General features: G+C 37.8%; 8 protein-coding genes across 9 annotated transcripts in view; 6 read left to right on the top strand and 2 right to left on the bottom strand.

The window, feature by feature from the left end:
* Positions 1-598, top strand: part of LOC115926446 (transcription intermediary factor 1-beta-like) — a 942-nt gene extending 344 nt beyond the window's left edge. Inside the window, exon 1 of the mRNA XM_030991161.1 lies at positions 1-598. This exon is cut by the window's left edge and continues 344 nt beyond it. Within this exon, the coding sequence (XP_030847021.1) occupies positions 1-598 (598 nt within the window).
* Positions 599-5,159: 4,561 nt separating this feature from the next.
* On the bottom strand, positions 5,160-6,638 carry LOC115926445 (UDP-glucuronosyltransferase 2B7-like). Its single transcript, XM_030991159.1, has one exon. The coding sequence runs from the start codon at positions 6,636-6,638 to the stop codon at positions 5,160-5,162; it is 1,479 nt and encodes a 492-aa protein (XP_030847019.1).
* A 9-nt stretch (positions 6,639-6,647) lies between these two features.
* On the top strand, positions 6,648-25,220 carry LOC105445115. Its single transcript, XM_030991158.1, has 5 exons — positions 6,648-6,714; positions 17,564-17,764; positions 21,142-21,240; positions 22,631-22,798; positions 24,907-25,220. The coding sequence occupies exons 1-5, from the start codon at positions 6,648-6,650 to the stop codon at positions 25,218-25,220; spliced, it is 849 nt and encodes a 282-aa protein (XP_030847018.1).
* An 8,382-nt stretch (positions 25,221-33,602) lies between these two features.
* LOC115926535 (transcription intermediary factor 1-beta-like) lies at positions 33,603-36,031 on the top strand. Its single transcript, XM_030991328.1, has 2 exons — positions 33,603-33,666; positions 34,800-36,031. The coding sequence occupies exon 2, from the start codon at positions 34,810-34,812 to the stop codon at positions 35,680-35,682; it is 873 nt and encodes a 290-aa protein (XP_030847188.1). The 5' UTR covers positions 33,603-33,666; positions 34,800-34,809; the 3' UTR covers positions 35,683-36,031.
* A 7,885-nt stretch (positions 36,032-43,916) lies between these two features.
* Positions 43,917-57,306, top strand: LOC105436918 (tripartite motif-containing protein 45-like). Of its 2 annotated transcripts, none has more exons than XM_030992047.1 (2): positions 43,917-43,943; positions 54,546-57,306. In XM_030992047.1, the coding sequence occupies exon 2, from the start codon at positions 54,556-54,558 to the stop codon at positions 56,386-56,388; it is 1,833 nt and encodes a 610-aa protein (XP_030847907.1). In that variant the 5' UTR covers positions 43,917-43,943; positions 54,546-54,555; the 3' UTR covers positions 56,389-57,306. The 2 variants fall into 2 exon arrangements, with proteins under 2 accessions (XP_030847907.1, XP_011661272.1); XM_011662970.2 differs by lacking the exon at positions 43,917-43,943 and adding an exon at positions 53,036-53,410.
* LOC105446542 (tripartite motif-containing protein 45-like) lies at positions 45,140-46,963 on the top strand. The gene has a single exon (XM_030991157.1). It carries the CDS (start codon positions 45,140-45,142, stop codon positions 46,961-46,963), a length of 1,824 nt encoding a protein of 607 aa, XP_030847017.1.
* A 4,743-nt stretch (positions 57,307-62,049) lies between the features above and the next one.
* LOC115926443 (UDP-glucuronosyltransferase 2B7-like) lies at positions 62,050-64,266 on the bottom strand. Its single transcript, XM_030991156.1, has 2 exons — positions 62,848-64,266; positions 62,050-62,070 (listed from the first exon to the last, which is right to left on the bottom strand). The coding sequence occupies exons 1-2, from the start codon at positions 64,264-64,266 to the stop codon at positions 62,050-62,052; spliced, it is 1,440 nt and encodes a 479-aa protein (XP_030847016.1).
* Positions 64,267-69,870: 5,604 nt separating this feature from the next.
* Positions 69,871-71,857, top strand: LOC105436921 (RING finger protein 207-like). Its single transcript, XM_030991155.1, has one exon. The coding sequence runs from the start codon at positions 70,031-70,033 to the stop codon at positions 71,855-71,857; it is 1,827 nt and encodes a 608-aa protein (XP_030847015.1). The 5' UTR covers positions 69,871-70,030.
* Positions 71,858-72,089: the final 232 nt, after the last annotated feature.

The following is a 72,089-nucleotide window of genomic DNA, read 5'->3' as shown; positions in this document are numbered from 1 at the left end:
CACTTGTCACAACACACACTCTCAGTGGCCAGACTTCATCAGTCATGAGGTTTTAGCCATGAGTGAGATCGTATCAGGGAAGGTGTCAGTACGTAGATATCGTAAATGCAGAAAACACCCCAAAGAGGATGAGGAGTGCTTCTGTTCCGACTGCAGGAGATTTTCCTGCTTCAGGTGTGTTGTCATGGAGCATACAAACGAAGGACATCGGGTCATCGAGGCAGCTGTTTATGAAAGCAGCCATGTGAAGAGTGTCGAGGACCTCAAATCCAAGGCGGACAAGAAACGCTCTTGCTTTCAGAAATACGTTGATTTCATTGATGAACAGAAGGACCATGTGAGCAATGTTCAGAAGCAGTGTACAAATGATATCAACAAAGCATATGAAGAATCAGTCCGGCAGTTGACAAATAAGAAAGGAATCCTCATTGGTGAAGTCACGGATATAACCGAAGGAGTAGAGAAAGAACTGAACGAAATAAAGAAATTGGCTCAGGAGCACATCACTCACTTGACCACCATAGCTGACGTGGTAACCAATAAGACAAAGATACCGTTAGATATGATGCTTTGGCTGCCCACGACACTCTATGTCTAGACTTACAAGAGGCCTTGATACAAGAAGATCCTGACTACAAGCAGCCGATTCAATCGAGCAAGAAAGGAAAAAGTGTCAGTTTTAAGAGAAACCTTGTAATGGATGCGCTAGGTCTTGGTAAGATCGTAAATGCAGTTGCAAAGAACATCGCTTTGCCCTCTAAGAATAGCATGAATGCCATGGTTGGTACATCAGACGGTAGGATGGCAGTGGGATGTTGGACAGGTGGCGTGGAGATCTTCTCTGCTGATGGTCAGCACCATCAGAAAGTTCTCAAGGATGCTAAGATTCGTGGAGTAGGGTTCCTCTCTGATGATCGGTATGTTATACTTGATTTTTCAAACAATATCACACTGTACACACTAGAGCAAACAAAGTTGAATGTAATGTTTGAGACTCTGAGTCACGGTGAAGGTGGATTTGGTAACCTCACTGTAGACGGTGATGATCAGATCTATGTGAGCTACAGGAAAGCTGACAAGATCCAGGTATTCTCACCAGCTGGTGGGAAGGCGATCATGGAGATACCATGTGATGGGTATATACCTCAGCAAATTACCAATTGTAATGATTACCTGATCACTGAATCTGGTGATACAATACGATTGATTGACAAACAAGGTGTTGTTAAATATCAATTAACGAAATCGTGGGATTACCTAATCGCTGCTGGGTCTCAATGGAATACAATCATGATAGCCAACGTGAAGCACGACTTGGGTTTGGTCAGCATTGATGAGTACACTAATAAGCTGAAGCATGTCCAGAACCTCGTCACTGATTACAAAATCGAGAAGAATGAGAGAGGGCAGTGGTACACTCTCCAGCAGTACCGATCAGGAGAGATCGCTTTCTGCACTCCTGATAGACTCTATATATTCCACTGAAAATAATAGATGACTCATCCTTACTTGCACTGTATGATATCAATGTGTGCAACCGGATATTCTTTTAGGTAAAAAGGGGCATGCTGAATATCTTAGAGTACCATAATATTTCGTTAAAAAACGGACCCATGCCCGCCCCCTTTTTCAGAAGCTTTCAACAGGCCTTTTGTTTATGTGACTTCATAAAGTGTATATAACATTTAGTGGAATCATTTATATATTTTAATGGGTGAATTGGAGTTTTCGTGACTGTTTCAACAATAACATTCCTAGATCATGGAGATCAATTTTAATGATTGAAAAAAAAAATTAATGTAAAATAAAGTAAGCTTTCTTATGATATACTTGTGATGTGTTTGTCTTTCAAAATTGTGTTGTTGATGACGACTGACGACTCTACATTCTTTTTTTAATTAATGGGTAGCTCTTGTAAATGATGTAGACAAAATTCAATTCTAGACTATTTTACAATCAGAGATAATAATCCTAATAATGGACTGTATATTTATTGCCGTTTATAATTAATTTTCTTTTCTTCATTTACAACATAACTACTATGCATTTCAGATCACTGTCCGATTTAACATTCTACGTTTGATTTTTTTACCCAGAATCATGAGAAAAAATTCCCCCATTTCAAAAAAAAACTTCTACCTCTTATATACAGATTTAAAGAGTTACTGACAGTCGACCGATTGGTCGTATTATATAATGTTGTAAAAGTATTATCAAACTAAATGTCAAAATAGGGGTTTATGTTTTGATTTAATGGACTGTGATATCTTGTTTTCTGTTTTCGATGTTTACATTCCGTCTGGCAAAATACATGGGAGAAATGGCATGGAACGTCAATACCCGATTCATTTATGCACTTTTTGGAGATATTTCGTTTTTCTGTATTTCCATTTCTTTCAGTATATAGTATGTATGAGAAAGGAATCTCACTGATTTTAATGAAAGCAGAACAATTAGAGATATTGGTCTTTTTAATGTTTAAAACAAATCTGAAAATGTGTGATTCTAAAGCTACTCTCTGTACGGTTTGTACAATATACAATGTAAAGATTTCATTCAACATCATCCAACCATTTTCTTTGTCATACCAACAGGTGTATGGCCCAAACATGACGTTGTTAACTTGTTATTTACCGGTCCTCCTGTGTGTAAATCAAGTTTAGTTTCATCCAAACTTAAACATAAACAAATAAAAATAGGAACATATCCTATACAAAGCAAATGGAGAGGTGATCGCAGTTAAGGTTGCTTATATATATATAGGGGCTTAACATTTTACAGTTGCATTCATTTCTTTAAAAAAATCTTGTTTATTCCCCCGTTTCTTCGATTTTTTTCATCAGTGTGATGTAAGGTGGACTTCATTTTTATTTATGCCTCCGCTACAAAGCAGCCGGAGGCATTATGTTTTCGGGTAGTCCGTCCGTACGTCCCGTTCTCGTTTGTTATGCACTCCTGATATTTTGGAACGAAAAAGGGCCCTTTTCATGTACATTAGTATCCACCGGGAATGCTGTTCATTTTTGTTTCTTCACTATATCCATAACTTTGTATTAGTCTTTGTCTCTTTCAAATTATGTATTTCTTTGACCTTGTTTACCTTTCTTCGCGGGCCATTGCTCATAACATGTTTATTGGACGCCACAAAGCTCTTTATTTTGTTTTGTTTGTGTTTATCCTTTCTCTTTCTCTCCAAGGTTTTCTTTAAAGACTAAGTGTGTATGATTATTTGTTTGTTTGTTTTTGTTTGTCTGTTACATAGGTTCGAATTCATGGGTGTTAGATGCTCAAGATGTTTATTTTCTCTTGTATATTCAATATGTCAATATGAAGTGATATCTTAAAATACACTATAATGATGTTGAATTTTCCAAATGAGTCTTATGTTATGTAGCTTTCAATTATAGTATGTAAACATCAATCTTTTGTTAAAGTTTATCAAAGATTTATTTGTAACACCTGTGATTGATGGAAACAAAAGACCATGTATATTTTTAAATGTTGGAAGCCTGTCGAATAAAAATCAATCATCAATCATGTAAAACAAGCAAAGAATTCTAATCTAACAGAATTTAAAATATAAAAGTTGCTATAACGATCATGACGTTGTACATGAACATGATTCTTAACTTAAAGCATCTGAAGAATTAGGGGGAACTGAAATCGCTATACACAAAGATAATTATGCAATGCTGATTGTCGTATTTTAAAATGTGGTTATTATCAAGCAGTGTACATGGGTAACTTTGTATTGTTTCGTCTGTGCATTGAGGAGTTTGTGTGGCGAGGGTAATAACTTCGATTTTCCGTCACGTTTTGCTATTTTATCAACAGCAACATATCAACAACAACAACAACAAAAATTAATTTTAAAGAAATATATTTCAGAGGTTTACCAACTTGGCTTCAACTAAGATAATGATGAATCAAGATTTGAACCGAAATAACTAAGCAAACATAAAAAGTAATAAAAAAAAACAAACTTAAAGTTACTTTTGCAAAATATTAATCTAATTAGATGTTTTTTCTTTCATTGATCTATTGTATGATATCGCGCACTGTGATGTGTATTTTTTGTGGTAAGAATGTTGTGCTTTCGTCATGTCATTCTAATCTGGTACATACGTTTTTATGATAAATCTATGCATTAACGAACTCTAGGTGATTATCATCGTAACGTACATTGAAACTTATTACATGACTTTTTGTATCAATAAAATAATATGGCTGACAAAATTGTACAGGCAACAACAAACAGGCACGTGAATTCGATTTGATTAGAGTTTATTGTCAGTGTCCGTTCCAATGATAGAATGTGAATTATAAAAGCAATTATAAAAGTTCATGATGAAGGGGGGAATGTTGCCGTGAGAGATTTTTAAGATTGATCGAAAGGAGAGGGGAAAGTTAACAGAAAACGTGTAGAAGAGAGAGTAGGGGAGATGGGGGATGGGGATTATTTATTATCATAATGACGATCATGATTCGATAGTAAAAAATCATATCATTTCAAGTTTGCACATTGAATTATCATTGAAATTGATTGTCTCTTATGACGCTTTTTCGAATAGAAATTCTCAAATGAAGATTTAAAAGAATTTTAAATTATATCTACATTTTGAAAATGATATACGAGGTAAACATTTGACTGTGGTAGCTATTGTCCCGAAAAAATATGACTGTTTTATTCAATTAAACTCAGTCAGAATCCGAAAAATAATTACCTTTAATTTAATAATTTCTTATTGAATTCATGGTTGCAATCAAACTCCCCTTTGACATGAACAACTGAGGTAAATTGCGGTATAATTGAATATGAATAAAGGAACGACGTACAAAGACATACAAATGCATTACAAAATACATTATTCATTCAGTATTTACTTTGGCATTATTTTGTCTAATTTGTAATCTTCTTCTTTCGTTATAATTTGATGGCAATCAGTCATACTCATACTTGACTATAGTTGCCAATTAATTTATTAATTTGTTTGATCCCCCCCCCCTCTCTCTCTCTCTCTCTTAATTGATCATTATTTATATACTTCCTATATTTTCTTCCCTTTTCATTCCTAACAAAATTATATACATATATCTCTTAGCTAAATTTAAAATAAAAATCCGAAAACAACCACTATCCCTATTACATGAAAATACGGTCAATCACGTTTACTTTTCACGATTTTCTTTCGACAGCAACACCATCTCATAGCACGTTTAATGATAAAGAATAAGATCACAACGAGAAGTATACCAAATGCAGCGATATCAAGTAGGTATATCTGAAAGAATGCTAGATTATGAGTAGGTGGGTGAAGGTGACCTCCTCCATGTTTCATCACATGTTCAATCCAGAATGCAGCCGTGTTCGCTGGTGTCAGTGGACGATCACGAAAGATGGCAGAAAGACGCTTGGCGTTCGTTGAATAGCTTGGGTTCTCAAGGACTTCGTTGAGCTGTAGGTAAATGTAATCCGCACTCAATCGGTCTTTGTCAATCTTGGTACCAAGTCCATTAGCCAGCACTCTGGCTGCAACGTCATGCTGATCAGCACCCAGAGGCATAACGACAAGGGGTACGCCGTGGTACAACGCCTCCAGGAATCCGTTGTTTCCTCCATGATAGAGCACTGCTCGAGTCTTAGGATGCCCAAGCAGATCATTCAAGGGTAACCATTTCATCGCTTTGATGTTATCAGGTATCTTGTATGGAGGGGGCTCTTTCAAATGAAGAAGAACTTTATGTGGGAGTCTACTGAAAGCGTCGATGAACATGCGAATGATGTCGGGTCTACTTTTTGTTATTGAGGCAAAATATGAACCAAGAGAGAACAGAACGACACCGTGCTTGCCCGATGATTGCATGAAGTTCTCTAACTCATTGTCGAGGGCTTCGGCTGGTCTTGTTGTAAGTCCACCAACTGGAATGATGTTTGGCATCATGGCAAAGGTAAATTCGACCGAGAAATCACTATTGATAAGGAAAAGGTCAACATGATTACTGATGGTGGATTTCAACCGAGGATCTAGATCATATTCATCCACAAGACCAGTGGAAAATCCATTGATCACCATTTTATTTCCCCAAAACACAAAGAAGAGGTAGGTGACGGTATTCCTGAATCTTTGTAAAAATGTCATGTCAGATGTGAATGAAGTCAGTGGTGCCGGTTGGTAAGAGGTCATAAATGGAGAGCCTGCTTCTTGAAATATATAAGGAAGTGGTGTCATGGGTGCAAGCACTATGACATGAAGTTTCTCGGTACCTCTATGTCTATCAAGAAAGGACTTAACATACACACCACACGACCATACCACATCGACGACAAAAGCATCGAATTTCGCCATACGGTCTAGCAATCTTTGATCTTCAAAAACGGATTCACAAGCTTCTCTGTTTACAGAAGTGAACATATCCCTCATCTCAGCCATGGGCTTCATGCTGTTTTCAGCAAATGTGAATTCTGCCGTCTTATTCGATATGTCATCCATTCTCTTCTTCAGACCAGAAAGATGGAACATTTCGTAGCTGACGATCGTAGCGTGCTCGGGATCCATGGCGCGGTCGGAATACTCGTCTGAAATGAGGAAAGTCACATTATGACCTCTCTTCGCTAGACTCTTTCCGACTGCAACCATCGTAAAATAATGGCTGCCATCTCCAAAGACACAGAGAGAAGAATGTTCGCTGATTCCACATCGCTCAGAGCTAAGAGTAAGCCCACAGCAACCAGAATATGTCGGACTCTCAAAGAGAACATAGTGTTGTCGAATCTCAACGTATAAAACACCGTATACAACTCTCCAATTCCCAGGTATAATTTGATGTGCATTGTGATAATAACAATACATCAAGCAGTACAATGTCAATGTTGAGCGAACCGTTGATACACAGGATTAAAGGTCACTTATCGCACAACGTTGGACTTTTACCTCCTCAAAAGTCTTTTTTTTTCTTCACACGTATAGGCAGGCGCGTACGCAGGATTTTTTCAAGGGGGGGGTTTTAACATTTATAAATCGGGCCGAAAATTTCGCAACGACTCAGCCAGCCGCTGAATAAGCAGGGGGGGGGGGGGGGGGGGGGGGGGGGGGGGGGGTAAGAGGTCACTTTTTTTTTTTTTTTGGTCCCAAAAAAAATCGCAACGACTCAGCCGACCGCTGAATAAGCGGGGGGGGGGGGGGGGGGGGGGGGGGGGGGGGGGTAAGAGGACACATTTTTTTTTTTTTTTGGTCTCGAAATTTGAAAATTTGACATTTTGCTCCGTTGGGGGGGGGGGTAAGGTCAGCTTTTTTAGGTCAACCATGGGAATTTTTTTTTTTTTTTTTTTTTTAATAAAAAAAAAAAAAAAAAAAAAAAAAATCAAAAGGGGGGGGGGGGGGGGGGGGTTTTAGAAAAATTTAGGGGGGGTTTACACACAAAAAATTACCAAAGGGGGGGGGTTTAACCCCCCAAACACCCCCCTGTGTACGCGCCTGCGTATAGGCACCAGTGTATTTGAGGGGGCAAGGGGGAAGTTCCCCACACAACTTTTCAACCTTAAAAAAGATGATAGCATCTGGCCTAATTATTATTCGAGGGAGCGTAGCGACCGAGCAAAAACTTCGTTTTCCTATTCTCTCTCAAATTTAATTAAGGGTATGGGGTGGTGATCCCCTAAAAAATAAAAATTTCCATTATGCAATCATTTTCTTTAGGAAAAACAGACATTTCTGATTTTTTGTTGATTTTTTTTTACACAGTACAAAGCCAATAGGAGGGAGCGTTGCGAGATACGTTACAGAGTTGCTAAGTTGTGTTGGATTGATCGCAAATTTACAAATTCCTAACTTTCTTATTTTTAATCGGAATTTGCCTAAACTTTTACTGACATGTTCCTCTCAACGTATCCATCTTAGCGCAGACGACTGACATGGGCTCGTACCTGCAAACTATAAATTCTCCGGAAAGTGCACTCCGCCCCAACCTGTACATAATTAATGCTGAATATTCCATCGCATCAGCATCTAGTTTTTACCATGTACTTGTTGCAGTATACTGCTTGCTGTTAAATTACGATCACTACCGTCTCCAATCGTTGCTGATAATAAGACGTATCGAGGCGACTTTTGTAATTATGAGTCCTAAAAAAAGCGAATTCCATGCCACTCCATGCCATGGTTTACAATCCAACAGTAAGCCTGGTTGTATCAAAGAGCAGCAACGGCAACAGTTGTTGCTCAAATTCAGCAACAATGGTAGCTAAGATTGTTTTTCCCAAAATATCAGATACAATGCATAAGACAAGCATGGAAAGTTGATAACACATACAAGCAATACTAATAATGAGGTGTAATAGCAACTGCTCTATCAAACATGCCTATTACCTAAAGAAGACAATTTTCTGGATCTGGATGTGAATCAGTTACAGACGGAAATTCTTGTACACAGACACACATATTTTCTTTCTTTTTAAATCAGTCATTTACACTTATTTCTTTAAATATATTATTTCTTATAATACGTTTTTTTAGAACAATCATGTTTTCTCAATCTTATCGTGATTTCAAATGGCTTAGATTGGATAGCAATCATACTGGAAGCTAAAATTGCACAAGCTTAGATGCTTACATTTGTTTTTATACTTATTGTTAAACAAGGCAGTCGTCAAATTTACATGTGGTCAATCCTCACACTACATTAGCCCAGAAATCAATCAGACATAGAGGGTCAGATGTATGGAATTCTTTACCTACCAATATTCGAAATATAAAATCACCAAACTCAAATGCATTATCTTTTCACAGATGTAAGATATTACTTACATATATATAAATCTCATATCAGCTCTCATTATATCGAACATAAATTTAATTCTCTTATGATCTATAAGACATTTTACTAGACTTAACAATTAACTTCTGTTCTTCTCAGTTATTGTTTTCTTTTATTTATTGTTCTTTGTAAATAGTGTAAATAGTTCACATCCCTTTAGAAATGTTATTTGTCATAGATTTTATATTTGAAAGGTGTTGTAACGATTCGAGCTATATTTGTGTGTTCATTCTTTAACTGTATAACAGTTGCAACTTGTCTTTGGTAAAGCATTGTTATATTCTTTTTCACGTGAAGTCTATTCAAATGAATTGTAAAATTGAAAATGATTTATTATATTATTTTCTTTTTTATGTGATGTTAACTCCAATGAATTGTGAAATTGTGAACATGAATTTATTTGTAGATATTTTTGATTTATAATTTTAAAAAATCCCTTAAAACAAAAATTAGTTACAATTTTTTTTAACCCTCATTAGCTTTAAGAAGAAAAAAGAAGCGAATGAAAGTAGGCCAATAATTACGTGATCAAAAGAGTTATCCTTTACTTCATTTTTTCATAGAAATAAAAGACAATATAATGGAAAGAATCGTAAATTCTGAGTAATTGCCAGATAAAGCCAAACGATAAAGAAGAAGAAGTACAACTAGCTGCCTTTTCTGGAGCAGTTAAAGGGGAAGTCCACCTTAACAATAATACTAAAAGCATTAAACCAGAACGTCAATGACGTAGCGCTCATCCACATCTCGCAACAACAAATCGTACATTTTATGTGGTACACTTTTGAACTGGTCAAAAAATAAAAATGTGATGCCCTGGAAGGGACATAATCTCATTTAGCTGTACAAGATTAAACAGAAACTAAAGGAAATGGAATGAAAATAGGTTGAAAAATATATAGTTTTATGACAAGCAGGACTTGAACTTAGTAAGAGATAAATATAAGCATACTCACCTTTTATTATGATAATAAAAGGACAGAGGTATAAATAGTCAGTAAATTGTCAACAGAAAAATATGGCAAAATAACAATTTTGAAAGGGACAAAAACGAGTTGGTGTGAGAAAATTGTTAAAATATTTAAACAAATTGAAGAATTAGGAGGTAACAAGAGAATGAAAACAAGGCATGCATAATACTGATGAATTAAAACAAAATTTTATATTGTGATCTTCTACCAGATAAAACAAACTAAATTAAAATCGGTCGAGAAATAAAGGAGAAGTAGCCTTTATTGTGATTTCGAATAAATTTGCATAAATTAGCATAGACAATTAATTTCACGATTCTGTGTAGAAGTTTTAAATCCCCCTCCTAGCCCTATCATATGAAATAATCAGAACCCAAATCGGTTGAAAAATAACGAAGAAGAAGCATTTGAAAACTGTGGACGGACGGACGGACGATGGACGCCACGCCATGGCATAACGAGAGAAACCAATTATTGCAAGTTGTAATAATATCCGATGAAAAGTAGGAAAGTTATACATTTATAAAGTTGTTATCAGTGAAACACAAATTGGCAACACTTAGACATTTCTTGCGAGGTCCTCACCAATTTGCTCTATACATATTTTGCATGAACTCTAATTTGCTTAGTTGTTGATGACGTGAAAAAAATCATTAGGGGTTGGTTGTATAGAAACATATTTACAATATTAAATATTTTGGGTGCACGTAGTATTGAACATTTTTTTAAGGGAAAAATGTGATTTCTGAATTTTTAGTAAGAGCAGATAGGAGGGATCCTTGCGAGATACGTCACAAAGTTACCAATTTGTGTTTGATTGATCGCAACTTTAAAAATTTCTAAGTTTCTTATTTTTAATCAGATTTTGTCTAAACTTTTACTGGCATATGTTCCTCTCGATTTAACCAACTTAGTATCATGGTGGACTTCCCGTTTCAAGTACAGTATGCAGTCACCATAGTTTCACAGTGCAGACGCAGTTCTCGACAGACATGGGTATGTACACGCCTGCAAACTATGGTATATAAACTGCACTAAGTGCACGGCGCCCCAACCTGTACATAATTAATGCTAAAAATATATTCCATCGCATCAGCAGCTATTTTTATCATTTACTTGTTGCAGTAGACTGCTTGCTGTTTTAATAAATAAAAGTAGGCCTATAATAACGTGATCAAAAGAGTTATCCTTAATTTCACAGCTAGTTTTGATCATGTACTTCTTGCAGTATACTGCTTTCCGTTTAATAACGATCACTGCCGTCTCCAAGCGTTGCTGATATTAGACGCATCGAGGCGACTTTCCAATCTTTGTATGTTTTTCATCAGACTTCTGACTGGGTATCAGGAAATGGTAAGTCTATCGTTATCACATAGTATATAAATCGTGGGTTTTATCATGTTCTCTTTACTCAGTCTCTTTACTTTTCAAATGTCCAGAAACGGGGGGGGGGGGCTGACATCTTTTATACCCGAATATCAGCTCTCAAAATTTCTTAAAGGTTAAATTCAAAGAAGATCATAAATATGTCAACTAATGTATCACTAGAAACTGGTAAGCTAACAGATGACCATCGGACAAGCTTTAGGTCAACTACATATCGGGTGATTTATAAAAATACAAATACAACTACCTCCATAGCAGCTGGGATATACGAGAGATTCGCCGGAAAAATAACGATGTTTTAATGACGTCACTATATGGACCAACACTGCCCAAGTAGACATCCCATAGAGAATGAACATAATTGCAAAGCTATTATTTCTCAAATTATAATGAGTTTAGTGTATATAAATGTAATGGCATGTCAAACCATTCAAAAGGGGATATGACCCGATTCTGATAACTAAAATCGTTTGCCTGTAAATACACAGGATAGGGGTTCATTTAAAATCAAAGAAACCAGACTTTCAAATTGAAAAACCCCCGGAATGATATTAAGGACGGCATTTGTTCCCTCTTGAAACGCCGAACATACCCCGGTGTGTGCAGCTGAATATACAATGGCGTCTTATTTTGTTCACAAGCGACATATTCCTTTATTTTTGTATCGCTGCATTTGTCATCAAATAAAACCATGCGCGGGGTTTAGAGTGAGGCAATAGATTATACATTTAGTCTGACGGTAGTGAAGTAGAGAAAGAACTCAAGAGAAGATGAAAACACAGGCAATGAAAATGTGTGAGATGTCACGGGACATCGTCTGCAAGTCATGTCCATACTGTGATCTCACACATCTCAGCAGCGTTCGGAGAGCTCTTCAGGTGCTATGCCGGGGCGCGTCCTTTTTTTCCTACGAATTGTTATACTTGACGCATGCAAAGAGGTCATAAACAATTGGACTTTGATTATTTATTTCTTTGCCTCACTATTTATAAAGGCAAAAATTAACTAAATAAACTGAGATTTGAACCCTCACGTCAACTCCAACGTTCTATTGGTATCACGCTGTCTTTACCGATTGAGCAAGCGATGAGTTGACAAAAGAACGATTTATATAATTACTATCACCCTATTAGCCACCCTACCGTATTCCAAGTGCGCATGCGCTGGTTTCCTTCGCGAGTGCGCATGCGCAGGGTCCCCTTGCGAGCTCAAAGTTCGTAGGAAAAAAAATTTCGCTGCCGGGGCTGTATTTAAGCGTTTTGTAATTATAATAATCATTACTTCGAATGTTTCCAAGCATTGAATTTTGATAACCTTGTCGAATCAAAGTTTCAACTTTGCAATAATTAAAATAAAGTTAGTTTTTAGAATCAATGAATATCTACTTTAATAAAATTGGGTAGCGTGCTTTAACAATGGTAACGAAAGTACAGTATGCAGTCACCATAGTTTCACAGTGCAGACGCAGTTATCGACAGACATGGGTATGTACACGCCTGCAAACTATGGTAAACTCCACAAACTGCACGGCGCCCCAACCTGTACATAATTAATGCTAATAAAATATTCCATCGCATCAGCAGCTAATTTTTTTTCATGTACCTGTTGCAGTAGACTGATGCTGTTTAATAACGATCACTGCCGTCTCCAATCTTTGCTGATATTAGACGCATCGAGGCGACTTTCCAATCTTTGTATGTTTTTCATCAGACTTCTGCCTGAGTATCAGGAAATGGTAAGTCTATCCAGTAATAACTCCTTGGTCTATCGTTGTTCGTATTGGTGTTGTAGATATATGACCTAGGGTTCACTTTAGCCCCCCCCCCACCCTCCCGGGGGGGGGGTTGGGGGTATAACTCTTGCTCAAATATAAACTTTCCAGTTTCCAAATTAAGCGAGCGAGCAAAACAGAAAACATGCTTTTTATTTCAAAAGTATTATTTTGTCATCATCAATGTACACTATCTTGATAAAAATATATAAAGGCCTAACTGAAATACTTATTTGGACACCTCGTGTATGAGATGAGATACAATAATTGGATGTTTTGGTCAAGTGAATAAGTCACCGGGCTGTATAGATCACAAGGTACGGGGTTCAAATCTCAGCCCAGCACTAACATCCTTTGGCAAAACGTGAACGACATTATTTGCAACTCTCCACCGAGGTGCTGAATGGGTACCCGGTAGGATTCGAACGTTAATGTAGTTTGCTCAGCATTGTGAGCGTCTGTAAAATGGCGCCTCCCTGCATGGAATGCTTATATTAATATCATTATTCTGAAATTTGCGGGGGGGGGGGGGGTCATTAGCCCCTGTCTCGTATACACACAAAAATCCTGATACATAGTTGTCCCGTTCATGTTCTATGTCTCTCACATTTTAATGTCAGTTCCTTTGAAGTGTTCGTGTTTCTATTGACGATCCTTTAGTTTCAAGGTTCCCATCAATTTTCCTGTAATGGTGCCGCTTTTCTACAAAATAAATATAGTTCGAGATCTACTTCAATAAATTCAACCTCCTCATATTATTTAAATCGTGAGTTTTATCATGTTCTCTCTCCTTAGTCTCTATTCTATTCAAATGTCCAGAAAATTAGAATAAAGTTTATTTTATGGAAATAGATATCCATAGGCGTAGGCACAGTTTAGTCGAGGGGGGGGGGGGGCGGGGCTGACATCTTTTATACCCGAATATCAACTCTCCAATTTCTTGATAAAATTGGGTAGCGTGCTTTAACAATGGTATCGAAATGTCATCATGAGACACGTAATAGATAAGATGAATATTTTTAGACAGACCATCTTGCTGCCAGGAACCGAAGGCGTTTGTCAAACTGATTTATATATTTTGTTTAATTCAGTGGCCTATTTTCAGGCCAAAAAATGAAGAAAAAAAAAGTTAAATTCCAACGGGATTTGAAAGACAATACTTATTTAGAACTCCTCTCAAGGCGAAAGGGTTTGAAAATGGCTTTTTGTGGCAAAATAACGAGCATGGTTGTCGAATCTACATAACTGATTGCTTTCTTTCTTTCTTTCTTGATTTGATTTTGTTTGGCAACTAGTCACAGTTGATTATTTTTGCCGTACACTATTTTATGAATTTATGAATTGCAATCAACTAAGTAATAGTCTGATTTTCACACCCTTGTACCGAACGGTCGTACGTTTTGTGCTGCACTAAGATTCCGATCAGTTTAATTTTGGCCATCATAAGTAGTGATTGTTTTGTTATTGTTCCTGTTGTTAACACGAATATTATTATTGATTTATGTATGTTCATATATATTTTGTGTATATTCATTCGTATCATTGTCTGTGCGGGGAAAATGATATGATGGAAACTTAAACAAAAAAAACTCAATTCTTAATTGATCATTATGCTTATTGGTGCACGGAAGTCTCAAATTTGAAAGCAATTTTTTGAAATCATTGTTCTTTTATATCATAATTATGCTAGAATCATGCTTTACAGCGGTATAATTAAAAAGTCTTATAGTGTGACAATATTTTCTACTCACTTTATTGATCTTTTGAAATCGACATGAGTGCATGAATAAGCCATCGATGTAATTGCGTTGTTTCTTTATATCCCCCATTCAAATTTCGGATAGTAATCATGTCGGATCTGCCTGTGTATTGGTACAAATCACGTAATTCATCGGTCTTACTCATGTTGATGAGAATGATAACCTTGGTTACGCTGATGATGATAGCCGGTAAGTAGGAATTAAACTTTTATGGACCAAAGTGTGTTTGTTTTTATTTATTTATTTATTTATATTTTGTAATCACTACTCGCATTGAAATGCAATTAGAGATAGGCCCACAATGGGCATTCAGTACGCGAGGTTTTTTCAGTTACGCATCAAAGGTTTAAAAATCAAGCATCATACAAGCAACGTAACGATAATACAATCTCTTACCTGCCTGCCTTTCTCTTCTTCTTCTGTCTCTCTCTCTCTCTCTCTCTCTCCTGTCTGTATGTACATGTATCTTCTTTTCTCTCTCTTCCCGTCTCCTTACGTTTATTTCCCCCTTTTCTCTGTCTCTGTTTACTCCACAGCCTCGACTGTTTCCGTGTTCGCGCGCCCAATCACCTGAGAAAAAAAAACACATCCTCAACGCTGAACCTGTGACAGTAGTCCCTGCCTCACACCGCGCTGTGTGTGGGATGCGTGTGATGGAAGATTAACAAATACATATATATATTTTTAAAGACAGAATCTTGACTAGCCTCTGACTAGTCCAGAATCTGGCCGGTTCTGTTTATTGGTTGGTGTGGTGGAGATCAAAATTAAATAGGCCACTCGCCCCCCCCCCCCTTTCCCCACTCAGTGTTATTTAGGGAACGCGTATGCATGTTCCCTCTTTTTTTTTTAAAGCACCCCCTATCTCCGGGGCGAAAGAGCACCCCTTTACCGAAGATTTTGGGAACCCGCATGCGGTTCCTCCGATATATTTTGTAATCAGTCGATTTTCCTAAGCTTCTTCTTCCATTAACTGCCCATATTCCTCCTCTTCTCCATACCGTTTCATGGTAGCTCGGCTATAGTCTGGGTTAACCAATGATTGCAGGGCACTCAGGGAGAACAGTATAAATACTGATTAGGCTACCCTGGATAAGCACAAGACATATTTTTTGTTTTCATTAATTATTATCATTATTATTATCATTATTATTATCATTATTTTTATTATTATTATTATTATTATTTGTATTATTATTATTATTATTATTATTATCATTATTATTATTATTATTATTATTCTCATTGAAAAAGAATCAAATGCAGAGGCCTCGTTACAGTCAAGTCCTGACAACAGAGGGCAGACCTGCTGTAGCGATGGCCACGGACTCAACTACACCCTACTCATGTTTCGCCCATGCCTCACGACTCAGCGAGAAGATGGGTCTACGGTGGTGACCATCCCGAAACTCATCCCAGCATCCCCTCTCTATGATACCCAGTGCAGAAGGAAGAACAAACACGGAATCCCTCCAGGGAGAAGAGTCTGTCGCCTCCCCGGTACGGTATGGGCGTTAATTCCGGGGGGCTGTGTATACACCCCCCTCCCAACCAACTTTGAGGGAGGATAATTAATGCTTGTGCAATATACCCCGCAAAATTAACACACACGTGAAAAGTTTTACAAAATTAATATAAGACTCTTGTATTAGTGAAAAGTTATTAGAATACTAACAATTACTAAATACTAAAATTACTCCTATTTTTGCAAGTGATAATTTGGCAAAGTTATATTTAGTTAAAAGGTTTTGGTTAACTGTGGGGCTATTTTCATAAAACTACTTATTCAGTGTTAGTTCATCGATTCTACTTGTTCATAATTATGTCCATAATGTTTCTGTATTTTGTATTTCGTATTTTGTGGGCTAGACTTCGAACATGTTGTTAGTCTTATCTTATCTTCATCCATTGGTTGTTCTGGGCTGCGGCCCCTACATAACACACACACACATAAAACTTTATATAAAAGTAGGAAGTGCAGACTTGATTTCTCGTGTTCCTTGGAAATCGTGTTCCTTGGAATAGTATTGTTGTCAGGAGGGGGGGGGGGTCATTCAAGCCCTTCTGATAATCCTGGCTCCGCCCTTCACCCTTTAAGCCTACTCATCAAAATAATTAGTGCGTGTGTTTCTGAGCATTGAATGAGATTACTGTAGAGGTTGCATGGTCTAGTGGATAAGTCCCCAGACTATAAAGCACAAGGTACGAGGTTCGAATCACTGCCACGACAATCCTGTCCTTTGGCGACATTCTTCTACATTTGTGACTCTCCACCCAGGTCAAGTTAATGGGTTAGTTCATTGAAATGCTAGGACACCGTGATAGTAGCCATGCTAACAGCTGGGGTAAGAGCTGTAGAGCCCTAGGAGAGTCGTGTATGACAGACATGAACGCTTTACAGGAAATAACCATCTATTCTTCTCCTTATTCATCTTCTTCTTTTCATCTTTCTTCTTCTCCTTCTTCTGTTTAACTTCTTTGTTTCTTCTGCTTCTTCTTATTCACCTCATCCTTTTCTTCCTTTTCCCCTGAATTCCTCTTCTTCCTCTTAGCTCCCCCTCTTCCTCCTTTACCTCTTTACCTCTTTCTCATTTTCCTCTTTCTTTCTTTCTTTATTAATATTCAAAAATTATTATGTTAATGATGGTGATGATTATGATTATGAATATGTTATTATTATTATTGATATCATCATGATTATTTTTCAAATTATTATTATTATTATTATTATTATTATAACCATTACTAACAATGTCATAATTAATCTTCTTATTATTATTATCTTTATGACGACGATGATGATAGCCCAGCAATCGGTGTTTCTGATGAAAGTTTTGATATCATTTTGTACGATTTTGCAGACTGCATGAACGACCCCTGTGAGCATGGTTGGTGCGAAGAGACAATGACTGGCTACCAATGTCACTCGTTTGACAATTCTTCAATAACTGTTGGTGACAAAGACACCATCATCACTAGCGCCATAACAACTACCACAAAGTCAACTAGAGAGACCCCGCAACCAGCGACAACGTCATCATCGACAACGCCTTCACAGGACCGTAAGACTTTACGGATTCTCGGCTGGCTCGGGCTCGGTGGCTACCTTTTTAAAACCTTACCCAGCCATCCTAGCGCTGCATTTAATTGGCTTAAAATCACAATCAACAGAAACCTAGCCATAAATATTAATTATACACTCACTCACCGAATCGGATGAGATAATTTATCATATAATGAGATTTCATAGTAATAATAATATTCGGTTCTTGTATAGCGCATATCACATTATATAATAATAATTATACTACTAATGATAGTGGGTTCTTGTATTGCGCTCATGTCTGTGATACGTGACACTCCTGACGCTCCCAATTATTACCCTGACTTTGGCACGGCTACCATTACGGCGTTCTAGCATTTCAAGGAACTAATTCCTGCCAGGTACCCATTTACATCACCTGGGTTGAGTGTGGCAAATGTAGATCAATGTCTTGCCTAAGGACATTAGTGCCACGGCGGAACTCGAATCGTGGACCTTGTGTTCGACAGTCCGGTCGGTGACATATCCAATCGACCACGACACCTCTACAAGAAAATGCAATTTGTGCAAATCTATGTTTACTTTAAAAAATTGACATATATCGCAAGTAAATCGGGAGGTTTACCCAGGTCGAATGCCTTCCCAGGTCGAAACTTTTTCATTATAATTGCGAGTAGTTTTGCGACATACCGTTATAGTCCAGAATATGGCCGATTTAATGTTGATCTCCACCACACCGTATACCAACGCAAATACTACTACTACTAGGTCGAGCGTACTCGCACTGATTTGACAAGCTTTATCCATTCAGTTCTATTCTCCATGATCTTTGGGAGCTCCTGCCTTGGTAGACATGTGTCCTTTTCTAACTAGTCAATGTAAGTCATCGCTGGGCGCCCTCTGGTGCGTTTGCCCCTTGAGGGCTCCCATAAGAGCATTTGTGAAATGATTTCACTCTTGCTCCTCCAGCAGTGCCCACTGAAACGGAGGCGGCGGTCTCTCAGTCTGGCTGAGATCGGTGTAATGTCCCTATACAATTCTATATTGGTCATATCGTCCCTCCAGTTGACATTTAGTGCTGCTCTCAAGAGTCTTGTATAGCAACCATCCAGTTGTTTTTCCAGTCTACTCGTCAAAGCAGTATACAGTTTCCACTGTAGCCCTAAAGAAACGGACTTTCAGTTTTCTACCGAGGTTTGATTTCCAGATGGCTGTCAGCTTGTTCAAAGCAGTCCAGGCTTTTGCCTTTCGGATATTAAGATCTTGTTTTGACTGATCAACCCACGAGCCAAGGTACTGAAAGTTTTGGACCTGCTTCAACTTTGTCCTGTCAGCAGTACAAATCTCGCCTTCACGAAGCTTGTACAACATGAATTCTGTCTTAGTACTGTTTAATTGTAGACCGACTTGTATGTGTGATCATTACAGCAAGATATCTGCTACTTTTCCTTTCCTGTAGGGTGAAGCCTAGATCCTCGAACCCTTCAGTAGTCATTCTTAGAGCATAATCCAATGCTATGATGAATAGGTATGGTGCTAAGGTATCTCCTTGAAGCACTCCTGCTAAGATGGTACAGGAGTCAGTAGTCTCTCCATCGGGTGAACGTACTTGAGATGTGGTATCTTTTTACATCACCCCTACTGCTGTAACTATTGTGTGTGGTATTCCGTAGGCTCTTAGGATCTCTAACATCTTCTTTCAATTGATTGAATCAAAGGCCTTCTTAAAATCCACGAACGTAAGCACTGCTGTCAGATGCTTTGCTTATACCTTCCACCAATCTTCGCAAAGTTAGAATTTGCGCTATACTATAGATCTTCCTGGACAGAATCCATTCTGGTTCTTGCGGAGAAGGGGTTCCAGGTGAGGACGGATTCTATTCAAAAGCATTTTGTTGAATACTTTTGCAGCTACTGGGGTCAGTGCAATCCCACGATAGTTTTGAGGGGTACTGAGATCTCCTTTTTTGGCCGGGTACAGGGATTATTATGCTCCTAGACCACTGGTTTCTCGCCATGGATAAGTGTTCTGTTACATACTTCCAAGAGCTGTTTGTCAAGGGCACCAGACTTCCATACCTCTGCTGGGATTCCATCCACACCTGGGCATTTATTATTGGAGAGGGAGGTAACTGCTACTTTGAGTTCTGCAATGGTTAATTTGCTTGTTTTAATTGGAAGTGTCTTTTGGACCATCTTCCTTCTGGGTTGTTGTTATCCGGTGGTGGTTGACCAAGAAGATTAGAAAAGTGATCTTTCCACTGGTTTATGTCTCTTTTGGTTTTGTTTACCTCTAAGCTGATCCACTTGGGTCGAGGCCTTTCCAGTGATCTCTTTTAACAATATCCCATACTTTCCTAGTCTGCTGTTAGACTGCACCATGCAATCTCGATCTCAGTGCATTTTTGAGCTATGTAGTTTGACTGCTCTTCATCGTATGCATCCTGGAGATCTTTCTTGGCTTTGTCAAGTGTTTCTGCATGTTCGACAGTAAAATGTTGGTGCGCCATTCTTTTTATTATATGCTACCTTTAGGCATTTCCGTTTCTCCCTGATCTTTTCGTTTTCCCATGGCGCACATTTCTTCTTGCCCTTTCTCTTTGGTACATATTTCGTGGCTGCTCCTTCGTGAGCTTCTATTAGTGCAGAGTAGATCTCGTTCGCTGTAGGATTCTCGATATCTTGATACAATGCCTCAAATATGTTGTTTACCTCCATTGTATATGCTTCCTTAATACTACAATCTGATTTAAAGAGCTGCCAGTCATGATGAGAAAGATTTGATTTGGCTTTTACCTTCGTATTGCTTCTCAAGCTTAGTTGCATTTTGGTGGAGACAATTCGATCGTCCGAGTTCAAAGGGCAACAAAAGAGTTGTAAGCTTGACAGTCTTTCACACTATTTCTCCACTTTTTGTTCTCTAGGATATAGTCTAGTTGTGCCTGGCTCTTATTTGGGTATGTAAATGTCCACAACTTTTCTTTGACTTTTTGAAAGCGTGTGTTACACGCAATCAGGTCACATTCGAATGTCATGTTCAGCAAGTATACTGCCCATTTCTGTTAGTCCTGAAACCCTTGCTGTTTGCAGAGCTAACCTGGGCATTCATGTCACCACAAATAATCTTCATGTTGTGCTGAGGGATCTTTTTAATTACATCAGACAGTAAGCTATAGAAATTTACAGCTTAATTGTAAATAATCACATTAGATATTCAAATGCAGCGCTAAGATGGCTGGGTTAGGCTTTTTTAAAGTCGCGGCCAAGCGGGAGGGGGGACGGGGGAGGGACACATGTCCGAAATACTCTGATAAACAAGATGAGAATTTAAAGGTCTATCATTTACCCCTCTCTTTACCTCACGATTTACCCATGTTTTACCCTCTTTTATCACAGTTTGTCTTTCAACTCCTTGTAAAAATGGAGGGACTTGCGAACAGTTAGTGACGTCGTTTCTATGTACTTGCCCTCCGATGTTCTACGGTCCAGTGTGTGGTAAGTATATTATTGCTAGCGCAACTGGTGGAGTAGCAGGTGATGTATTCTGTGCATTATTCAAGGAAGCGGGATTCGAAGGGAGGCGCGATAGCTCAGTCGGTAGAGCAGTGCCCTTTAATTAGTCCTCATTATCTTTACTCGTTAATCCTCATTACCATGTCCCTCGGAGAGGACCTGTAGCCGTCGGCCGTCTGGTTGCTTACTAACACGCATTTATTCTTTCTTAGCAGTCAGGTGAAATAACCACCACCACTATCAAATGAGGGCCCCTTCGAGGCTCTGAATGAGACTACCCTCCCATAAGATAAATAAATAAATAAATAATAAATATATATATATATATATATATATATATATATATTCCTTTAATTTCCTTTCATCTGTACTGATCCATGGTAATAGATAGAGATTCTGTATCCATTGGCTTTGTTACTACAAGGTACATTCATTTTACAAATACAATGCACATAGAACATAAAAAGAATCACACTAACGTTGTCCAGTTTTTGTATATTTGCCTACATGCAGATCAATATTTACTTACGCAATTACTTACGTAATTATATACGCAATGTATTTTATGAATGCATTACCATTATTCCTTAATGATTTTAGTGTACATATTGGTTTCAGAATATTGAAATAATAATAATTTTTGCCTGGTATAGTATCAGGACATGTATCCCGTTGAATTACTTAGATGTATATCTACATAGAATTAAGGGATATCAGATCATGAGGTGAATATAAAAGAATGAATGCAGTCGTGTATAATGGTGCATTTTGAAGAAAACAAGCAGTCACCGACCCCTCCCATTATAATGTTTTGCAGAGAAAAAAAAGATACAGACAAAAAAAGTGTTCCGTCAAAAAAAGTAAACAATAACTAATTGCGGTTATAGAATTTGTCAAAAGCTAAACTTCAATCCAGAGGGATTTACGAAACTGTTACAGTTTCCAAATATCTGTTCGCATGTACTTCACAAGAAGAAATGATGAATAATATATAAATATATAAACAACTAAATAAATGGTTAGTAATGAATGAAATATGAACCAATAAATAAATAACAAATAAATAAATATAAATCTATGATAAATGAATAAACAAATAAATGAAGAAACAACTTGAAATGTTATACAGTGGATATAAAATGTTATTACATTGTAGTCCTACATTCGATTTCGTAAGTTGATGTAAACACCAGAATGATGATTCAAATCTATTTTTTGTCATGGGCAATTATTGGCGATTTGATCCCCTCCCACCCCTTCCCTCTCTCTCTCTCTCTCTCTCTATCTCTCTTACTCTCTGTCTCTCTCTCTCTCTTTCTCTCTCTCTCTCTCTCTCTATCTCTCCGTGTGTATCTCGTATGTGTTTTGACAGAGTGTCCCGTACTCCACACACCTGATGTGGGTGATACCAGACGGTACGCCTTTCCTGGCTTCTGGATTGCTGAGAATGTGACGTCATTTGACTTCATGGTCAGCGCTGACAATGATGCGCACATTGGACTCTTCGCAAGTAACGTGTCAGACGAAAAATACGAAATTGGTAAGTCAGTTGTGTCATTGAGATTTTGAGTCAGGGGCTGCGATCCCGGGTAGGCGGGAGGGGACACCCCCGCCCCCTCCCCGTCCCCGGAAATATTTCTTTGGAGGATATCTACCGCCCCTCCCCCCCCCCCGAGAAATATTGAATCTTCTCGCTCCGTCACGACGGACCCTCGCTTAAAGATAAAGACCAGGGCCCCGTCTTACAAAGAGTTGATATCAATCGTAACTTATTTGCGATTGATATCAATCGTAACTATGTACATAAGAGATAGGAGACTGCAAACTTGCGATTGATTGGAGGACTTACGATTGATTTGGATCGATCGTAACTCTTTGTAAGACGGGGCCCAGTTATGGTCATGCGATTGCATTGTGAAAGAAACGTTGTGGAATCGATCAAAAAGGTTGATCATCTAGCATATAACTATTGGTGTGTACTGCAAGGTTCTGGAATCATCAAAATGAAAAGAAATTTGGCCCAGTCTTCGTAAAGTTACAAGCACTGTACACAGAAAGATGTATAGGGGACTACGCACACGTGCGTTTATCTCTCACAGTCCAATAGATAAACTAATTTACCAAAATAATATATCAATTAGTAGGCGATTTTATCCGGCAAAATTTGTATCATCATGTATTAGTCAAAACATATTCTTTCACAGGATTGGTAATATGAGCTTCCATTTCATTTTTTGAAATTGGGGCGTTTCCAATACTGGTCTTTACCTTTAAAAATTAAAAGTCTTAAAATGTTGAAGAAGAGGGTGCAACATGGAGGTGGGAAGTGGTATAAGTCGTAGGTATTTAACAGGCAGAGATTCCACCATGTGTATATTGTCTGTCTGTTTACAACACACTATAGAAAATGCAAATTTCCGGAAGGGCTTAGCCTAGATACACTAGTTTGCTGGCTCGATGATCTAACTGTATTACATATTATATTCCACATACAAAGAATCTTGCGCTACGATTGGATAAAAGTAAATCACGTGATAAAAAATAGTTCGCCCATCATTGATGGGAGAAGAAAAGTTCGTTGCACTGTGTAGATGGTAGTACTTTCTACACAGTGCAACGCACTTTCACTGAAGATAGAATCTACAAAGTGCAAAGCACTTTCTTGTATACGTTGCGCATACGTACATGTATGTACGTACTGCATGGACTGTACGTATCGTACACCGTTTGCTAGTTGTTAATTGATGATTTGTTGCTCTAAAATGACAGAAGAAGTGAAATGTTTCCAAAGTGGAATATAAAGGAATATAAAGCAAATAATCACCTTTTGGTTTCAGGCGATGGCAAACTATCACTTCCTCGGCGATCTGAATGTATACGCTCTCTTTCCTCAGCTTCGCTTCGGAAAGATAGTTACATCCAGATTGCCTCGGAAGTGATAGTTTGTCCCATCATCTTCACCAACGGTAATTGTTTGCTTATTATATAAAATATGTATCTTTAACTCCCTTCTTTCTCTCTCGCTCTCTAACACACACTCGCACACGCACACTCTTCTTTTGTAATTTTGTTTTATTCCTCCAAATTAATGTGTAATACAAACAAACACATACAACTAAATAAAATAAATAAACGTTTTCGATATTAATTGCTTATAGTACAAAAACATAATTAAACAATAACTCATTTGTAGTATAATAATATTCAACATACAAAGAATCTTGCGCTACGATTGGTCAAAAGTAAATCACGTGATGAAAGATAGTTTGCCCATGATTGATTGATGAAACACACACAATCTTTCTCCCCCCCCCTCTTCCTCTCTCTATCCTTTATCCCCCTTTGTCCCCGTTCCATGGAAAGGGAAAGGGGCTGTTTTAGGGGGGGGCGCAATACACTCTGTACCGCCCTCTCGTTGTGCTACGTCTTCTTTCACAATGCATCACAATGTATCACGTATTGGAAGCTTTCCACGTGTGGAGGGGTTGGGTGGGAAGGGGTAGGGAAGGAAGGAAGGATGGGGAGGGGAGGGGGTAAAGAGGAAGCGTGCACTGCGCACCAATGACTTCTCCTCTCTCTTATTTTTCAATTACTTTTGTTAAAACGAAATGAACAGTATGAACTTGTGAACTTATATTTATCATACAGTTATCGGTGGATGGAACAATGCTCGTAGCGTTATCGGACGAAGTGCCAGTTCCGATCTTTTGACTTGGAGAGAATTATCTCCTCAACAAGACTTCCGTCTGACAGGAAATCCAGTTTTTGACCACTACCAGCTATCCTTCGCCAACGGTTATATTAAGTTAAGTCGTTATGATACACAACTAGCCTTTATAGACGCCACTGACCTGGATCCTCTGGCAATCAACTGCGTCGGAATAATGACTGGGTATGGATCAGTAGGGTATTGGAAATTCCCGACATTCTGCCAGGAAAGCCAAAACAAGGATCATGCATAAGTGCTGGTTGAGGCAATCATGTAGACCATAAATTAATTGAATTGTATAGTCAATCTGCTGTTAAACTTGGGATTGTCAATAAATTTAAAACATTGTAGCTTTTTCTCGAGATGATTATACAGGGCATCGTTTCACGGAGCAGTCATAAGTTCAAATTCGCCGACATCCGATGTAATACACGCGTTTCAATCGGATAATAGTGAACTTGTACGACTGTTTCGTGAAACGTTGACCCGTTTCATAAAGTTACGGTTATAGCATGGTAAAAATAAAATAATGTAACATTATTGATCACAGTAATGGTAGGTCATCTGTATGGACAAAGCCGGGGGGAATACCACGTAAATAATTCTAAGATGATAATTTGAAGAATATGGAGTTCATTGCAGACGAGAATTCACATTTATTTGCTTTTTATTCCCCGTGCAATATGTAAAACATAAAGAACAATACAGTAAAAAAAAAATCCGAAAATAAAAAGAAGGCGAAATAAAAGTAGGCGCATCAAAAGATGGCGAAAATGAAGAGATTATACGAACTTCGTAGCATTTGGAGAAATATTTGTTGTATAAATTATAAGGGTCACCAAACCTGTCATTTGACTGGTGACATAATTTGAAGATGAATTATTGATATGATAAGACGGGAAGATGCATATCTAGAAAGTTTATTTTTTGTAAACGTATCAAAATCACTATTGTTGCACTTGAGAAATGAAGACTGATTATATTTGAAATTCAGTGTTGAAGAATATACTTTTTAAGTAAGTCATCACTGTAAGTAAGTCATTCATTGGAATGTAACTTACTTGAATATTAATTTATATGTTTAAATTTGTTGTAAATCGTATTAGGAAACATGAATCTGTGTCTCTTATTTTAAGAGACTTACACTGGCTACCCATTCACTCTCGCATTTTATTCAGAATATTGTTGTTAGCTTATGAATGTTTTTACGATTTTGCGCCTCCTTATTTGATAGAGCTGTTAACATTGTACACACCTTCTAGAAATCTTCGTTCTAATAAGAAAAAATTGGTTGTTATTCAACCAGTGATGACCAGGTCATATGGTGAACGCAGCTTCGCTCACACTGCCTTAACTTTATGGAACAATCTCCCGGAACATCTAAAAAACATTGACTCCATTGTTAAGTTTAAGATTGCTTTAAAGACGCACTTATTTAACATTTAATTCATCCATTTTTGTCTGTAATGCGGTGGTCACATCCCGCCGTACTTGCAAGTGCGTGCTGTCTACGTGCAAAAACGTGGGCAAAATTTGGGTATCCGTACGTGATGAGTACCGCCTCCGTACGCGCGTATTCGCTGCGTTCGGGCTGCGTTCGGGCTACCGATTCACCCCTGTGCGTGTGACGTGCGTGCCCGGTACTGCCAACGAGCGCGCAACGCACTGACTCCGTGCGCCTTTTAAAGGCGCACGTGATAAGTGCGTGGTCCGTGCTTACTCACCACTTCCCCAGTTCAGCTATCCAATGAGCACGCAGAACTCACGTTGACCGTACCGAGTAAGCACTTACAACGCACGTTGGTCGCACTGATTTATGCAGTATATAGTCTCTTCGGTGGAATGGGCGGTATCTTGAGGCAGCAACAGCTGGGACTTCTGGAGAACATCGGAATGTCGTCCTATATAAACACCGAGTTCATCGCACGTGCACGCACTTACAACATGCGAGCGAGTAAGGACACCGTACGTGAGCAGCACTTGTAAGTACGGCCTCTGTAAGATAACGTGGCAACCGCACGGAGACCTTACGTTGTAAGCCCGTACCACGCACTTACCACATGCGCAACGTACGATGCACACAACCGTTCACGGCCAGGCGTGGCGTGCGGGCCACGTACTTGCACAGTGCGTGTGACGCGCGTTGCCGGTACTCCCTCCCTGCCTTTGCCACTCCCTCCCTTCGTTTTCAGAAAAACGTGGCGGCCGTGGCCTCCTCAAAAACCGTACGGACTAAAAACACGCACGGTGGGATGTGACCAACGCTTTACCCAGTCCATCTTGTCTTTGTATTCTGTTGTGTTTTTTTCTAGAGCGCTTAGGGACATGTTTTATTACTATGTGTTATCCGCTATACAAGAACAGTAGATGTTTCATTCTTCTGTAGGCTTACATCATAATTTTCCGCTAAATATATTTTGTGTATTTATTTTGTATAATATGTATTATATTGATGGTAGTACCATGCACCAGTTGATTTACTGTATAGAGGCAACTCTATATAAAATGAAAATATTACTCTTATTTTCTGCTTCTATTAGAACCAACACAATACCAGAGTGGACTTCCCCCTTTAAAGTCCAATGAGGATTCCGCCTAACTGGCGGATACGCCGTATTTCCCAAACGAAGAATCCAAACTATAACTGTAAAATATACGTATATTCAAGTTTTTATTGTAATTCGTTATGTTTGACACAGCCTTGTTTTCGTAAAAGCGATAGGTTTAACTTGAGTTATTCTCATCAGTAATCTACGATATATAAAGTGTCTATATTTCTCCCAATCCTGTATAATCTACCACAATTCTGTATACATAATTGATATACCCCTTTAAAAATATTTATAAATAAACGGATATGTAGATATTTTTTTTTTGCAAAGTGTGCACGCTGCCACGGTCACGGCAGATCATTTAGACTCCTGTTGTGTTGGCATTCTAATCACCGAGCAGAAATTTGTTTTTCCTCTTCCACATTTATGATACCACATTTGTAATGATAGAGCTGGACTGTTGATCATTGCAATGAATGGCCGTTCATTGAACCTCTCTTTAATTTGCTCTTCCTTTCATTTTTATCTTGCAATCACATCGTCCTGATCATCAAAATGATCAAATTGTAAATATTATGGACTCAATTTACAACATGAAACATCAGTTATCCCTGATGATTATCTTAATCTTTTATCTATTTCATTGCATAATACTTGGACGTAATTGCATTATTCATGTACGTAAAATACCATTGACATTGCTCATGAAACTTTAAAATAGATTTGTGTATTCATGCATAGCCCTTTTTGGTATCATATAAAAGAGGATGAATTCATCTTTGACATGAACAACACAAATGCATCAGAACAAGTTTGTTTTTCTCGTCATCGATTGGAAAATCGGGTTTCGTTTCTTATATAACACAATAGTACCTGGGAGATTTCGGAGTACAATTACTTTTCGTGTCCGTTACAGGTATTTTGAAAGAGTAGAACACTATTGTTCGTATAGGTTGTAATTTTTTAAATTTTTTTTAGAGCAAAGAGCTTTGAATGATGGAACATCCCCGTCGATCGACACGTCCGACCTTCAGCACATTTGTCAGCAGGCCAACTTGAATACTTCTGTGTTCTTGAGTGTCGGTCTCACCATGGACCTATAAACTAAGTAGGTCCATGGTCTCATGAACCCTCAGCCAACTTTTTAGAATGCCCGTCAGTGTGACTGTCGGTGTGGTACTGGCTTGTCAGTCTCGTAGAGCAATCGGTCTCGTGGGCCGTTGGCAACGTGAGACGATAGTTTTCGTATCCGGACACCTACCCCCTGGATATCCACCCCCGGATAACCAACCCCAGTCAACTACCCCCTAGGACAACTAACCTCTAGGACAGCTACTCCCTAGGGCAACTACCCACCAGGATTTCCAGGGGGTAGGTGTCCTAGAACTGATGATTTTATATATGCAAAGAAAGGGATCTGTTTCGTGATGGTCGATTGAACACATACTGAATCGAAGAATGAACATTGTTAACAATTATTTGAAAGTTGGAAGACCGAGATTTATGATTTGGCCTACTGGCGAGGAGAAGTTTTGGAATTCAAAATAAGAATGCGGAAGCTTGATTAATTTATGATTAAAGCCACAATGAGGTTTAAAATTATGCATGTGACATAGTGACAATCCGATTTATAATAGAAGGTCTTTAAGAGGCCCTCCCAATTTTGAATCACTGCCAATACTCGGAATTTCTATATTCTATGTATATGCGTTGAAATGCGAACAGTTCTTGTTGCTATACAGTATAATCAAGTTAAAGACATCGTCCTCTTCAGAAATGATTATAGGTCAAGTTAAATGATCTTTTCATGTATTCGTTTTAGTGTTTACTATAATATTGCCTGTATTTATTTTCAGTGTGAGTGACATCAAAACAAATAAAAGGTTAATCTAGTACACTCGTGCAACACGTCTTTTGTTATTCAAGAGCCAATATCGTCTCTCCCTCTCTTTCTCTCTCTCTCTCTCTCTCGTACTCTCACCCCATCTGCCCCTGTGTCCTCCTATTATATGTAGAAATAAACATTCTATTCCATCATGACGTTGTACATGTATTTGATTCTTAACTCTAAGCATCTGAAAAATGTAGGTAAACTAAAATCGCTATACACAAAGAGAATTATGCAATGCTGACTGTTGTATTTTAACATTTTGATTATTATTAAGTAGTGGACATGGGTAACTGGCAGGTGATTTTGTTTTTATTGTCAATAATAAACTCCTTTACCTCAACTCCGTTAAAGAGTGGATATGGACGCCGTATACTTCAATACTGTCTATTCGTTATATCGCCCCCATATGGGACCGGGGTAGCCTCACTAGTCATAAGGGCCGCTATTCGTAAGGACCGCTATTCATAACATAAATCTTCCTATACGTAAAGAACCGATTTTCATAAAACGGAAAGGGGGTCGCTATTCATAAAGGGACAAGGACCGTTATTCCGCTATTCATAACATGAAACTTCCTATACGTCAAGAACCGCTATTCATGAAACGGAAAGGGTGTCAATATTCATAAAGGCGTAAGGACCGTTATTCATAAGGTCCGCTATTCATAGTGTGGGATGAGGGTCGCTATTTACAATACAAAATGAGGGTCGCTATTCCTTATACGTATACTTGTGAATATTGACCCTTTTCTCGTATTATCAATAGGGACCCATATGAATAACAACCCATATTTTGTATTATGAATAGCGACCCTCTTTTTCGATTATGACTAGCGGTCCTTATGGATAGCGGCCCTTATGAATAGCGAGCGGACTCCATTAGACCATGATACTGCAGTCACACCGCCGAACCAACTCCAAAACAACCTCACAGACCTTTCCAAATCGACCATTTCTCTCCAATTCTCTGTATAAACGCGATTTCTTGTTCGGTTTTCTTTTGGTCTGGGCATCGTTTCACCTAACCTTTAAAAATACAAGTTCTCTGAAATCTCCTTGAAACACGTATTAATTACAATACAAGTGTTTCAACAGGATTCCGGTGAACTTGTGCATGTGACGGTTTCGTGAACAGCTGGCCTGGTGTTTTGTTTCGTCTGTGCAAGGAGGAGGAGCACTGGCGTACTGACTGGGGCAGTTGTCCCCCCCCCCCCATCAAACTCAAACGTGGTTTATTTCTAATGCGATACAAGTGATTTACAAATGTTGCTGAAATGACATGATTTTTCGAGGGGGGGGGGGGTTCTAAGTTTTGTATGCGTTTGTTGGATAAATAAATTATAAATTCCCAAATTTGTAGTCATGCAAAAACAGCTATGATAGTGCGTCTTTTTACATAGGAAAGGTGCCCCGTTTACTTCAGATGATTTCCCTTTTCAAATCTAAGAGGTTCCCATTTTACTTTAGCAAGTGCCCTTTTCTGTTGTTATAAGTGCCCCTTTTTATCTTTGAAGAGTGCCCCTTCTCACCTCTACATGTGCCTCCTTTTTTGTGACACGTGCCCCCTTTTTTTGTTGCTCCTTACCACCTCTGATAAGTGCCCATTCACTTCTTATAATTACCCCTTTTCAAACCTGAGAAGGGTCCCTTATATCTTGAAAAGTGCCACTTTTTATTCACATAGATGCCCCTTTTCACTTCTGGTGAGTGCCCTTTTTCAAATTTGAGAGATACACCCTTTAACGCCCTTTTCATCTCTGATAAGTGCCCCTGATAATTTTGACACTTCCGATAAACTTTGACACGTGCTCCTTTTCTTTTTCTAATAACTGTCATTTTCCCTTAGGATATGTGCCCCTTTTTCCTTTCACTATAAAATGTGCTCATAATTTATAGCAAAATAAGAGCAATTTTTTATCATTAATTTCGCCCAAGGCTTGGTCGCTATACGCTAACTTGCAATTAAAGTTGATTTAATTAGGTTTCTTATTAAATATCTATAGTTAGATTGTGCTTAGAACCCCATCATAATTGTGTTTTCCCCCTCTTTATAAGATGTAGTTTTTCACACTGCGACCTCACAAATCTTTAAAATTTTGCTATATGAAATGTTCTCCAGTTTCTTATGCAGATATAATGTCTATTGTGATCGAGTCGTTATTCCATCTTCCTCAAAATTTAGCGAGATTTGAACCTTTTTCCTTACTACATGCATGTAGATAATTTGTATGTTTCTGGATATAAGACAATATACAGCAATACAGTAGCCACCCAAACGTTCATGAGGTATTGTAAATACTTTTATTTTGCTTACCAAATAATATTATTTGTCTGCGGTACGATTGTATAGCAGACAAATGTTGTTTGTATCGTTAATGAATGCATAATTATGTTGGGTCCGCGGGGCTGTGCCCCGGTGGAATGCAATTTGCATAGGCAGCTCGTACAGGTGTGCGAGCTAATTCTGCCACGGAGACCAGGGCGTGGCATGAATTAGTGTGTAATTGAATCATTCTAGCTTGAACTTTCAACGAGACAACTTTTATTTGCAATAAAAGTGCGTTGTGTCATGTAGTGTTACATGACTGTGTTTGTATAAGGTTTTCCAGAGTTTTTATGCTCGTTGAGTTTTATCTCTGGTTTTTTATCCTGGACCATGATAGGTCCGGTTTCCAGTGAAGGAAACGGTTTCCAGTGAAGGAAACGAGAAGAAATGTTTGTTAAACATTCATACTGAATAAACGGCCGGCTCTCAGTAGTCGTTGTCAGGCTATTCCACAATAATTGAAGTGTATTATTGTGTTATTTGTGTGTATTGGGAGTCTAGAGGGATGACAGAGGAAATAATATGTGAGATTATAGGACAGACATGTTGATTCACGTCGAACTCTTTCTGAATGTTACTTTGTGCCTTTGTGCAAGAAAGGGCAATCCATCCTGAGTAATAATTTCATTTTTAAAAGCAAGAAATGAAACATGATGGAGAAAGTGAACTATGTGGCTTCTATACATGGAATAAAAATTCAAGACCGACAATCCCTAAAGCCGCACCAAAAATTCTTGCATTTATTATGCCAGATATAAGAGTATGGGGATTCACAGTAAGTATAGGTTTTGTCGACGGGCGGGTAGGGGTGGGGGAGGTAAAAGTCTAGCTCGAAAACCAACTTCCAGATTCAAGGAAAAATAGTCACACAGTGTAATATAGTGCCAATCTTGCCATTTTATTGTCATGTGTATATACATCTCATCAAGATATAAGGGAATATCATATTTGGTACGCGTTGTAATGATGTAGGGGAAGGCATTAAGGAAAATGATAAACACTCCTCTTTAATACAAACAGATGAATCAAGGGTTCACTTAACCTTCACAGTGCTCTTAAAATTGCTTTTATCATTATGAACGTACATTTTGCTCACTCGATGTTTTTGCTGATATGAAAACTAATGAAAGCATGAAAGAAAATCAATGTTTTAATTTTAAATTGAATAGAATTGCAGTATTTTTTTTTTACATCAGGATTAAAGTACGATATATAAACCAATAAATATGATACTAGGGTGTTTGAATATTACGCACCTCTCAGAATCGGGTGTTGTTTGCACGTGCCCGAATATGTAATTCGAACTTTTAAAACTTGTGGAGGAGGAGGTGCTGCAGCCCCCTCAGCCCCCCTGTTCTGTAGGGCTATGGTGTTAAGGCAATATAGCCCCTAAACAAATCCAAACTATAATTGATCGAACAACTTCTTAACTCTCTCAACCAGACGATGATTAGTGCAATAAGAGTAAAGGTCTATTTATGATTGAACATCTTCTTTAATTTTTTCCTTTCCGGATGTTTTTAGCATGTTTAGCGCCATCTCCAACATTCTAACTGTAATCTCGATGGAGGACCGCTCTTCGAGACTTTAGCAACAGTAATTTGATTCGAAATTTAGAATCTTGTTTAATAGTGGGGGGAACAGTAATATAATGCACACTGGTATATATTTGCTCCACAGACGCTCGACAAAATGAGGTCGAGTTTTTATTGGGCGAACACTTTTTGGACGATAGCAATCTCAATCTGCTTGTATGTCAAAGGTTGCTGGGAATTTCCAGTCACTAAAAATAGACAGAGAGACTGAATACATACATGTATATAAACGTACCACTTATGAACAGTGAACCATTACATTGTAATGGCAAAGAGTATACGGTACATGTTTACTGATTTGATTTAACACCTATAGACTGATCGATATGTAACGAGGTGAGTGAATTATAATGTCTGTCATTTCCAAAAGAAATGCAGTGACAATTTACAATATTTTCGTTTTACATTGTTGTAGTAGATCTATATCTTTATTCGACTGACGCCCAAACATTTTGAGGCGTTGTTTGTATATGGTTCATAAAATCATGATTTTCCTTTAGCTTAGATCTCGGTCTAGATGTCTTTGAGGTGATAAATGGAGAGCGATTGAGCTAAGGCCAAGAAAAACCAAGTATAACTTAATACTTTTCGTTTGTCCTGTGAAAAACAACGCTTTTGGTACGTTGCAGTGAATTAAATTACAAATAGATACATGTATGAATACCCATGCCCATGGTTAATATTCAGGTTAATATGTGATTCTAAATATAGCTAACATTTCAGCTAGTGATTCTGCCAAACCAGAGCAATCTCATAATTTCCTCTTTACAAACATGATGATTTTGTTTAAATAGTATATAATTCTGGTGTGCATAAGTACATGTATATAATACTGCTTTCGAGACGTCATCAGCTTATCATATTTTGTTCCGTTCAAAGGTCACAAGTTTCTAATACTTGGTTTTAGAAATAATGTAAGGATTATTTTTTCAATGCCAAAGTGATGAAATGTGAATGGTAGACTACATTTCTGAGACTTTATGTTAAAATTATATTTTGTTTTCCACGGTTTACCTATGACCATGGGCTTCAAGTGGTTGAAAATTATTATGATTAGCATTGATTAGTATAATTGTATATACGTCAGATTTTCACAAAAATTTCTACTAGCAAAATTTGTTGCAATACATGTAGAGGTGTTGTGGTTTATTCTAGTGGATAGGCTGCTTGTTTGTAAATCACGTGGTTCGCGGTTCGAGTTCCACCACGACACTAATGTCCTTTGGCAAAACAGTGCTCTACATTAGACACTCTCCACCCATCCCAAGTGCATTAGTGCATGGGTATCCGGTAGGAAGAGATTCCATGAATGCTTAAAAGTACATTATCATGGTAGTATGTGGGCTAAAGACGTGGTAGTAATATGATTGCATTTTGTACGCGTCATACAAATTTTCTTTAATACGATAGGATAAATCGGAGCTACACTAATAATTTTTCCCCTTTTCTTTCATCTCGTATTCCTGTAGAATTCTAACCATGGCTGACACATTAAAGAATGTTATTGCTCAAAGTCTGGAGTGTCCTGTATGTCTGAATACCTTCACCGATCCCAGGATCCTGTCTTGTTCTCACACCTACTGCAAGGCCTGTCTGGACAACCTCTTGGGGTGCAATGGTAACGACCAGATGCTCCGATGCCCTGTCTGCAGAGCTAAAACCCAGGTCCCAAACCAAGACGTCAGCAAATTACCGACAAATCTGGCTTTGAAGTCTCTCATAGAGGACATGCAGAATCGATATCAGTTTTGCTCAAATTGTAATTCCGAGGACAGGCCCCAAGCTGTTGTCTACTGTCAAGACTGTGACAGGTATTTCTGTATTACTTGCCACAACACACACGCTCAATGGCCAGCCTTCACCAGTCATGAGGTTTTATCCATGAGTGAGATCGTCTCAGGGAAGGTGTCAGTACGTAGATACCGTAAATGCAGAAAACATCGCAAAGAGGATGAGGAGTGCTTCTGTTCCAACTGCAGGAGATTTGCCTGCTTCAAGTGTGTTGTCATGGAGCATACAAACGAAGGACATCGGGTCATCGAGGCAGCTGTTTATGAAAGCAGCCATGTGAAGAGTATCGAGGACCTCAAATCCAAGGCGGACAAGAAACGCTCTTGCTTTCAGAAATACGTTGATTTCATTGATGAACAGAAGGACCGTGTGAGCAATGTTCAGAAGCAGTGTACAGATGATATCAACAAAGCATATGAAGACTCAGTCCGGCAGTTGACAAAGGAAAAAGAAATACTCATTGGTGAAGTCAACGGTATGACCGAAGGAGTAGAGAAAGAGCTAGACGAAATGAAAAAAATCGGCCCAGGAGCACATCACTTACTTGACCACCATAGCTGATGTGGTAACCAATAAGACAAAAATACCGTTAGATATGGAAGCTTTGGCTGCACACGACACTCTATGTCAAGACTTACAAGAGGCCTTGATACAAGAAGATCCTGACTACAAGCAACCGAGGCAATCGAGCAAGAAAGGAAAATGTGTGAGTTTTCAGAGGAACGTCGGAATGGACGAGCTAGGTTTTGGTAAGATCGTAAATGCAGTTGCAAAGAACATCGGTTTGCCCACTAAGAATAGCATGAATGCCATGGTTGGTACACCAGACGGTAGGATGGCAGTGGGCTGTTGGACAGGTGGCGTGGAGATCTTCTCTGCTGATGGTCAGCACCAGCAAACAGTTCTCAAGGATGTTCTCATTCGTGGAGTAGGGTTTCTCTCTGATGATCGGTATGTTCTACTTGATTGCTCAAACAATATCACACTGTACACACCAGAGCAAACAAAGTTGAATGTAATTTTTGAGACTCTGAGTTTCGATGAAGGTGGATATGCTAGCCTCACTGTAGACGGTGATGATCAGATATATGTTAGCTACCAGAAAGCCAAGAAGATCCAGGTATTCTCAACAGCAGGTGGGAAGGCGATCAGGGAGATACCATGTGATGGGTATGAACCTTATCAGATTACTAATTATAATGATTACGTGATCACTGAATCTGATGATACAATACGATTGATTGACAAGCAAGGTGTTGTAAAATATCAATTAACTTCAGAGGATTACCTAACCGCTGCTGTGTCTCAAGATAATACAATCCTGATAGCCACCGTGAATCACAACGTAGGTTTGGTCAGCATTGATGAGTACACTAACGAGATGAAGCATGTCCGGAACCTCGTCATTGATTACAAAGTCGAGAAGAATGAGAGATGGTTGTGGTACACTCTCCAGCAGTACCGATCAGGAGAGATCGCTTTCTGCACTCTTAATAGACTCTATATATTCCACTAAAAATAATGGATGACTCATCCGTACTAGCTCTGTATGATATCACTATCTTCAGGCCGTAGAGGAGGAGGGGGGGGGTGCGATGTGTGCGACCGGAAAAATGGACCCATCCCCGCCTCCCCCCTCCCCCCTCCCCCCCCCCCCTTTTCAGAAGCTTCAAAAAGGCCTTTTGTTTCATAAAGTGTATATAACATCTAGTGGAATCACTTATATTTTTTTACTAGGTTAATGCAGTTTTCGTGACTGTTTCGAAAATGACATTCCTAGATCGTGTAGATCAATTTGAATGATTGAGAATTTGCAAAAGTATAAAGAGTGTCCTTCCTTTAAATATACTTCTGATGTGTTTTTCTTTCTAGATTTTGTTGTTGATGACGACTCTACATTAAAAAAAAAGGCTAGCTTTTGTAAATGTATAAATGATGTAGACACAATTCAATTATGGACTATTTTACAGTCGGAGATAATATTCCTAGTAATAGACTTTATATGTATTGTCATTTAATACAATTAATTTCCTTTTCTTCATCTACTACAATGCATTTCAGATCACTGTCCGATTAATCATTCTAGATTTTATTTTTTTACCCAGAATCGTGAGAACAAATTCCCCTTTTTCAAAATAACTTCTACTTCTTACAATTTTTCGAGATGTGTACTAAAGAGTTTAAGAATACTGAAAGTCGACCTATTAATCGTAGGATATGTGTTGGAAAAGTAATTTCAAACCAAATGTCTAATAAGGGTTCATGTTTTGATTCAATGGACTGTGGTATCTTGTTTTCTGTTATCATGTTTACATTCCGTCTGGCAAAGAATATGGGAGATATAGCATGGAACTTGTCGTTAATACTCGATTCATTTATTCACTTTTTGGAGATGTTTCGTTTTGTCTGTGTTTCCATTTCTTTCAGTATATAGTATGTATTAGAAAGGAATCTCACTAATTTCAATGAAAGCAGAACAATTATATATATTGGTCTTTATATGTTTTAGAAATATCTGAAAATTGTCGATTCTAAAGCTACTCTTTGTACGATTTGTACAATGTACATTGTAAATATTTCATTAAACATCATCCCGCCATTTTCATTGTCATACCTATGGCCCAATTATGAAGTTGTAAACATGTTCTTACAGGCCCTCCTACATGACTAGGCCTAAATCAAGTACATTATCATCAAAACTGGGGACGTTTCCCATACAAAACAAATGGAGAGGTGATCGCAGTTAGAGTTGGCAAAATATTGGGGGCTCATAACTTTACAATTGCATCGATTGCTTTTTTTTAATTATTTTTTTATTCCGCCGTTTCTTAGATTTCCTAAATCAAGGTGATGTCAGGTGGACCTCCCTTTTTATTATAAATTCCTGTTATTTTTTGGAAAGAGAGAAGCACTTTTCATGTGCATTACTATCCACCGGGAATGCTGTTCATTTTTGATGGGTGTTATATGCTCAAGAAGTTTATTTTCTCATGTATATTCAATATGTCAATTTGAAGTTATGTCTTAAAATACACTGTCATTTGTTTGTATTTGTTTTTCTCTTTCTCTATAATGTTTTTGTAAAGACTAAGTGTGTATAATTATTTGTTTGTTTGTTTTTGTCTGTCTTTTACTTAGGTTCCAATTCATGGGTGTTAGATGCTCAAGACGTTTATTTTCTCATGTATATTTAATATGTCAATTTGAAGTAATGTCTTAAATACACTAAAATGATATTGAATATTTCAAATGAGTCGTATGGTATGTAGCTTTCAATTATAGTATGTAATTATCAATCATTGTTGAAGGTTTATCAAATATATTTGTAAAACCTGTGAATGATGGAAATAAAATACCACGTAAAACAAACAAAGAATACGTAATCTATCAGAATTAAAAATATAAAAGTTGCTATAACGATCATGACGTTGTACATGTATATGATTCTTAACTTTAAGCATCTGAAGAATTTGGGGAACTGAAATCGCTATACACAAAGATAATTATGCAATGCTGACTGTAGCATTTTAAAATTTGGTTATTATCAAGCAGTGTACATGGGTAACTTTGTTTCGTCTGTGCAAGGAGGAGTTTGTGTGGCGAGGGTAATAATTTAGATTTTCTGTCATGTTTTGCTATTTTATCAACAGTAACAGAAAGAGTCTTATTTTAAAGAAATATATTTCAGAGGGTTTGCCAACTCGGCTTCAACCAAGATAATGATAAACCAAGATTGAAAACGAAACAATTAAAATATTTAAAACATAAACAACTTAAAGTTACTCTTGCAAAATATTAATCTATTGTGTTTTTGTCGTGTCATTATAATCTGGTACAAACATTATTATGAGAAATGTATACATTGCCGATTTCTAGGTGATTATCGTCGTTACGTACATTGAAACTTATTACATGACTTTTTATATCAATAAAATAATATGGCTGACAAATGTGTACAGGCAACAACAAACAGACACGTGAATGCAATGAGTTTATTGTCAGTGTCCGTTCCGATGGTGGAATGTGAATTATAAAAGCTATAATAAAAGTTCATGATGAAGGGGGAAAACTGTTGCCGAAAGAGATTTTTAAGATTGATCGAAAGGGGAGGGGCAAGTAGACATAAAATGTGTAGAGAGGTTAGTAAGAGAGATAGGACTGGGTAGGGGGAAGACTATTAATCATTACAATGATGATCATGATTCTAGAAGTGAAATCATATCATTTCAAGTTTGCTCATTGAATTATAGTTGCAGTTTTATTGTCCTTCATGACACTTCTTCGAAATGATAATCTCAAATGATGATATAAAAGAATTTTAAATTATATCTACGCTTTGACAATGATATACGAGATGAAAGTTTAACTTTGGTGGCTGTTGTTCGGTGAATCTCCGTGTACTCTGTAAAAGAATATGACCATTTGATTAAATTATAGTCATTCAGAATCAAAAAAAGAATTACCTTTGATTGTATGATTTCTTATTAAATTCATGATTGCAATCGAATTCCCCTTTGACATGAAAGCAGTACATAAACGAGGTAAATTGCAGATTAATTGAATAATCGTTAATGTAGCACAAAATTAGTGCAACAATGAAAATTGCAAAGAAGATTTAGCAATGAATCGAGTTAGGTGAAAGCAGTGAATTACACTTCAGCATCTCAACAAACTGTTCGAACATACTTTATACATGTATTTTCACTTTGAAAATTTCCCTGGGAGAATTTATCAAAGCGTTCACTCTTATCTATACTAGGTTTCACGTTTTTACAGTGAATCACGTGTATAAGCTAATCAATGAATACAATTTGCGTCCAATGACAATCTTCTTTTTGAGGTATCAAAAACAAATATTTTTGGAAAAGGTGCAAACTGCAAAAGATGTCTCAGTCATGTTGAACAGAAAATTTATCTTGGTCTTTATTAAAGATCACATGCTTTGCAATGGAATAGTTATTTGAAAACAAATAATTGAAAGCAATGAAAATCTAACCAAAACATTCAAAAATAAATGTAAGCTTCATACAACGTTTCATCTAAAAAAATAAGTGTACAAGCTACATTCACGTGCTAAACAATTATTTACCAAGGAAGACCTTCATAATGGAAAATAAACTTTGAAAATGTCACTTATGTCAATTATATTCGTTCCAGCCTCGCACGTATCGCACGACGTCGGACTTTAACCCATCAAAAATATTTTTGTTTTCACACGTATAGGCACCAGTGTATTTCAGGGGGCAGGGGGAAGTTCCCGATGCAGACAACTTTCCAACCTTTAAAAGAAGATGATAGCATCTGGCCTTATTATGCGAGGGAACGTAGCGACCGATAAATAAAATTATTTTGTTCGATTCTGTCTCAAATTTAAGTAAGAATAGGGGGTGATCCCCTAAAAAAAAAATTAGGTGATAATTATGTCCACCAGTCCCCCGGAATTGCCGCCTTTGCTTGCAGTATTCTTGCCTTAGTTTAAGAAATGTTCTTGATAAAAGAGAAGGAGTGACTTGGTATTGGTCTATACGAAAGCAAATTAAATCTTAACTATTTACAAAACAGAAACCATAAAAAGCAACACTCCCTAACAATTCTATCTTTTAATTGCCTTCTCCCTGACAGTATTCCATATCTGTCAATCTAATGTAGACAAAGGTAAATAATACAATCATTACATTCTTGAAAACTTAGGAATGATTATTCTCTGTTATCCCTTATACAGATCAATTCTCTTATTTCACCACATTTCACCACATAATGTATTCCATCTTGCTTTTAGGTTTCTATATATATATACTCTAAAGAATATCTACTATCCAGATATCTCAGATTACCTCCTAATATAGAAAGTGCTTCAAATCTACTCCTTCCTGTTATATATAATACTATATGATTATTTGAGTTTAAAGATTTAACTCTGGAATTCAGACATCTTTTATGATAACATAATTCAGGATTCATCAATTTATTTTTCAATTCCGGCAACGTAGGCCTATAGGACACGATTATGTGAACCCCATTCTTCCCGCCCTTCTCTGGTAAGTTCATGTGACAACCAGGGCCTACGACGTTTTTGCGGGTCTCTTTGACCCATGTATTTATTTTATAAGGTCAGGGCGGATCCAGGTGTTTGGCCGGGGGGGAGGGTTGCTGCATGCAATGACTTTTTTTTCTCTCGCTCAATGCCTAAAACCCTGAATCTGCACCCCTGGACCTCACCAGGGACCCAAAGGCGGGCCCCTGGATGCTCATCTGACCGTAATTTAATTCTTCAAACCCCTGAGCTTCTGGGGGCTCCACCTCCTGGACCCCAATCAAATTAATGACCTGCCAGTTGCACAAGATAAGCTATCAAAATATGCCCCATCTGACCGTGATTAAATGCCTAAAATCCCTGAGATTCCCGGGGCTCTGCCTCCCGGACCCCACTAAGGGCCCTAAGGCGGGCCCTTGATGCTCATCTGACCGTAATTTAATTCTTAAAACCCCTGAGCTTCTGGGGGCTCAGCCCCTAGAACCCCAAGCCAATTAATGACCTGCCAGCTGCACAAAATAAGTTATCAAAATATGTCTCATCTGACCGTGATTAAGTGCCTAAAACCCCTGAGCTTCCAGGGGCTCTGCCCCCCGGACCCCACCAAGGGCTCTAAGGCGGCCCCCTGGATACTCATCTGACAGAGATTAAATGCCTAAAACCCCGGAGCCTCCTGGGGCTCTGCCCCCTAGACTCCACCAAGGGCCCTAAGGCGGCCCCTGAATACTCATCTGACCGTAATTTAACACTTAAAACCCCTGAGCTTCCGGGGGCTCCGCCTCTGGACCCAAGCCAATTAATGACCTGCCAGAAACACAAATAAGTTATCAAGATATGCTTCATCTGACCCCCTTTGCCCCTGTACCCCCACGTCAATTTATGCTCCAATTACTTCGCTCGCTACGCTCTACCTGCTCGTAAATGCTTTAGTACCCCCCCCCCCCCCACTTTGAAAATGGTCTGCATGCCAGTGTAAAATGTAAAAGTAGTGGTGATGGGGTTTTTTTTTCTGCCCCCCCCCCCTCGTCCAAACGTTTTTGCTCGATCCTTACGCCACTGTATCAACTTGCCATAGAAATTGTCAATTTACTTTTTAGAATGAAAGAGCTTCAAGATGGCCCCCCCCCCCCCCCGAGGGTCTCGTCACTTCGAACCTGACCCCCACTAAAAACCACACCACTTTAAAATTCCTTCCGACGGGCCTGACTTTAAGCACCCGAAGAATTTGGGGGAACCAAAATATTCACAAAGATAATTATGCAATGCTGACTGTTGTATTTTTACATTTGGTTATTATTAAGCAATGGACATGAAAACTAATGAAAGCATGAAAGGTAATACTTTGAATTGAATTGAATTGCAGTATTTTGTTCACATCAGGACAAAAATAAGATAGAAACAAAATAAATAGGATACTAGGGTGTTTGAATCGGGTGGTGGTTGCACGTCCCCGAATATTTTATCTGTCAATTTAAACATTGTGGAGAGGGGGGGGGGGGGGGGGCTGCAGTCCCTTTGCCCCCTGTCCTGTAGGCCTATGGTATTAAGGCAAAATAGCCCATAAACAACTCCAAACTATAATTGATCGAACAACGTCTTAGCTCTCTCTACCAGACGATGGTGAGTGCAATAAAGGTAAAGTTATAACATTGAACATCTTCTTTAATTTTCTACTTTCCCGATGTGTTTAGCATGTATAGCGCCATCTCCAACATTCTAACTGTAATCTCGATGGAGGACCGCTCCACGAGACTTTACCAACAGTAATTTGACTCGAAATTTAGAATCTTTTATAATGATGGGGGGGAGGGGGGTAACAGTAATATAATTGACACTGGTATATATTTGCTCGACAGACGTTCGACAAAATGAGATCGAGTTTTTATCGGGCGATCACTTTTTGGACGATTAAAATCTCAATGTCAAAGGGTGCTGGGAATTCCCCGTCACTAAAAATAGACCGAGAGACTGAATACATACATGTATATAACACCACTCTAATGAACAGTGAACCAGTACATTGCAATGGCAAAGAGTATACATGTTTACTGACTGATTTGATTTAACACCTATAGACTGATCGGTATGTAATGACTCAAAAAGAGGTGAGTGAATTAAAATGTCTGTCATTTACAAAAGACATGCAGTGACAATTAACAATATTTTCGTTTTACATTGTTGTAGACCTAGTAGATCTAGATCTATATCTTTATTCGACTGACGCCCAAACATTTTCAGGTGTTGTTTGTATATGGTTCATAAAATCATAATTTTCCTTTAGCTTAGATCTCGGTCTAGATGTCTTTGATGTGATAAATGGAGAGCGATTGAGCTAAGGCCAAGAAAAACCAAGTGTAACTTAAAGATAAACTTGAGTTCTGGTAATGCGATTGCGCATTGTGAAAGAAAAGGTGTGGAATGGATCAGAAAAGTTGATCATATAGCATGTAAGTAATGGTGTGTAATGCAAGGTTCTGGAGTCATCAAAATCATCCTAAATTTGGCAGAGTCTTGGTAAAGTAACAATCACTTACACAGAAAGATGTATATGGGACAACACAAATGGTGTCGGGGCTAGTACTACCCTGATTTCCTTATCTTTCTATGCTCATTACTCAGCCAGTATACATTTTCTTCCAAAATTGTTTGGCACATGACATTTATTTGTAATCTTGAACATTCAGTGTAAGTTTCGTTAGATTCTGTGAGAATTCATTTTCTTTTTTTTACCAGAACTCAAGTTTATCTTTAACACAGTTCGTTTGTCCTGTGGAAAACGCCTATTTTGGTCCGTTGCAGTGAATTAAATTACCAATAGATACATGTATGAATACCTATGCCCATGGTTAATATTCAGGTTATTATGTGCTTCTTAATATAGCTAACATTTCAGCTAGTGAATCTGCCAAACCAGAGCAACCTCATAACTTCTTCTTTACAACATGATGATTTTTTTAAATAGTATATATTATGGTGTGCATAAGTACATGTTTATAGTACTGCTTTCGATACGTCATCAGCTTGTCATATTTTTTTTTCCGTTCAAAGGTCACAAATTTCTAATACTTGGTTTTAGATTAATTAAGAAATAATGTACTGATTATTTTTCCAATGCCTAAGTGATGAAATGTGAATGGTAGACTACATTTTTTGAGACTTTATGTTAAAATTATATTTTGTTTTCCACGGTTTACCTATAACCATGGGCTTCAAGTGGTTGAAAATTATTATGATTAGCATTGATTAGTATAATTGTATATACGTCAGATTTTTCACAAAAAATTTCTACTAGCATAATTAGTTGCAATACATGTAGAGGTGTTGTTGTTTATTCTAGTGGATAGGCTGCTTGTTTGTAAATCACGTGGTTCGCGGTTCGAGGTTCCACCACGGTACTAATGTCCTTTGGCAAGACATTACTGTACATTGGTCACTCTTCACCCATCCCATGTGTATAGTGAATGGGTACCCGAAGAAAGAAATTCCATGAATGCTTAAAGGCACAATATCATGGTAGGTTAGCTTAAGACGGGGTAGTAATATGACTGCAGGGCCCTCGGGGAAAAGAGTATGTGTACTGATGAGGATCTGGGTAAACAAGGAACCGTTGTAGTTATAATTATTATCATTATATTTATTATGATTAATATTATTATCATCATCATCATCATAATTATTATAATTATCATCTTCATTTCCCCCCATTATAATGTACATTATCTGAAGAGTAACAAAGGTAACAGTTTGATTGTTAAATTTTTCATTACTACGTACATAGTACATTCAGTTGATAAATAACATGATTTTTTTTTTTAAATCAACATATAGCGGAAAATCATATTTTGTACACGTCATATTCTGGAGGGAAAAGGCGTGAAGAAAATGATAAAGACTCCTTTTTTTATACGATCAGATGAATAAAAGCTACACTAATCATTTTTTTTCCCCTTTTCTTTCATCTTGTGTTCCTGTAGAATTCTAACCATGGCTAATGCATTACAGAATGTTATTGCTCAAAGTCTGGAGTGTCCTGTATGTCTGAATACCTTCACCGATCCCAAGATCCTATCTTGTTCTCACACCTACTGCAAGGCCTGTCTGGACAACCTCTTGGAATGCCATGGTAACGACCAGATGCTCCGATGCCCTGTCTGCAGAGCTGAAACCCAGGTCCCAAACCGAGAAGTCAGCAAATTACCGGCAAGTCAAGCTTTGAAATCTCTCATAGAGGACATGAAGAGTCAACATCAGTTTTGCACTAATTGTAAATCCGAGGACAAGCCCCAAGCTGTTGCCTACTGTCGAGACTGTGGCAAGTATCTCTGTATTCCTTGCCAGAATGCACATTCTATGTGGCAAGACTTCATCAGTCATGAGGTCCTAGCAATGAGTGAGATCGTGTCAGGGAAGGTGTCAGTACGTAGATACCGTAAATGCAGGAAACACCCCAAAGAGGATGAGGAGTGGTTTTGTTCCGACTGCAGGAGATTTGCCTGCTTCAAGTGTGTTGTCATGGAGCATACAAACGAAGGACATCGGGTCAGCGAGGCAGCTGTTTATGAAAGCAGCCATGTGAAGAGTATCGAGGACCTCAAATCCAAATCGGACAAGAAACGCTCTTGCTTTCAGAAATACGTCGATTTCATTGATGAACAGAAGGACCATGTGAGCAATGTTCAGAAGCAGTGTACAGATGATATCCAGAAAGCATTTGAAGAATCAGTCCAGCAGTTGACAAAGAAGAAAGAAATCCTCATTGGTGAAGTCAAGGGTATGAGCGAAGGAGTAGAGAAAGAACTGGACGAAATGAAGAAATCGGCTCAGGAGCACATCACTCACTTGACTACCATAGCTGACGTGGTAACCAATAAGACAAAGATACCGTTAGATACGGATGCTTTGGCTGCACACGACACTCTATGTCAAGACTTACAAGAGGCCTTGAAACAAGCAGATCCTGACTACAAGCAGCCGATTCAATCGAGCAGGAGAGGAAAAAGTGTGAGTTTCAAGAGAAACGTTGGAATGAAAGAGGAAGCTCTCGGTAAGATCGTAATTGCAGTTGCAAAGACCATTGCTTTGCCTACCAAGGATAGCATGGATGCCATGGTTAGTACACCAGACTGTAAGATGGCAGTGGGATGTTGTACAGGTGGCGTGGAGATCTTCTCTGCTGATGGCCGGCACCAGCAGAAAGTTTTTGAGGACGTTAAAATTTGTGGAGTAGGATTCCTGTCTGATAATCGGTATGTTCTACTTGATTGCTCAAACAATATCACACTTTACACATTAGACTACACAAAGTTGAATGTAATGTTTGAGACTCTGAGTAACGATGAAGGTGAATGTCTTTGCCTCACTGTAGACGGTGATGATCAGATCTATGTTAGCTACAGTGAAGCTGAAAAGATCCAAGTATTCTCACCAGCAGGTGGGAAGGCGACCAGGGAGATACCATGTGATGGGTATATACCTTGGCAGATTACTAATTATAATGATTACCTGATCTCTGAATCTGATGAAATACGATTGATTGACAAGCAAGGTGTTGTAAAATATCAATTTACTTCAGAGGATTACCTAACCGCTGCTGTGTCTCTAGAGAATACAATCCTGATAGCCACCGTTAAGCACGACGTAGGTTTGGTCAGCATTGATGAGTACACTAACAAGCTGAAGCATGTCCAGAACCTCGTCACTGATTACAAGATTGAGAAGAGTGAGAAAAGGCGGTGGTACACTCTCCAGCAGTACCGATCAGGAGAGATCGCTTTCTGCACTCCTGATAGACTCTATATATTCCACTGAAAATAATGGATGACTCAGCTCGCACTGTTTGAAATCACTGTCTTAAGGCCCGTAGAGGAGGAGGTGGGTGCGACCGGATATTCTTTTAGGTAAAAACGGGCATGCTGAACAATTTAGAGTAACATAATATTTGGTTGAAAACGGACCCATTCCCGCCCCCTTTTTCAGAAGCTTCTAACTGGCCTTTTTTTCTGTGACTTCATAAAGTGTACATTACATCTAGTGGAATCATTTATATTTTTTACTAGGTGAATTTGAGTTTTCGTGACTGTTTCAGAAATGACATTCCAAGATCATGTAGATCAATTTCAATGATTGAAATTTTCTAAAAATATAAAAACTTCCTTTTTAATATACTTCTGATGTGTTTGTTTTTCAAGATTTTGTTGTTGATGACGACTATACATTAATTTTTGTTGGTTGTTTTGTTTGGGGGTAGCTGTTTCGAATGTACAAATGATGTAGACACAATTCAATTATTGACCATTTTACAGGCGGAGATAATGCCATTTACTACAATTAATTTTCTCTCCTTCATTTTCTACAATGCATTTCAGATCACTGTCCGATTAATCACACTGGATATTATTTTGTACCCAGAATTATAAGAACAACTGCCCCTTTTTCAAAATAACTTCTACTTCTTACAATTTCTCGAGTTGTGTACAAAAGAGTTTAAGAGTACTGAAAGTCGTCCTACTGATCGTATGATATATGTTGTAAAACTAATGTCAAACGAAATGTCAAAATAAGGGTTTATGTTTTAATTTAATGGACTGTGATATCTTGTTTTCTGTTTACATTCCGTCTGGCAAAGTACATGGGGAAAATGGCATGGAACTTGTCAATACCCGATTCATTTATGCACTTTTTGGAGATATTTCGTTTTTTCTGTATTTCCATTTCTTTCAGTATATAGTATGTATTAGAAAGTAATCTCACTGATTTCAATGAAAGCAGAACAATTATATATATTGGTCTTTATACATTATGTTTTAGAAAAATCTGAAAATTTTCGATTCTAAAGCTACTCTTTGTACGATTTGTACAATGTACAATGTAAATATTTCATTAAACATCATCTCGCCATTTTCATTGTCATACCTATGGCCCAATTATGAAGTTGTAAACATGTTCTTACAGGCCCTCCTGCATGTGTATAGGCCTAAATCAAGTACATTATCATCAAAACTGGGGACGTTTCCCATACAAAACAAATGGAGAGGTGATTGCAGTTAGAGTTGGCAAAATATTGGGGGCTCAAAACTTTACAATTGCATCGATTGCTATTTTTTTTTAGTTTATTTTTTATTCCGCCTTTTCTTAGATTTTCTACATCAAGGTGATGTCAGGTGGACTTCCCTTTGTATAATTGTGAATTCCTGTTATTTTGGAAAGAGAAAAGCCCTATTCATGTACCTAGTAGCCACCGGGAATGTTGTTCGTTTTTGTTTCTTCACTATATCCATAACTTGGTGTTAGTCTTTGTCTCTTTCAAATTATGTATTTCTTTGACCTTGTTTACCTTTCCGTGCGTGCCTTTGCTCATAACATGTTTATTGGACGCCACAAAGCTCTTTATTTTCTTTTGTTTGGATTGTGTTTGTACTTTCTCTCTATGTATGATTATTTGTTTGTTTGTTTTGTCTGTCTTTTACATAGGTTTCAATTCATGGGTGTTAGATGCTCAAGACGTATATTTGTTCATGTATATTCAATATGTCAATTTGAATTGAAACATTAAAATACACTATAATGATGTTGAATGTTTCAAATGAGTCGTATGTTATGTAGCTTTCAATAATAGTATGTAATTATCAATCTTTGTTGAATGCTTATCAGATATTTATTTGTAACACCTGTGAATGATGGAAATAAAATACCACGTAAAAAAACAAAAAACAACGTAATCTATCAGAATTTGAAATATAAAAGTTGCTATAACCATCATGACGTTGTACATGTATTTGATTCTTAACTTTAAGCATCTGAAGAATGGAGGGGGGGCTGAAATAGCTATACACAGAGATAATTATGCAATGCTGACTGCTGTATTTTAACATTTTGATTATTATTAAGCAGTGGACATGGGTAACTGGCAGGTGGTTTTGTTTTTATTGTCAATAATAAACTCCTTCACCTCAATTCCGTTAAAAAGAGTGGACCTGGACGCCATATGCTTCAATGTTGTCTATTCATTATATCGCCCCCATATGAGACCGGGGTAGCCTCACTAGTCATAAGGACCGCTATTCATAACATGGAATTTCCTATACGTAAACGATCGCTATTCAGAAAAAGGAAAGGGGGTCGCTATTCATAAAGGCGTAAGGACCGTTATTCATAAGGACCGCTATTCATAACATGGAACTTCCTATACGTAAACGATCGCTATTCAGAAAAAGGAAAGGGGGTCGCTATTCATAAAGGCGTAAGGACCGTTATTCATAAGGACCGCTATTCATAACATGGAACTTTCTATACGTAAACGATCGCTATTCAGAAAAAGGAAAGGGGTCACTATTCATAAAGGCGTAAGGACCGTTATTCATAAGGACCGCTATTCATAACATGGTACTTCCTATACGTAAACGATCGCTATTCAGAAAAAGGAAAGGGGGTCACTATTCATAAAGGCGTAAGGACCGTTATTCATAAGGACCGCTATTCATAACATGGAGCTTCCTATACGTAAACGATCGCTATTCAGAAAAAGGAAAGGGGGTCAATTTTCATAAAGGCGTAAGGACCGTTATTCATAAGGACCGCTATTCATAGTGTGAGATGAGGGTCGCTATTGCATATTCGTATACTTATAATACTTCTCATATTATGAATTTGTGCCTCTTCTCGTATTATCAATAGGGACCCATATGAATAACAACCCATATTTTGTATTATGAATAGCGACCGTCTTTTTCGATTATGACTAGCGGTCCTTATGGATAGCGGCCCTTATGAATAGCGAGCGGACTCCATTAGACCATGATACTGCAGTCACACCGCCGAACCAACTCCAAAACAACCTCACAGAACTTTCCAAATCGACCATTTCTTTTCCATTTTCTGTATAAATGCCATTTCTTGTTCGGTTTCCTTTTGGTCTGGGCATCGGGTTAACTAAACCGTCAAAAGTACAAGTTCACTGATGCTCCTTGAAACGCATGTTAATTACGATACACGCGTTTCAACGGGATTTCGGTGAACTTGTATTCGTACTTGTGACGGTTTCGTGAAAAGCTGGCCTGGTGTTTTGTTTCGTCCGTGCAAGCAGGAGGAGCACTGGCGTACTGATAATACATTCAAACGTGGTTTATTTTTTGATACCAGTGATTTACAAACATCTAAGAGTGCCTGTTTTTACATGGGGGTGCCCCTATTACTCAGATATTTGCCCTATTCAAATCTGAGAGGTGCCCATATTACTTTAACAGGTGTCCTTTTCTCTTGTTATAAGTGCCTCTTTTTATTTTTAATGAGTACCCCTTCTCATCTCTGTATGTGCCTCCTTTTATTTTGATACGTGCCCCCTGTTTTTTCTTTCTTATAAGTGCCCCCTTTTTCCTATAAATGCCCTCTTTGTCTCTTATATCTTGTAAAGAGCCATCTCCCTTTCTTATAAATGCTCCTATTCACACTTCCGATAAATTCCTCTATTGAAATCGCAAAGGTGCCCCTTTTCCTACGACAAAAGCCAATATTCCTTTGTTATATTAAGTGCCTCTTTCTTTTCTCACAAGTGCCCTATTCATCTCAGGTGAGAGCCCTTTTCAGGTACAATAAGTGCTCCTTACCATTTCTGATACGTGCCTATTCACTTCTTATAATTGTCCCTTTTCAAATCTGAGAGGGGTCCCTTATATTTTTGACAAGTGCCTCTTTTTATTCTTATAAGTGCCCCTTTTCATCTTTAGTGAGTGCCCTGAGTCAAATTTGAGAGATGCCCCCTTTAACTTTGTATTAAGTGCCCGCTTCCATTTCTGATAAGTGCCCCTGTTATTTTGACACGCGGCTCCCTTATGCTTCATAATTTGTGCCATTTTCCTTCTGATAATTCCCTTTTTTGTTTTACTTTGACGCGTGCTCCGTTTCTTTTCTAATAAATGTCATTTTCCCTTTGGAAATGTGCCTCTTTTTCCTTTCACCATAAAATGTGCTCATAATTTAAATCTCGGCTGCTACGCTCACTCGCATTTAAAGTTGATGTAATTATGTTTCTTATTAAATATCTTTTCAGTCTTTCGTGGTTAGATTGTGCTTAAAACCCCATCAGAATTGATTTTTATTTCAAATTTGAGAGATGCACCCTTTAACTTTGTAATAAACGCCCTTTTCATCTCTGATAAGTGCCCCTGTTATTTTGACCCGCGACCCTCTTATCCTTCCTAATTAGTGCCATTTTCCTTTCGATAAACTTTGACACGTACTCTTTTTATTTTCTACTAAGTGCCATTTTCCCTTTGGATATGTGCCTCTTTTTCCTTTCACCATAAAATGTGCTCATAATTTCTAGCAAAATAAGAGCAATTTTTTCATTAATTTCGCCCAAGGCTTGGTCGCTATACGCTCACTTGCAATTAAAGTTGATTTAATTAGGTTTCTTATTAAATATCTATAGTTAGATTGTGCTTAGAACCCCATCAGAATTGTGTTTTGTCCCCTTGTTTATAAGATGTAGTTTTTCACACTGCGACCTCACAAATCTTTAACATTTTGCTATATGAAATGTACTCCGTTTTTTTTATGCAGATATAATGTCTATTGTGATCGAGTCGTTATTTTACACCTTTTTCCTTACTACATGCATGTAGATCATTTGTCTGTTTTCTGGATATAAGACAATACACAGCAATACGCTAGCCACCCAAACTTTCAAGAGGTATTGTAAATACTTTTATTTTGCTTACCAAATAAATAATTTCTTTCTGATATTTACATCAATTTCATATATCGCACATTTTGAAAGAGCCTTTGTGCAAGAAAGGGCAATCCAACCTTAGTAATAATTTCATTTTTAAAAGCAAGAAATGAAACATGTTGGAGAAACTGAACTCTATGGCCTCTAAACATGGAGTACAAATTCAAGACCGACAATCCCTAAAGCCGCACCTAAAATGCATGCATTTATTATGCCAGATATAAGAGTATTTTGGGGATTACACACAGTAAGCATAGGTTTTGTCGATGGGCGGTTAGGGGTGGGGAAGGTAAAAGTCTAGCTCGAAAATCAATTCCAGATTCAAGGAAGTATAGTCACACAGTGTTATAGTACCAATCTTGCCATTTTATTGTCAAATACATGTGTATATATATATATATATATATATCTTATCAAGATATAACAGAATAGCATATTTCGTACGGGTTATAATAATGAAGGGGAAGGCATATTAGGAAAATGATAAACACTCTTCTTTAATACGAACAAATGAATCAAGGCTATACTAAAACTGAACATACTCTTAAAATTGCTATTATCATTATGTACATTATGTACATATACTCAAATGAGTATTTTGTTGATATGAAAACTAATGAAAGCATGAAAGTAAATTAATGTTACTTTGCATTGAATTGAACTGAATTACAGTATTTCTTTTTTTTTGCATGAGGACAAAAAATAAGATAAATAGGATACTAAAGGTATTTGAATATTACGCACCTGTCAGAATCGAGTGGTGGTTGCACGTGCCCAAATACGTTATTTGACATTTTAAAACTTGTAGGGGAGGGGGTGCTACAGCCCCCTCAGCCCCATGTCATGTAGGCCTATGGTTTTAGTCAAAATAGCCCCTAAACAACTCCAAACTATAATTAATTGAACTACTTCTTAGCTCTCTCAACCAGACGATGATTAGTGCAATAAAAATAAAGGGTCTATTTAAGATTGAACATCTTCTTTACTTTTCTACATTCCGGATGTGTTTAGCATGTTTAGCGCCATCTCCAACATTCTAACTGTAATCTCGATGGAGGACCGCTCCACGAGACTTTAGCAACAGTAATTTTATTCGAAATTTAGAATCTTTTGTAATGGTGGGGGAAGGGGGAGGGGGTAACAGTAATATATTTTGCACTGGTATATATTTGCTCGACAGACGCTCGAAAAAATGAGATCGAGTTTTTATTGGGCGAACACTTTTTGGACGATAGCAATCTCAATCTGCTTGTATGTCAAAGGTTGCTGGGAATTCCCAGTCACTAAAAATAGACCGAGAGACTGAATACATATCTGTCATGTATGTAGCACCACTTATGAACAGTGAACCATTATATTGCAATACATGTTTACTGATTCCTAAAATCGTCATTTTCCTTTGGCTGAATTAGGTGGGTCTCAGTCTAGATATCTTTGAGGTGATAAATGGAGAGCGATTGAGCTAAGGCCAAGACAAACCAAGGATAACTTCTCACTGTTCGTTTGTCCGGTGGAAAACGCATATTTTGGTAAGTTGCAGGGATTTTTTAATTACAAATAGATATGAATGCACATGGTAAATATTCATGTTAGTATGCTAACATTTCAGCTAATGATTCTGCCTAACCAAAGCAGTCAATATAAAATCCTCTTTACAAAATGATGATTTTTTTTAAAATAGTATATTCCAGTGTGCATAAGTACATGTTTATACTGCTTTTGATACGTCATCAACGTATCATATTTGTTTTCGTTCAAAGGTCATATGTTACTCATACATGTACTTGGTTTTATATTAATTAAGAAATAATGTAATTATTATTTTTCTAATGCCAAAGTGACGAATTGTTAATGGTAAACTAAGATTCTGAGACTTAAGTTTATAATGTTTGTTTTGTTTTCCACGGTTTACCTATAACCATGGACTTCAAGTGGTGGATTATTATAATGATTTGTATATATACTTCAGATGTTCACGAAATTTCTAGTAGCATGATTAGTTGCGATACATGTAGAGGTGTCGTGATGTAGACTAGTGGATAGGTTGCTTGTTTGTGAATCACGTGGCTCGCGGTTCGAGACCCACCACGGTACTAATGACAAGACACTACTCTACATTGGCCACTCTCCACCCATCCCATTAGTGTATAGTGAATGGTTACCCGGTAGGAAGAAATTCCGTGAATGCTTAAATGATAGGTTAGCTAAAGACGGGGAAGTAATAAGATTGCAGGGCCCTCGGGGAAAACAGTGTGTGTACTGATGAGGATATAGGAAAACAAGGCATCATTGTAATTATAATGATTATTATTATTTTTGTTGATATAATTATTATTATCATTATTATTATCATCATCAACATTATTGTTATTATTAGCATTAGTATTATTATCATCTTCATCCCCCCTCATTATAATGTACATTATCTGAAAAGTGACAAAGGAAACAGTTTGATTTTTAAATTCATTTTCACTACTATATTCATTTGATGAAATCAAGATTAAATCAAGATTAAATTAAAATGTAACGGAAATCATATGTTGTACGCATTATATTTTGGAGGGAAAAGGCGTGAGGAAAATGATTTACACTCCTCTTTAATACGGTCAAATTAATCAAAGCTACACTTTTTTCTTCCTTTTCTTTCATTTTGTATTCCTGTAGAATTCGAATCATGGCTGATACATTAAAGAATGTAATTGCTCAGAGTCTGGAGTGTCCTGTATGTCTGAATACCTTCACCGATCCCAAGATCCTGTCTTGTTCTCATACCTACTGCAAGGCCTGTCTGGACAACCTCTTGGGATGCAATGGTAACGACCAGATGCTTCGATGCCCTGTTTGCAGAGCTGAAACCCAGGTCCCAAACCAAGAAGTCAGCAAATTACCGGCAAATCTGGCTTTGAAGTCTCTCATAGAGGACATGAAGAATCAATATCAGTTTTGCTCGAATTGTAAATCCGAGGACAGGCCCGAAGCTGTTGTCTACTGTCAAGACTGTGGCAGATATTTCTGTATCACTTGCCACAAAACACACTCTCAGTGGCCAGTATTCATCAGCCATGAGGTTTTAGCAATGAGTGAGATCGTATCAGGAAAGGTGTCTGTACGTAGATACCGTAAATGCAGAAAACACCCCAAAGAGGATGAGGAGTGCTTCTGTTCCGACTGCAGGAGATTTGCCTGCTTCAGGTGTGTGGTCATGGAGCATACAAATGAAGGACATCGGGTCATCGAGGCAGCTGTTTATGAAAGCAGCCATGTGAAGAGTATCGAGGACCTCAAATCCAAGGCGGACAAGAAACGCTCTTGCTTTCAGAAGTACGTTGATTTCATTGATGAACAGAAGGACCGTGTGAGCAATGTTCAGAAGCAGTGTACAGATGATATCAACAAAGCATATGAAGACTCAGTCCGGCAGTTGACAAAGGAAAAAGAAATACTCATTGGTGAAGTCAACGGTATGACCGAAGGAGTAGAGAAAGAGCTAGACGAAATGAAAAAATCGGCCCAGGAGCACATCACTTACTTGACCACCATAGCTGACGTTGTAACCAATAAGACAAAGATACCGTTAGATATGGATGCTTTGGCTGCACACGACACTCTATGTCAAGACTTACAAGAGGCCTTGAAACAAGAAGATCCTGACTACAAGCAGTCGATTCAATCGAGCAAGAAAGGAAAAAGTGTCAGTTTCAAGAGGAACGTTGGAATGGACGAGCTAGGTCTTGGTAAGATCGTAAATGCAGTTGCAAAGAACATCGCTTTGCCAACGAAGGATAGCATGAATGACATGGTTGGTACACCAGACGGTAGGATGGCAGTGGGGTGTGGTACAGGTGGCGTGGAGATCTTCTGTGCTGATGGTCAGCACCAGCAAACAGTTCTCAAGGATGCTAAGATCGTTGGATTAGGGTTCCTCTCGGATGATCGGTATGTTGTACTTAATCGCTCAAACAATATCACACTGTACACACCAGAGTACACAAAGTTGAATGTAATGTTTGAGACTCTGAGTCACGATGAAGGTGAATTGTCTAGCCTCGCTGTAGACGATGATGACCAGATCTACGTAATTAGCTACAGTGTAGCTGAAAAGATCCAGGTATTCTCACCAGCAGGTGGGAAGGCGATCAGGGAGATACCATGTGATGGTTATATACCTGTGCAGTTTACTAATTATAATGATTACCTGATCACTGAATCTTTTGATACAATACGATTGATTGACAAGCAAGGTGTTGTAAAATATCAATTAACAAAATCAGGGGTTTACCTAACCGCTGCTGTGTCTCAAGGGAATACAATCCTGATAGCCACCGTGAAGGACGACGAAAGTTTGGTCAGTATTGATGAGTACACTAACGAGCTGAAGCATGTCCAGAACCTCGTCACTGATTACAAAGTCGAGACGAATGAGAGAGGGTTGTGGTACACTCTCCAACAGTACCGATCAGGAGAGATCGCTTTCTGCACTCCTGATAGACTATATATATTCTACTGAAATTAATGGATGACTCATCTTTACTTGCACTGTATGATATCACTGTCTTCAGGCCCATAGAGGAGAAGGGGGTGCGATGTGAGCGACCGGATATTTAAAGGTAAAACCGGGCATAATAAAAAAAAATAAAGTACCATAATATTTCGTTGAAAACGGATCTATGCCCGCCCCCTTTTTGCTCAGTAGCTTCCAATAGGCCTTTTGTTTCTGTGACTTCATGAAGTGTAAATAACATCTAGTGGAATCATTTATATTTGTTACTAGGTGAATTGTAGTTTTCGTGACTGTTTTCAGAAAAGACATTCCTAGATCATGTAGATTTGAATTTGAATGATTGAAAAAATAATGAATGTAAAAAAGTAACCTTTCTTTTAATATACTTCTGACGTGTTTGTCTTTCAAAATTGTGTTGTTAATGACGACTGACGACTCTACATTGTTTTAATTAGGGGGGGGGAGGTAGCTGTTGTAAATGATGTAAACATAATTCAATTATGGACTATACAATCAGAGATAAAAATCCTAGGAATGGACTCTATATTCATTGCCATTTAAAACAATTAATTTTCTTTTCTTCATCTTCTACCCAGAATTATGAGAAGAATTGCCCCTTTTTCAAAATAATTTCTACTTCTTACAGTTTCTCGAGTTGTACGATTGAAAGAGTTTAAGAGTACTGAGAGTCGACCTATTGATAGTGTGATACAAATGTTGTAAAGTTGATGTCAATTGTCAAACCAAATGTCAGAATAAGGGTTTATGTTTTGACGTAATGGGTTGTGATATCTTGTTTTCTGTTTTCCATGTTTACATAATGTAAACCGTCTGGCAAAGTACATGCATGGTAGAAATGATTTGGAACTTGTCGTCAATACCCGATTCATTTATTCACTTTTTGGAGATATTTTATTTTGTCTTTGGTATCCCAATAAACAGAACACCAAAAAGTAACCTCTTTTGGGAGTGTATTTTAAGTGATTTTAAAGTATAGTGCCTTTTGAACTAGATTTAAACGTTATCGACACGTGCCTTCATTTAAACAAAAAAGGTACTTCTGTTCACGTTTTCATCTAACCTAAAAACCACCAGTTTATCACGCGACTGGAGTAACGTGATTCCACTTACCTCTGTAAATCAAGTGTTTATGACCAAATAACCACTTGACCAAGCAACGAGTTTTTTGTCAGTTAACCGTTGGTGGCGATAAATACGTAATTATTTGGTCTTGTAAGCACCTTTATTGATTGGTTTCACAGGTTATCCAAGGTTGATGGTAATAATCACGTTACTTACACCGGCTAATCGTCTTATTGTTCTGTCCGTGAATCTCTGGTTATATTCAACTAGTAATTCTGAGGTGTCTTACACACCTCTTTAAAAGGTTTCAAAGTTACCATAAATTTCTTAGTTATGATCACGTGGCTCAAGCTGTTTACTAATCTAAGCTGTGAAAACGTGATATGTAGGTGTGAAAATTAGTAATTATTAAGTGTTTTAAAACACCTTTTTAAATGGTAGTCAAAGTTGCCATAAGTTCCGCGGTGATGATCTCGTGACTCAAACGGATTATTGATCTAAGCTGGTCATACGTGACTTTTAGGTGTAAAAAATTAGTCATTATTAGGTGTCTTAAAACACCTATTTAAATGGTTCCAAAGATACCATAACTTTCTTGGTGATGATCACGTAGTTAAAACTGATTACTAATCTAAGCTGTGAATCCGTGATATTTAGGTGTGAAAAATTAGTAATTATTAGGTGTCTTAAAACACCTATTTAAATGGTAGTCAAAGTTGCCAGCACTTCCGCGGTGGTGATCTCGTGACTCAAACGGAATATTAATCTAAGCAGGGCATACGTGACTTTTAGGTGTGAACAAATAGTCATTATAAGGTGTCTTAAAACACCTATTTAAATGGAAGTCAAAGTTGCCATAAGTTCCGCGGTGATGATCTCGTGACTCAAACGGAATATTAATCTAAGCAGGGCATACGTGACTTTTAGGTGTGAACAAATAGTCATTATAAGGTGTCTTAAAACACCTATTTAAATGGAAGTCAAAGTTGCCATAAGTTCCGCGGTGATGATCTCGTGACTCAAACGGATTATTAATCTAAGCTGGGCATACGTGACTTTTAGGTGTGAAAAATTAGTCATGATTAGGTGTCTTAAAACACCTATTTAAATCGTAGTCAAAGTTGCCAGCAGTTCCGCGGTGATGATCGCGTGACTCAAACGGATTATTAATATAAGCTGGGTATTCCGTGTTTTCCATGTGTGAACATGAGTTATTCTTGGGTGTCTTGATGGTTTCACAGTTACCATTTAATTTCCGTGGTGATAATCCCGTGACTGTTGGCATATTTCTATTTTCACCAGTTGATAACTGACTGTTGGCATATTTTCATTGCACCAGTTGATAACTGGAGTGTGCATATTTCCAGTTGCACCAGTTGATGACTGAGCGTTGGCATATTTCGAGTTGACCCAGCTGACACCAATTCATTTGCATATTGAATATGGGGTGCGTGCAGATCTATGTTTTTTAAACAATTTATCTGAATTGACAGCATATTTCTTAATTACTGATGATTTAGTTATATGCAATTCATTTCGAAAATACTACAAATATAAATTACCAGTTATTAGGACATTTCGCTACTTCGTATAAATAGTTAAACATGAATAAGGGAAACATTAACTGTGAACTAAAATAATTTCAATAAAGTACAAGTATACGAAATTTTTTCGATTAATTCAATTATGTAAGTCTACTTATTACCAATGCCCTTACATTGGAAATAAAGACGTACCAGTATTGAAGTATTGTTGCTGTTCAACTGGTTGGAAGTTTTACCAAATGGTTCTAATGGCTCAGCTAGACCAGTTGAATTATAGCTGGCCTGGATCAACTGGATCATTTAGCCCATTTCAATTTCCAGGGTTACCAGATGGCATTAAATGGTTCATCAACTGGACCAGTTGCAACTAGCTTTCTCTTCTGGGATGTTTGCACCCCCCCCCCCCCACCCAACCCCCTCTTATCCCAAACTGCTTCCGGCGCGCTTGGATCCAAGACACGATGTTCAGAAACGGGATGAGAACGTCATTATTTTGGTTCATTTATTGTGTAACATTTGCGTAATTATTGGGTTGAACGCGGGTTACAGTAACATACTTCCTCTTCGACGTAAATTTCACGTGAATGAAGAACATGATTCATCTCAAGTCAGCCTCGTAATATTCACGTGAATTTCACGCAGATATTTTGACTAAAACTATCACTAACGCTTCACGTGTTTCTGTGACGCGATAATTTCGTTTATGAAGATGTAATTTCATAACCAAACAAACACGGGAGTATTAGGTTTACAAACCATGGTCTCCAAGGAAGGGATAATCACGTTATTATAATGGTGATATTGCAGTGACAATTGCGTGATTTAGTGAACGTGTGTTTCAAGTTACCTAATGCAATAAACGTATTAACACATTTACGTAAATGTCCGGTGTTTGAAGAACGTAACTCTCCTCAAGTCGATACCTTGATATTGACGTGATTTTCACGTGATTTTGTTTATTGGGATGGTATGGTATTTTATTTTATTTATTCACGGTTAAAAACAAATTACAATAATTGTGCCCGCATTCAACAAATGCTGATTTTCTGCGAGTAGAATATAAAACAATGAAAAAATAATTTGCAAACAAATATGCAAGTTATAATACATACAAATATTTTCAGAAATATAAATACAACATCGAACCATAGTGTCAAAAAAGTATATATTGGTCTTTGTTTACATTTCTCTTAGTATATAGTATGATTGTATTAAAAATTAAAAGGAATATTAGTGATTTCAATGAAAGCAGAACAATTAGTTGATCTTTATAAGTTTTAGAACAATCTGAAAATGTGCGATTCTAAAGCTACTCTGTGTACGCTTTGTACAATGTACAATGTAAAGATTTCATTAAACATCATCCCGCCATTTTCATTGTTATACCTATGGCCCAAATATGAAATTGTAAACATGTTTTTACAGGTCTTCCTGTGTGTAAATCAAGTACATTATCATCAAAACTTTAAAAACAAGTTGCACAAATATTGGGGGCTCAAAACTTTACAATTGCATCGATTGCTGTTTTTTAATTCTTTTTTTTATTCCTCAGTTTCTTAGATCTTCTTAATCAACGTGATGTCAGGTGCACTTCCCTTTTAATTGTGAATTCCTGTTATTTTGGAAAGAGAAAAGCCCTTTTCATAGTATCCACCGGGAATGCTGTTCATTTTTGTTTCTTCACTATATCCATAACTTTGTGTTAGTCTTTATCTCTTTCAAATTATGTATTTCTTAGTTTGGTTTACCTTTCTGTGCGTGCCTTTGCTCATAACATGTTTATTGGACGCCACAAAGCTCTTTCTTTTCTTTTGTTTTGATTTTGTTTGTACTTTCTCTTTCTCTCTAATGTTTTTTTTTAAAGAGTAAGTGTGTATGATTATTTGTTTGTTTGGTTTTGTCTGTCTTTTAAATAGGTTCCGATTCATGGGTGTATGGATGCTCAACGTGTTTATTTTCTCATGTATATTCAATATGTCAATTTGAATTGAAATCTTAAAATACACTACATTGATGTTGAACTTTTCAAATGAGTCGTATGTTATGTAGCTTTCAATTATAGTAATTATCAATTTTTGTTGAATGTTTATCAAATATTCATTTGTAACACCAGTTAATGATGGAAATAAAATACCACGTAAAACAAACAAAAAGTACGTTATCTAACAGAATTTGAAATATAAAAGTTGCTATAACGATCATGACGTTGTACATGTAAATGATTCTTAGCTTTAAAGGGCCCATGACATCGAAATAAAAGTGTATTCCTGTTGGTGTGCAGTCCTGAATACATCTCATATTTTGATATGTAAACTTTTGAATTTTTTTCATAGATTTTTAAATATTTTTTGAAATATTTGTTTTTTAAACTTGCTAAGCTTCACCCCAAAAACCTCCAGATCTCATTCCCCTTGTGACATCATCTGTCAGTCATCAATGAGCTAACTTGAGAAAGTGGTATGTATCTTTGCCGAAGTCGACCACCTGTTACAATACGTAATACAATAGCAACATACACGTTTTCTATGTTACATACATTATTATGATAAATCTATACATTACCAGGTGATTATCGTCGTAACATACATTGAAACTTATTACATGACTTTTTGTATCAATAAAATAATATGGCTGACAAAATTGTACAGGAAACAACAAACAGACACGTGAATTCAATGTGATTAGAGTTTATTGTCAGTGTCCATTTCAATGGTGGAATGTGAATTATAAAAGCAATAATGAAAGTTCACGATGAAGGGGGGGGGGGGTGTTGCCGTAAGAGATTTTAAAGATTGGTCGAAAGGGGAGGTGCTAGTAGACAGAAAACATGTAGAGGGGATAGTAAGAGAGATATGACTGGGTAGAGGGAAGACTATTAATCATTACAATGATGATCATGATTCGAGAAGTAAAATCATATCATTTCAAGTTTGCATATGGAATTATAGTTGAACTCTGATTGTCTCTTATGAGAATTTTAAATTATTTCTACATTTTGAAAATGATATACGAGGTAAAGCTTTGACTGTGGTGGCTGTTGTTACGTGAATCTCCTTGTACTCTGTAAAACAATATTATCATTATATTAAATTAAACTCATTCAGAATCCGAAAAAAGTTACCTTTAATTGTAATGATAAGTAATAAAATAGATTTGTGAATTTATTACATTCAAGTCGTCGAGTGTATTCTTCACTTCTTTTGTCTAACTTCAAGTTATCCATGAAACAAACGATCTTGTATTGTTGCTTTTAGCTACAGTACACACTCAAAACATAATACTGCAAATGTAAAAATAATTAAGGCCGCAATCTTTTGCTGCATAATTTCATAATATCAATAAATATAAATGCATTACAAAATACATTATTCATTCAGTATTTACTTTAGCATTTGTCTAATTTGTTAATCCTAATCTTCTTCTTTCATTAAAATTTGATGGCAATCAGTCATACCTGAATATTGTTGACACTGACATTGTCTATTTTATCCTCTCTTTCTCTCCCTCTCTCTTAATCGATAATTATTTATATAATTTTTGTATTTGATCTCCTTTTTCATTCATTACAACAACAAAAATACATATATCTCGTAGCTAAATTTACAATAAAAATCCGAAAAACAACCGCGATCCCTATTAGTACATGAAAATACGGTCAATCACGTTTACTTTTCACGATTTTCTTTCGACAGCAACACCAACTTATACAACGTTTTGTGATAAAGAATAAGATCACAACGAGAAGTATACCAAATGCAGCGATATCAAGTAGGTATATCTGAAAGAATGCTAGGTTATGAGTAGGTGGGTGAAGGTGACCACCACCATGTTTGATCACATGTTCAATCCAGAATGCAGCCGTGTTGGCTGGTGTCATTGGAGGATCACGAAAGATGGCAGAAAGACGCTTGGCGTTCGTTGAATAGCTTGGGTTCTCAAGGACTTCGTTGAGTTGTAGGTAAATGTAATCCGCACTCAATCGGTCTTTGTCAATCTTGGTACCAAGTCCATTAACCAGCACTCTGGCTGCAACGTCATGCTGATCAGCACCCAGAGGCATAACGACAAGGGGTACGCCGTGGTACAACGCCTCCAGGAATCCGTTGTTTCCCCCATGATAGAGCACTGCTCGAGTCTTAGGATGCCCAAGCAGATCATTCAAGGGTAACCATTTCATCGGTTTGATGTTATCAGGTATCTTGTATGGAGGGGGCTCTTTCAAATGAAGAAGAACTTTGTGTGGGAGTCTACTGAAAGCGTCGATGAACATGCGAATGATGTCGGGTCTACTTTTTGTTATTGAGGCAAAATATGAACCAAGAGAGAACAGAACGACACCGTGCCTGCCCGATGATTGCATGAAGTTCTCTAACTCATTGTCGAGGGCTTCGGCTAATCTTGTTGTAAGTCCACCAACTGGAATGATGTTTGGCATCATGGCAAAGGGAAATTCGACCGAGAAATCACTATTGATAAGGAAAAGGTCAACATGATTACTGATGGTGGATTTCAACCGAGGATCTAGATCGTATTTATCCACCAGACCAATGGAAAATCCATTGATCACCATTTTATTTCCCCAAAACACAAAGAAGAGGTAGGTGAGGGTATTCCTGAATCTTTGTAAAAATGTCATGTCAGATGTGAATGACGTCAGTGGTGCCGGTTGGTAAGAGGTCATAAATGGAGAGCCTGCTTCTTGAAATATATAAGGAAGTGGTGTCATGGGTGCAAGCACTATGGCATGAAGGTTCTCGGTACCTCTATGTCTATCAAGAAAGGACTTAACATACACACCACACGACCATACCACATCGACGACAAAAGCATCGAATTTCGCCATACGGTCTAGCAATCTTTGATCTTCGAAAACGGATTCACAAGCTTCTCTGTTTACAGAAGTGAACATATCCCTCATCTCAGCCATGGGCTTCAAACTGTTCTCAGCAAATGTGAATTCTGCCATCTCATTCGATATGTAATCCATTCTCTTCTTCAGACCAGAAAGATGGAACATTTCGTAGCTGACGATCGTAGCGTGCTCGGGATCCATGGCGCGGTCGGAATACTCGTCTGAAATGAGGAAGGTCACATTATGACCTCTCTTCACCAGACTCTTTCCGACTGCAACCATCGTAAAATAATGGCTGCCATCTCCAAAGACACCAGAGAGAAGAATGTTCGCTGATTCCACATTGCTCAGAGCTAAGAGTAAGCCCTCAGCAACCAGAATATGTCGGACTCTCAAAGAGAACATAGTGTTCTAGTCGAATCTCAATGTATAAAACACCATATACAACTCTCCAATTCGCAGGTATACTATTATGTGGATCGTGATAATAGCAATAAATCATTATGTCAATGTTAAGCAAACCGTTTATACACAGGATTGAAGGTCAAAATTATATTCGTTCCAGCCTCGCACTTATCGCACGTACGACGTCGGACTTTAAAGATAAAGTTGAGTTCTGGTCATGCGATTGCATTGTGAAAGAAAAGGTGTGGAATGGATCAGAAAAAGATGATCATGTAGAATGTAAGTATTGGTGTGTACTGCAAGGTTCTGGAGTCATCAAAATCATAATAAATTTGGACCAGTCTTGGTAAAGTAACAAGCGCTGTACACAGAAAGATGTATATGGGACTACACAAATAGTGTCGGGGCCCGACACTTTGATTTCTTTATCTTTCTATGCTCATTACTCAGCCATTATACATTTTTTACCAAAATTGTTTGGCAAATGACATTTATTTGTAATCTTGAACATTCAATGTAAGTTTTGTTTGATTCTGTGAGAATTTATTTTCTTTTTTTACCAGAACTCAACTTTATCTTTAACCCATCAAAAATCTTTTTGTTTTCACACGTATAGGCACCAGTGTATTTCAGAGGGCAAGGGGGAAGTTCCCCATGCAGAAAACTTTCCAACCTTTAAAAAAAGATGATAGCATCTGGCCTTATTATACGAGGGAACGTAGCGACCGATCAATATAATTATTTGTTTCGGTTCTGTCTCAAATTTATTAAAGTAAGAATAGTGGTTGAATCCTAAAAAAGCAAGATTCAGGGGATATGTCCACCAGTCCCCTGGAATTGCCGCGTTTGCTTGCAGTATTCTTCCCTTAGTTTAAGAAATGTTCTCGATAAAAGAGAAGGAGTGGCTTGGTATTGGTCTATACGAAAGCAAATTAAATCTTAACTATTTACAAAACAGAAACAAAATAAAAAGCAACACTCTCTAACAATTCTATCTTTTAATTGCCTTCTCCCTGACAGTATTCCATATCTGTCAATCTAATGTAGACAAAGGTAAATAATACAATCATTACATTCTTGAGAACTTAGGAATGAATATTCTCTGTTATCCCTTATACAGAGCCATCTCCCCTTCTTATAAATGCCCCTACTCACACCTTTGATAAATGCCCCTTTTCATCTCTAGTGAGTGCCCCGAGTCAAATTTGAGAGATGCTCCCTTTAACTTTGTAATAAATGCCCGTTTCCATCTCTGATAAGTGCTCTGTTATTTTGACAAGTGGTCCCCTTATGCTTCATAATAAGTGCCATTTTCCTTCAGATAATTCTCTTTTTTACTTTGACACGTGCTCCTTTTTTTCTTCATAATAAGTGTCAATTTCCCTTTGGATATGAGCCTCTTTTTCCTTTCACCATAAAATGTGCTCATAATTTCTAGCAAAATAAGAACAATTTTTCATTAATTTCGCCCAAAGCTTGGTCGCTACGCTCATTCGCATTTAAAGTTGATATAATTATGTTTCTTATTAAATATATATTCAGTCTTTCGTGGTTAGATTGTGCTTAAAGCCCCATCAGAATTGAATTTCCCCCCTCTGTACAAAATATAGTTTTTCGCACTGCGACCTTACAAATCTTTAAAATGTTGCTATATGAAATGTACTCCGGTTTCTCATGCAGATATAATGTATATTCCATCTTCCTCAAAATTTAGCACGACTTTGAATCTTTCTCCATACTACATGTAGAATATTTTTTCTGTTTTCTGGATATATAAAACAATATACAGCAATACGGTAGCCACCTAAACGTTCATGAGGTATTGTAAATACTTTTATTTTGCTTACTAAATAAATGTTGATTCACGTCGAACTCTTTGTGAATTTTACGTCATTTTCATATATCGCACATTTTGAAAGAGCCTTTGTGCGAGAAAGGGCTATCCATCCTTAGTGACAATTTCAATTTTTGAAGCAAGAAATGAAACATGATGGAGAAAGTGAACTATGTGGCTTCTATACATGGAGTAAAAACTTAAGACCAAGAATCTCTAAAGCCGCACCTAAAATGCTTGCATTTTATTATTATTGAGGATTCACAGTATTGTCGACGGGCGGGTAGGGGTGGGGGAGGTAAAAGTCTAGCTCAAAAATCATATTCCAGATTCAAGGAAATATAGTCACACAGTGTTATAGTGCCAATCTTGTCATTTGATTGTCATATATATCTTATCAAGATACAACGTAATATCACATTTCGTACGAGTTTTAATGATGTAGCGGAAGGCATTAAGGAAAATGATAAACACTCCTCTTTAATACGAACAGATGAATCAAGGCTTCACTAAAACTTAACATGCTCATTGCTTTTATCATTACGAATGTACATTTGCTCACATAATTATTTTGCTGATATGAAAACTAATGAAAGCATGAAAGAAAATAAATGTTACTTTAAATTGAATTAAATTAAATTGCAGTATTTTTTTTTAAACATCTGGACAAAAATAAGATATCACCAAAATAAAAAGGATACTAGGGTGTTTAAATAGTATTCACCTGTCATAATCGAGTGGTGGCTGCACGTGCCCGAATATGTTATTTCAAATGTTAAAACTTGTGGGGGAGGGGTGCTGCAGCCCCCTCAGCCCCTTGTTATGTGGGCCTATGGTATTAAGGCAAAATGGCCCCTAAACCATTCTATAAACTATAATTCTTAGCTCTTTCAACCAGATGATGATTGATCCAGTATTTTTCCAGTATAAGATCAAATATATTTTATACTTTTCTCTTTTCCGGCCGGATATCTGTTTAGCACGTTTACCGCCATCTTCGACATTCCAAATGTTATCTCAAAGGAGAACCGTTTCACGAAACTTTGGCAACAGTAATATGACTCGAAATTTAGAATCTTTTGTAATGGTGGGGGGGGGGTAACAGTAATATAAAGCACACTGGTATATATTTGCTCGACAGACGCTCGACAAAATGAGGTCGAGTTTTTAATGGGCGATCACTTTTTGGACGATAAAAATCTCAATCTGCTTGTATGTCAAAGGTTGCTGGGAATTCCCAGTTACTAAAAATAGACCTAGAGACTGAATACATACATGTATATAGCACCACTTATGAACAGTGAACCATTACATTGCAATGGCAAAGAGTATACATGTTTACTGATTCCTAAAATCATAATTTTCCTTTGGCTGAAATATGTGGGTCTCGGTCTAGATGTCTTTGTGGTGATAATATTACCGAATAGCGATTGTGCTAAGGCCAAGACAAAACTTCTTACTGTTCGTTTGTCCTGTGGAAAACGCCTATTTTGGTACGTTGCAGTGATTTAAATTACAAATAGATTTGAATGCACATGGTAAATATTCATGTTAGTATGTGATTCTTAGTAAAGCCAACATTTCAGCTAATGATTCTGCCAAACCAAAGCAATCTATATAATTTCCTCTTTACAAACATGATGATTTTTTTGTTAATAGTATATATTCCAGTATTCATGAGTACATGTATATATTGCTTTTGATACGACATCAAATATTTGTTTTCGTTCAAAGGTAACAAGTTTCTAATATTTGGTTCTAGATTAATTAAGAAATAATGTAATGATTATTTTTCCAGTGCCAAAGTGACGATATGTGAATGGTAGACTACATTTAATTTGTTTGGTTTCCACGGTTTACCTATAATCATGGGCTTCAAGTGGTGGGAAATTATTATGATTTGTATTATTTTATATACGTCAAATTTTCACAAAATATCTACTAGCATAATTAGTCGCGAAACATGAAGAGGTGTTATGGTCTACTCTAGAGGATAGGTCGTTTGTTTGTGAATAACATAGTTCGCGGTTGGAGTCCCGACCAACAAGGCACTAATGTGCTTTGGCAAGACATCCCTTACCGAACTGAAGGCCTTCGCTAAGCAGTCGCATAAGCAGTCACAAGCAGTCGATATAAGCAGTCGCAAGCCTTCATTTGCAACATGCATGTCAATGTATTGCTGCAAGCCTTCGAAGGCTTGTAAGCAGTCGATAGGCCTTCCCACAGCCAAGTTAATATGCAAATTAGCTTCGACTGCTTATAATGAAGCTCTAAATAAGCAGTCGACTGCTTATAATGAAGCTCTAAATAAGCAGTCGACTGCTTATAATGAAGCTCTATATAAGCAGTCGTGTTTAAACCTTCCTAAGCCTTCGAAGGCTTATAAGCAGTCCATAGGCCTTCCCACAGCCAAGTTAATATGCAAATTAGCTAAGCCTTCATCATTGACTGCTTATACCTTCGTCGTTGAATCACCTAAACCTTCGTTGTCGACTGCTTATCCCCTAAACCTTCGAGCGTTGTCCACTGGGTACAAACCTTCGACTGCCTATATTACCTAAACCTTCCGTCATCAACTGCAGCTGCGCTAATTTGCTCAAATATATTTGTGAACAAGTATTTACAAAATCAATGACCATGCAATTTCCTAATCTGTACAGAAAGCAAACTCAATTTTGTATTGTGTAATTGTATTACTCACCTTCTGGACAAAATGAAGATGTTTAAAGTAGCTCCAGCAGCTAGCAGTCCAGTGCAAAGCAAAGTTGATCGTATTTCTCCAACACAAGAGTGCTTGTGTGGGACTGTAATCTTGGTAACAAAATTCGATCCTTTCTCATTTTGTTAAATTCTTGCTCTAGAATACTCTCAAAATTCTTCTTTCCTGGTGTAAATAATCTACCCCTTATTCCCTATACTGTGGGTTTTACAGGAAGACAAATCTGGCGAAATTGCAAAGTAATGATTGAAATATGCGCCGTTCAGCTCAGCTCAGAGTCTCAGTGAAGATTTGAATTTGAAAATTACCGGTTGGCCTATTCGCCTTCTACCACTAGATGGCAGCACACATTTGGAAAATGAAGGCCTTCGCGGTCTTCTTTAAAAGTGACTGCTTATCTTTAAAGGCTTATTTTCAGCGACTGCTTATCTTGAAGGCTTATTTTCTACTGACTGCTTAATAAGCGGTCAACATTTTTTGACTGCTTATATGAAAGTCTTTGAAGGCTAGCTCTCGCAAACTAATAAGCAGTCGAAGACTAAAACAAGCCTTCGAAGGCTTATGAAGTCTTTGAAGGCTTTGTGAAGGCTTAGCGAAGGCTTATCGAAGGCTTATTAAGCAGTTTTCTTTGGTAAGGGATATCTCTATATTGGTCACTCTCCACCCGACCCATGTCTATAGTGAATGGGTACCCGGTAGGAAGAAATTCCGGGAATGCTTAAAGGCACATTATCATGGTAGGTTAGATAAAAGCCGGGGTAGTAATATGATTGCAGGGCCCTCGGGGAAAACAGTGTGTGTACTTATGATGATCTGGGTAAACAAGGCACCATTGTAGTTATAATTATCATCATTATATTATTATAATTAATATTATTATTATCATCATCATCACCATCATTATTATTATTATTATTATCTTTATTTTCCCCCATTATAATGTACATTATCTGAAGAGAGACAAAGGAAACAGTTTGATCTTAAATTCATTTGTCATTACTACGTACATAGTACATTCACTTGATGAATAACATGATTTTTTTTTAAATCAACATGATACGGAAAATCATATTTTTGTTCACGTCATATTCTGTAGGGAAAAGGCGTGAAGAAAATGATAAAGACTCCTTTTTTATACGATCAGATGAATAAAAGCTACACTAATCATTTTCCCCTTTTCTTTCATCTTGTGTTCCTGTAGAATTCTAACCATGGCTGACACATTAAAGAATGTAATTGCTCAAAGTCTGGAGTGTCCTGTATGTCTAAATACCTTCACCGATCCTAAGATCCTGTCTTGTTCTCACACCTACTGCAAGGCCTGTCTGGACAACCTCTTGGAATGCCATGGTCACGACCAGATGCTCCGATGCCCTGTCTGCAGAGCTGAAACCCAGGTCCCAAACCAGGAAGTCAACAAATTACCGGCAAATCTGGCTTTGAAGTCTCTCATAGAGGACATGAATAATCAATATCAGTTTTGCTCAAATTGTAATTCCGAGGACAGGCCCCAAGCTGTTGTCTACTGTCAAGACTGTGGCAGGTATTTCTGTATCACTTGCCACAACAAACACTCTCAGTGGCCAGTCTTCATCAGTCATGAGATTTTAGCCATGAGTGAGATCGTATCAGGAAAGGTGTCAGTACGTAGATACCGTAAATGCAGGAAACACCCCAAAGAGGATGAGGAGTGGTTTTGTTCCGACTGCAGGAGATTTGCCTGCTTCAAGTGTGTTGTCATGGAACATACAAACGAAGGACATCGGGCCATCGAGGCAGCTGTTTATGAAAGCAGCCATGTGAAGAGTATCGAGGACCTCAAATCCAAGGCGGACAAGAAACGTTCTTGCTTTCGGAAATACGTTGATTTCATTGATGAACAGAAGGACCATGTGGGCAATGTTCAGAAGCAGTGTACAGATGATATCAACAAAGCATTTGAAGAATCAGTCCGGCAGTTGACAAAGAAGAAAGAAATCCTCATTGGTGAAGTCAAGTGTATGACCGAAGGAGTAGAGAAAGAACTAGACGAAATGAAGAAATCGGCTCAGGAGCACATCACTCACTTGACCACCATAGCTGACGTGGTAACCAATAAGACAAAGATACCCTTAGATATGGATGCTCTGGCTGCACACGACACTCTATATCAAGACTTACAAGAGGCCTTGAAACAAGAAGATCCTGACTACAAGCAGCCGAGGAAATCGAGCAAGAAAGGAAAAAGTGTCCGTTTCAAGAGGAACGTCGGAGTGGACGAGAAAGCTCTGGGTAAGATCGTAAATGCAATTGCAAAGAACATCGCTTTGCCTACCAAGGATAGCATGGCTGCCATGGTTAGTACACCAGACGGTAGGATGGCGGTAGGGTGTTGGACAGGGGGCGTGGAGATCTTCTCTGCTGATGGTCAGCACCATCAGAAAGTTCTCAAGGATATTAATATTTGTGGAGTAGGGTTCCTCTCTGATGATCGGACTGTTATACTTGATGGCTCAAACAGAATCACACTGTACACACTAGAGCAAACAAAGTTGAATGTAATGTTTGAGACTCTGAGTCACGATGAAGGTGGATATTCTAGCCTCACTGTAGTCGGTGATGATCAGATCTATGTTAGCTACAGGATTGCTGAAAAGATCCAGGTATTCTCACCAGCAGGTGGGAAGGCGATCAGGGAGATACCATATGATGGGTATATGCCTGAGCAGATTACTAATTATAATGATTACCTAATCACTGCATCTGGTGGTACATTACGATTGATTGACAAAAAAGGTGTTGTAAAATATCAATTAACGACATCAGAGTATTACCGAACCGCTGCTGTGTCTCAAGATAATACAATCCTGATAGCCACCGTGAAGCATGACGTATGTTTGGTCAGCATTGATGAGTATACTGACAAGCTGAAGCATGTCCAGAACCTCGTCATTGATTACAAGTTTGAGAAGAATGAGAGAGGGTGGTACACTCTCCAGCAGTACCGATCAGGAGAGATCGCTTTCTGCACTCCTGATAGACTCTATATATTCCACTAAAAATAATGGATGACTCATCCTTACTTGCACTGTATGAAATCACTGGCTTCAGGCCCGTAGAGGTGGAGGGGAGGGGTGCGATGTGTAAACACGGGCATGCTGAAAAATTTAGAGTACCATAATATTTCGTTAAAAAACGGACCCATGCCCGCCCCATTTTTAGAAGCTTCCAACAGGCCTTTTGATTCTGTTTTTATAAAATGTATATCACATCTCGTGGAATCATTTATAT

This window comes from Strongylocentrotus purpuratus, unplaced genomic scaffold (genome assembly GCF_000002235.5).
Source record: "Strongylocentrotus purpuratus isolate Spur 01 unplaced genomic scaffold, Spur_5.0 spur5_scaffold_2, whole genome shotgun sequence".
NCBI lineage: Eukaryota > Metazoa > Echinodermata > Echinoidea > Camarodonta > Strongylocentrotidae > Strongylocentrotus > Strongylocentrotus purpuratus.
This window is presented reverse-complemented; position numbering and strand designations above follow the sequence as displayed.

Coding starts and splice junctions, on each gene's coding strand:
- LOC115926445 (XM_030991159.1), bottom strand. CDS start 6,638: ATGGTTGCAGTCGGAAAGAGTCTAGCGAAGAGAGGTCATAATGTGACT.
- LOC105445115 (XM_030991158.1), top strand. CDS start 6,648: ATGGCTGCCATCTCCAAAGACACAGAGAGAAGAATGTTCGCTGATTCC. Junction 17,765..21,141: donor GACAACGCCTTCACAGGACC/GTAAGACTTTAC, acceptor CTTTTATCACAG/TTTGTCTTTCAACTCCTTGT. Junction 21,241..22,630: donor GTTCTACGGTCCAGTGTGTG/GTAAGTATATTA, acceptor GTGTTTTGACAG/AGTGTCCCGTACTCCACACA.
- LOC115926535 (XM_030991328.1), top strand. CDS start 34,810: ATGGCTGACACATTAAAGAATGTTATTGCTCAAAGTCTGGAGTGTCCT.
- LOC105446542 (XM_030991157.1), top strand. CDS start 45,140: ATGGCTAATGCATTACAGAATGTTATTGCTCAAAGTCTGGAGTGTCCT.
- LOC105436918 (XM_030992047.1), top strand. CDS start 54,556: ATGGCTGATACATTAAAGAATGTAATTGCTCAGAGTCTGGAGTGTCCT.
- LOC115926443 (XM_030991156.1), bottom strand. CDS start 64,266: ATGTTCTCTTTGAGAGTCCGACATATTCTGGTTGCTGAGGGCTTACTC. Junction 62,071..62,847: donor CTGCATTCTGGATTGAACAT/GTGATCAAACAT, acceptor ATTGTTTTACAG/AGTACAAGGAGATTCACGTA.
- LOC105436921 (XM_030991155.1), top strand. CDS start 70,031: ATGGCTGACACATTAAAGAATGTAATTGCTCAAAGTCTGGAGTGTCCT.